General features: G+C 44.0%; 1 protein-coding gene across 1 annotated transcript; it reads left to right on the top strand.

Annotated features, from left to right (window-relative positions):
• Window positions 1-13024: 13024 nt before the first annotated feature.
• tp53inp1 (tumor protein p53 inducible nuclear protein 1) lies at window positions 13025-38606 on the top strand. The gene is made up of 3 exons (XM_078540812.1): window positions 13025-13325; window positions 27659-28001; window positions 35961-38606. The coding sequence occupies exons 1-3, from the start codon at window positions 13208-13210 to the stop codon at window positions 36208-36210; spliced, it is 711 nt and encodes a 236-aa protein (XP_078396938.1). The 5' UTR covers window positions 13025-13207; the 3' UTR covers window positions 36211-38606.
• Window positions 38607-68501: the final 29895 nt, after the last annotated feature.

The following is a 68501-nucleotide window of genomic DNA, read 5'->3' as shown; positions in this document are numbered from 1 at the left end:
AGCGGCTGAACGATCACCCCCCCCCACCCCGACATAAAGGTTTCGGTGAGCTCGCGGTCAACATTGGCAGATTAGCACGACTCGGCACTGAAACAGTCTTGAACGGGGCTCTGCGGTTTTTCGAGATGATGAGGTTAGAGACATTTTGCTGTTGCTGGCTGGAGCTTGTGCGGATGTTTGTTTTCCTGCATGGAATGTTTAATGACCGGTTAATCAGTATTGCTGTTTTTTTTAAAGCAATTTTTTAAATATTTGCTGAGTCAATAGTTCAGTTGTGTTTGGTTTCACAGCAACATGTTATCGAAATAAATTCAAGTCACTTATGTGGATTATTTATGGTAGAAGGTGACTTAGCGCTGTTGGAATGGAACTCTTCTCGACAAACAAAGAATTGGACCATTAATACGATTAATCTGTTAATCTACACTACTGATTAATTTCTTTTGCACACACACCAGAAGCCTCACATTGTGGGGTGGTGGAGGGAACCTGACTGAAGGGATTCTGAATCCAGGCGGTTCCGGCTCGAGTTCCCCTCTTCCCCTGATTCGGCAGAACTCCGTGATGTCACAATGGGATCTGGCATTCAATTCCTGGGATTTTGGATTGTAGCCAGCCGGTGCCATGGCAATCCTGGGGCTTCTTCCATCCTTGGCCAAACGTGCTACTTGGGTACCTTTAAAAGTGCTTCATTACACAGATGCTGCTGGGTGACACAGTGGATTTACTTTGCCCAGCAATCTAGTCAGGCGTTGCAGTAATTGCTTGAAAAGTTTGTATCATCAGCTGAACCCAATATTGGATTAATGCCAGTAATCCTCTGGTGGGCATCTGGTCCTTTTTATTTTTTGGAAATTATAATTTCTACTAGTTACTGTGATTTATAGAATGTAAGGCCTCATGTGGCACAAAGTTGCCATCCATGCTAAATTACAAAAGAATTACTGGCCACAGATTCTCAGGATGATATTGTGAACAAATTTAATCAAGAGCATTTGGAAAATGCCTTCTAATATACAGAAATCATGATATTCCCCTGTATAAATTTTTTAATGCATTTTCACTCTTTACCAAATGGCATGGTATAATACTGTTTGCCAAATCACTAGATAGGATCAGATAATCATTCAGTCCATTGCAGCCACATTGACCCTGCAACATCCAGCTGTTACTTGAATGAATCCAGAGTTTTTGCCTCCCACCACTTTAACCAGAATTCCATTCTATGAATTGATCATCCTTCACTTAGAGGAAGGACCTTGCAATCTGATAATATTCATTATAAAGAAGGTGAAAAAAAGAAAAAGCTTTATAGAATAATGCCTGCTACATCACCACCACTTGCAGGTTCACCTTCAAGCCACAAACCATCTTAGCTTGGAACTATATCACAGTTCCTTATCTGTCGTTTGGTCAAAATCCTGGAATTCCCTTCCTAACAGCATTGTGGATGTACCTACACCACACAGACTGCAGCAGTTCAAGAAGGTGGCTCACTATAACCTTTTCAAGGAGGATTAAGGATGGGCAATAAACGCTGGCCTAGCCAGCAATGTCCGCATCCCATGAATGAATTTTAGAAATGTTGATACTCATTATTTGCAAAGTTACTTCAGAGTATCTTTTTCCAATATAAACTAATTTATTGAGTCATTCATTACTACAGGCTAATATTTGTGATGTTATTACTGTAAGTGTGTTGCAAAATAATTAAAGGCAAATTGTAATTTTTCCATAAATGGGGCGTCATTAAGGCTCCAGGGATTGCTAGATGTGGCATTTCTAGCCTTGCCTCCCCGTTGTGAGATACTAGAACCTCTGCTAGTCTCTTAATCATGGAGTATCCTATATTGGGAGTTAAGAAAAGTGGAACTGCACTTACTTGTATCCATTTAGTATTTCTGTTAATAAGTTTGAGATTGGTCTCAAGGGTAAGGACTTCCATTTCTATAATGCCCTCCATGGCTGCAGGATGCCCCATAACACTTCCCAATGAAGAATCTTTCTATTTGTAGTCACTATTGTAGGGAACTGTGAATGTCAATTTATACACAGCAGCCTCCTACACACAGCAATGAGATAAATGGTCAGAAATCTGTTTTAGAAATGGTGGCTGAGGATAAATATTGGCAGTACACTGGGAGAATGCCCCTGCTCTTTGAATAGTGCTAGGGGATGTCCACCCAAGAGGACAGATGGGGCCTCAATTTGAACGTCTCATCCAAAAGACAACACTCTCTTAGTACAGCATGAAGATACTTTGTTGTAATTCATTGACTGTAAACTTCTTTGGGGTGTCTGGTAGTTATGAAAGGTGCTATATAAATGCAAGTCTTTCTTTTTAAGGTGTCAGCCCGGATTAAGTGTTCATGTCTCTGTTGTGAGGCTTGAATACAGAGTGCTACCGCTGAGCCAATGCTGACACCTATTCCGTTGCAAGAGGTTAAAAGACAAAGAAAATGTAGCAGCTTAAATTTGAAATAAAAATATAGAATACTGTAGGTACGTGGTTTTTGAATAGAGAAAAGATCAATTTAATGTTTCGGGTATCGCCCATTGTCACAATTGGAAATCAGAAAATGAGTGAGCTTTTTATAGGGCTGAACAAAACAGAGGAGAACAACAGGTTAAAAAAAGAAAGGTATGCCAACTCTTACCTGAGGTAGTGTAGCCTGTGAGAAAGTTTAATTAAAAAGCTGAAAAGAAGTGAGGGTAATACTTGCTGGATGATAGACAACTATCTCAGCAAGGCATTGAAGAGATACAAGAAACAACGAAAAGGATAAAAATGAAGTGAATGCAGGAAACAGACGAGAAAGGCAGGAAAAACGGTTATTATGAAACTGCTAATATTGTTGTCCAAATTAGAGGTCTTAAAGTGGTACAGGGAAGAATGTGTTCCAGAAGGGTAAGATGCTTACAATGCAATCACGCCGTTTGGCTTCCCCAGTCTATAGGATACTGCATGTTCAGCAGAAAATGCAGTATATTAGATAAAGATGGATATCACTTTTTGTGCAATATATATTTAAGCATCTCAGCAGTTAGGTTTTTAAGCTATTTCTCACCTATTGCAGTGCCACATGGTATCTCCCAGACCTGGTCCTAGGTCTACACAATTCCTGACTTCTGGGGCAGGAACAGGCTGATACGATCGGTCTGCTGAGACAGTCCTGTTTGTGGATTTTGGGTAGGAGGTTGGGAGACTGAGGTTGGAAGCTGTGGAACGAAGATCTCCAGAGGAGATGAGGTCAGTAACAGTCCTGGAAACAATGGCTTGATGTTCAGTGGTGGAGTCATGGTCCCAGGGGAGGTAGGAGGAAGAAGACATTTCCTCCTACCTCCCCTGGGACCATGACCCCACCACTGAACATCAAGCCATTGTCTCCAGGACTGTTACTGACCTCGTCTCCTCTGGAGATCTTCGTTCCACAACTTCCAACCTCATAGTCTCCCAACCTCCTACCCAAAATCCACAAACAGGACTGTCCCGGCAGATAGATCGTGTCAGCCTGTTCCTGCCCCACGGAACTCATTTCTTGCTATCTTGACTCCATTCTCTCTCCCCTTGTCCAGTCCCTTCCCACCAACATCCGTGATTCCTCTGGCACCCTACATCATATCAACAATTTCCAGTTCCCTGGCCCCAACTGCCTCCTCTTCACCATGGACGTCCAATCCCTCTACAACTCCATCCCCGACCAGGGTGGTCTGAGGGCTCTCCGCTTCTTCCTCGAACAGAGGCCCGAACAATCCCCATCCACCACTACTCTCCTCAGTCTGCCTGAACTTGTGTTCTCACTGAACAATTTCTCCTTAAACTCCTCTCACTTCCTCCAAATAAAAGGTGTGGCTATGGGTACCTGCATGGGCCCCAGTTATGCCTGTCTCTTTATAGGGTGTGTGGAACATTCCTTATTCCAGTCTTACTCCGGCCCCCTCCCACAACTCTTTCTCCGGTACATCGATGATTGCTTCGGTGCTGCTTCATGCTCTCGTCTGGACCTGGAAAAATTTATTAATTTTGCTTCCAATTTCCACCCCTCCATCATTTTCACATGGTCCATCTCTGACACTTCCCTTCTCTTCCTTGACCTCTCTGTCTCAATTTCTGGTCCACCAATATTCATTACAAGTCTACCGACTCCCACAGCTACCTCGACTACAGCTCCTCACACCCTGCTTCCTGTAAGGACTCCATCCCATTCTCTTAGTTCCTTCGCCTCTGTCGCATCTGTTCTGATGATGCCACTTTCAAAAACAGTTCCTCTGACATGTCGTCCTTCTTCCTTAACCGAGGTTTTCCACCCCCGGTGGTTGACAGGGCCCTCAACCGTGTCCATCCCATCTCCTGCACATCCACCCTCATGCCTTCCCCTCCCTCCCAGAAACATGATAGGGTCCCCCTTGTCCTCACTTATCAGCCCACCAGCCTCCGCATTCAAAGGATCATCCTCCGCCATTTCTGTCAACTCCAGCATGATGCCACCACCAAACACATCTTCCCTTCACGCCCCCCGGCGGCATTCTGCAGGGATTGTTCCATCCGGGATACCCTGGTCCACTCCTCCATCACCCCCTACACCTCACCTCCCTCCCACGGCACCTTCCCATGCAACCGCAGAAGGTGCAACACCTGCCCCTTTACTTCCCCTCTCCTCACCGTCCAAGGGCCCAAACACTCCTTTCAAGTGAAGCAGCATTTCACTTGCACTTCCCTCAATTTAGTCTACTGCATTCGTTGCTCCCAATGCGGTTTCCTCTGCATTGGAGAGACCAAACGCAGACTGGGTGACCAGTTTGCAGAACACCTTTGGTCTGTCCGCAAGCATGACCCAGACCTCCCTGTTGCTTGCCATTTCGACACACCACCCTGCTCTCATGCCCACATGTCCGTCCTTGGCCTGCTGCAATGTTCCAGTGAAGCTCAATGCAAACTGGAGGAACAGCACCTCATATCCCGACTTGGCACTTTACAGCCTTCCGGACTGAATATTGAGTTCAACAATTTTAGATCATGAACTCTCTCCTCCATCCCCACCCCCTTTCCGATTTTCCCCCTCCTTTTTGTTTTTTCCAATAATTTATATAGATTTTTATTTTCCCACCTATTACCATTATTTTTAAATGTATTTCCATCCATTGTTTTATCTCTACCTTTTAGCCTATTTCAATCCCTTCCCCCCACCCCACCCCCACTAGGGCTATCTGTACCTTGCTCGTCCTGCTTTCTACCCTTAATGTCACCTATTATCACATTCCTTAGATAATATCACCACCTTCAACACCTCTTTGTCCTTTTGTCTATGACATCTTTTGGCTATCTCCACCTATCACTGGCCCTCTATCCAGCTCTACTTGTGTCTCCCCCCCCCCGCCCCCCCTTTAAACCAGCTTATATTTCACCTCTTTTCTATTTTTCCTTAGTTCTGTTGAAGAACCATACGGACTCGAAACATTAACTGTGCTCCTCTCCGCAGATGCTGTCAGACCTGCTGAGTTTTTCCAGGTATTGGTATAATGGAGACTGGAACAGTTTCTTTTTTGCCTTCACAAACTTTGAGGCCCACCGGCATCGGTAGTGCCCTTTCATTTTGATGAACCAAAATGATTGGATTTATTTGTTTCAAATGGACTAAAATCACCAAACTTAAATCTTTCTTTGTGCACAATGGAAGATGAAGTTTACATTCCTGAGAAGAAATTGGATATTAGAGACCAGTCTTGAAGACTGATCCAGCCTTTCCTGTTGATCGAGTTCATCCTTTATTGGTACCGCCTGTTGAAATATTTTCTCATGGTATATAAAATCAGAAACATTGTTTCTCACCTGCATCTTTCTTTTGAAATGTTTGATTTCTTAGTCCTAATTTGACCTGGACGTTTGTACAACTTGTATTTTAAGACAACATTTTCCAGCTTCCTTTATTTTAACCATCATTCTTTTTCACAACACTTTATCATTCTTGTACTTTCTTCTGTATTCAACTTTTCCTGGTAGGAAAGTTTCTTTCTTAGCCTTTTCTATCAACTGGAAGTTGTTTCTTTTTACTGTCACTCTACTGTAAAGTTACCATAGCAAAGTATCCTGCAAGATGCATGACTGTGTTTGTGCACAAAGGAATGCAAAACGATATAGTTATATTATCTTCCATGCACAAGTGTGCTATAGTTTGAGCAAATAAAAGCCTAAATGCTAAGCATAAAGTTTCTGTTGTGGCACAGGTGCAACCCAGCGACCAAAATACTTGTATTTTGAACAAGTGTTTTCCAAGCTGGCTATTCCAAGAAGTGGGCCTGAACGAAAGGCCTCTAAATATAACAAACAGGCTCTTTCATCCAAGTCAGAGTGTTTCCTAAAATTCCTATTGCATTAGTCCTTGCTAGTTACCTGGGTTACCTATCACCGTCCGAGTCACGGTGAACCACAGCGAGGGAGGATCACCTATGGATCGGGGCTTCTTCACCAGGAGGATCCTGTTGAAGGCGTGCGGCTTCCAAGCTCCGGAGATCTTCACCCTGCACGACTCCCGCAAAGGTGGTTATTTTGACGTGACGTTCAAGCGGGTGGCAGACTGCGTCCGGCTCCTGAGGGTGTTCGAGGAGAAGAGAGACCTGCCGGAGATGAAGATCCTGACGGCGGAGCCACACTTTTCTCTGCCGTTGCAACGGGAACGTGTGGTGATGGTGCATGTGTACAACCCCTTCGTCCCTGTCGCCGACGTGGTCACCTTCCTCACCAGGTACTTCGATAAGGTGGGGAGCGGCACCGAGATTCGAGACGACCTGGGGATCTGGACAGGCAAACGCCTGTTTAAGGTCACGCTAAAGACCGATGGCAAGGGAGCCATTTTCCACCCTCCTTCCAGTTTCACTATCGGGGGAAACCGTGGCTACCTGGTCTACGCTGGGCAACCCAAGCATTGTCGCTCATGCGGCAAGGCTGGTCATGTGGCGGCCAACTGCAGCGCCTCCCTCTGCAAGATCTGCAAACAGGAAGGGCACCAGACAAAAGACTGCAAACAGGCCAAGTGCTGCAACCTGTGTGGCGAGGCAGGTCACCTCTACAGGACCTGCCCCAAACGCTGCCGTACTTACGCACAGGCAGCCAAAGCCGACCAGGGGGAAGCAGAAGAAATGTTTCGTGTCACTCCAACCACCAAGGCCCCCAGGGAGCTCAACGGGACAAAGGAGGACACAGAGAGAGACAAGGTGGAGAAAGAGATTGAGGCAACAGAGAGCCAATCAGCAGCACTACCCCCTGTACCTCCCAGTCCTCAGGACAGCGAATCAATGGAGGAGGAGGCAGCAGTGGAAAAGCAGCAGGGGGAGTGGCGGACGGTGAAGAAGAAGAAAAGTAAGAGGGAGCGAAGAAGAAGCAAAGGTGTTTCCCAGAGAAGCGGCAAGAGGCGTCTCCCATCCGACACGGATGACAAGGGCAGCAGCTCTTCGGATGATGAAGTGCCAGGGCGGCACCGACAGAAGAGGCGGCAAAGCTCCAGGGCGTTGGAGGACGAGACACCCGAGCTCCAGAAAATTGGAGACAACAAGGAGACCAGCGCACCCCAACTTTGCCTGCAACCTGAGGAGGCCAGTGCACCACAGCCCCTGGAATCTGGGAGCAGTGAGGCAATCATCGCACCCCAGCTCCAGGAAGCTGGGAACAGCAACACCCCAGAGGGGGTGAGTTTTGGAGAAGCTTCTCCAGCAAAGGTCATCTCAAAACCCGCTCTCTACGTGAACCTCCAGATGCCACCGGAGCAGAACACGGCCAAGGAGATCTACCTCAGCCCATCCAAAGTGAAGGAATTTGAGCTCACTACGGGTATGAAGGAGCAGACTAAAGGTCTGGGACTCTCAGAGACAGTGGGTTTGGTAGGAGAATAAATGCTTTAAAATGGGTTTAAAGATTGTATCCATAAATGTGCGTAGCATTAAATCTACTACGCGGTGTGTTGCGACCTTGGACTACCTAGCCAAGGTCAAAGCTGACCTGTTGTTTCTGCAGGAGTGTGCGATACCGCACCTCAGCTCCTACAGGCAATGGTCACGATGGTGGTCCCACGGGCCATCGATCTGGTCGGGCGGAAACGACTCTCGTTCCTCCGGCCTGGGTATTCTGCTGCGGGGAGGCAACTTCACCGTCTCCGAGGTCAAGGAGGTGGTGGGCGGGCGACTCCTCGTAGCAGACGTAATGTACAAGAACGCTCCACTCCGGTTAATTAACGTGTATGGCCCGGCACAAGGGGCTGAGCGGCTGGAGGTTTTTCAGCAGCTCCCACTGCTGCTGGCGACCTCCAGGCCGGTCATTCTGGGCGGGGACTTCAACTGCATCATCGATGCGGCTGGACGATCCGGCAGGGCCGGAAGCAGATTGGACGCTACGTCCAGATCCCTGATGGAAACAGTTAAGGATGCCAAGCTGCACGACGTCTTCAGCAACCCTGCAGACGGAGCGCAGCGTAGATACACCTGGTCGCGGCCAGACGGGTCCATTCGTTCCAGGATAGACTTCCTGTTTGTGTCCCGTGCATTCACAGTCAGATCCACCGAGGTCAAGCCGGTGTTCTTCTCTGACCACTGCCTCCTACTGGCGGACTGCCACTTGGAGAAGGACCTGAGGGTGGGCAGGGGGGCATGGAAGCTAAATGTGCAACTGCTGACCCCAGAGAACATTGAGGAGCTCAAGAGGGATTACAAAGGTTGGAGAACCGTGAAACCCCTCTTTGAGTCCCTGACACACTGGTGGGAAGCGATCAAGAGAAGCATCAAGAGGTTTTTCATCCTCAAAGGCACCCAGAAAGCTAGAAAGGAACAGAGGGAAATGTCCCGACTCCAGAAAAAGATGCAGAATCTGCTCCGGCTGCAGTCGATGGGGGTCGATGTCAAGGAGGAGCTCCAAGAGGTGAAGGGCCAGCAAGCCTCGCACTTTGCCTCGGAGGCCTCCAAGATCATCTTCCGTTCCAGAGTCCGCTCTGTGGAGCAGGATGAGACGTGCTCACGTTTCTTCTTCCAAAAGGTACACAGAGAGCGCTCTGTGATCAGCAGCCTGAAGGAAGAAGACGGCCAGTAAAGTCATCACGGTCCGACATTCTGAGGATCAGCAAATCCTTTTATGCCGGATTGTATGACGTGAAGCCCACGGACAGCACGGCCTCCCAGTCCTTCCTGTCCTCTATCACGGAGGTCTTAGACCACAGTACGCGGGAGAGCCTGGACAAACCGCTAACTCCTGATGAACTGACTAAGGCCCTCGAGTCCTTCGAGAAGAGTAAAACCCCCGGAAGCGACGGCTTGCCGGCGGAGTTGTATTCGGCTCTGTGGGACTTGATCGGCCCAGACCTGCTAGGAGTGTACGAGAGTATGCTCCTGGCCGGTAGTATGTCAGAATCCATGAGGAAGGGCATCATCACCCTCATCTACAAGCACAAGGGGGAAAGGGAGGAAATTAGAAATTGGCGACCCATTTCACTGTTGAATGTGGACTATAAGATTCTGTCCAAGGTCATCGCCAACCGGGTCAAATCCGCTCTGGAATTGGTGATTCACCCTGACCAGACCTGCTCTGTGCCAGGCAGGAAGATCTCTGACAGCCTGGCGCTGCTCAGGGATACGATTGCCTATGTACAGGACAGGGGTGTGGATACCTGCCTCATCAGCTTGGATCAGGAGAAGGCCTTTGACAGAATATCGCACACCTACATGGGGGATGTGCTCTCCAAAATGGGGTTTGGGGAGGGAATTCGAAATTGGATCCAACTGCTCTACACTAACATCAGTAGCGCAGTCTCAATCAATGGGTGGGAAACAGATAGCTTTCCGATTAAATCTGGAGTCAGGCAGGGCTGTCCTCTCTCGCCTGTCCTTTTCGTGTGTTGCATAGAACCCTTTGCCGAGTCCATCAGGAAGGATCCGGGCATAAGAGGAGTGACGATCCCAGGCAGTGGAGGCACTCAGGTAAAAGCCTCCCTGTACATGGACGACGTCGCCGTCTTCTGCTCGGATCCGCTGTCGGTGCGCAGACTGATGCACATCTGCGACCAGTTCGAACTGGCCTCGGGAGCCAAGGTAAATCGTGGGAAGAGCGAGGCCATGTTCTTTGGGAACTGGGCTGACCGATCCTTTGTCCCCTTCACTGTCAGGGCTGACGGCCTGAAGGTGCTGGGGATATGGTTCGGAGGGACCGGGGCATGCGTTAGAAACTGGAAGGAGCGAGTGGCTATGGTGAAAAGGAAACTGGGCATGTGGGAGCGACGCTCCCTCTCCATTGCGGGTAAGAACCTGGTCATCAGGTGTGAGGTACTCTCGCTGTTGCTGTACGTGGCGCAGGTCTGGCCCATTCCAGACTCCTGCGCGATGGCGATCACTCGAGCCATCTTCCGCTTTATCTGGAGGTCGAAAATGGATCGTGTCCGCAGGGACGCGATGTACAAGCCTCTAGATAAAGGGGGAAAAAACGTGCCCAACATTGCCCTCATACTGATGGCCACCTTTGTGTGTGGCTGCATCAAGCGGTGCGTAGACCCTCAGTACGCAAACACCAAGTGTCACTACGTGCTGAGGTTCTACCTGTCCCCGGTGTTGCGAAGGATGGGTCTGGCCACGCTGCCGCGGAACGCTCCAAGTAGTTGGACCGCGCCGTACCACCTGTCCCTGGTGGAAAAATTTATGCAGAAAAACACCTTTGACCACAAGTCCATCAGGCAGTGGTCAGCACGTAACGTCCTAGAGGCCCTGAGGGATAAGGAGAGGGTGGACCCTGTGGGATGGTTCTCCGAGCAGACTGTCAAAGTCATTTGGCAGAATGCCTCATCGCCAGAACTTTCCAACAAGCACCAAGACATAGCTTGGCTGGTGGTGAGAAAGGCCCTCCCCGTCAGATCCTTCCTACACGCCAGGAGGCTCACCCCCTCTGCACGTTGCCCTCGAGGTGGCTGTGGTGGGGAAGAGACCGTTGTTCACCTCCTTGTGGATTGTGCCTTTGCAAAGAAAGTCTGGAGAGAGATGCAGTGGTTGCTGTCGAGGTTCATCCCGAGCAGTTCTGTGACACAGGACTCTGTGCTCTACGGGCTGTTCCCAGGGACACACACCGAGACAAACATCAACTGCAGCTGGAGGATCATCAACTCGGTGAAAGACGCGCTTTGGTCTGCCCGAAACTTGTTGGTCTTCCAGCGCAAAGAGTTGTCCCCGACCGATTGTTGCGGACTGGCACAATCCAAAGTCCAGGACTACGTGCTGAGGGACGCACTAAAGCTTGGGGCAGCTGCCGCAAAGGCGCAATGGGGAAGGGTCGCTGTCTAAGACCTTTCTACCACAGCGCACCGAGAGACTGGGAACTGTTTAGAGCCCCTCGGGCTGTACAGATCAAAATGAAAGGCTGTAAATGATTGTAATATTGTTTGTACTGATGCACCTGGTGATACATTTTGTAAAAGTTTAACCTGGATTGTACCCTTGTAATGTTGTCTTTGAAATGGTTTGGAATGTGATTGAAGATATTTTATGAATAAAGTATATTTTTACAAAAAAAAAAAAAAAAAAATTAGTCCTTGCTAGTTATCATCAGTGTTCCATGGTTTGTAACAATCTGACTAATTGCTTGGTTTAATTTGAATTCCTTTGGGTTGAACAAGTTGACATTTTACCAGGTTCAGCCATATTAATGCAAACAGTTCTTAACCAGATCATATGCAGAGTTCTCACCATTCTTCAGTTTTTAGCATGTTCACCCTGTACAATACTGGTTCTAATCAGTCATGAGTGATTGCCATTTCTTTTTAAGTTCTTAGACTATATAACATTGTGTAGTTTTCCATCCAGCACAAACAAAAGGAAATGGTATAATATCCAAAAATGACAGCAATTATTCTGAATAATTTTCCAATCAGCATCCTCCTCAGCCAGTCTTGCAGTCTCCATTAAAGATAAATTGTCAAAATGGGGAATCTTTACTTTTAGCAGTTATAAGTCATGTACAGTGATAGAATCCACCTCACTCACTAAACCTCATGAGGGAAAGCTATTCATAAATACTGTACATGCTCCAAATATTATTAAGCAAATGTATTGTTCTGAATAAAAAAAGTCTTGTGATTTTACACTCATTTTCTTCCTGAGGATGTGCCCTTATGCTGGGGTATGGTTCCATGGATGTTGGCAATTTTCTGAAACATTACACATGTGACTGCTGTAGGCATGTGAACCTGGGTATCAGCAGGCTTGGCCATGAGGTTATCACAATCCTGTTCTCACCTGAGAGTCATATGTTCATTTTCTAGAAAGGGTCACTGTGTTTCAATGAGAAGAAAACCTGGTTTATTATTTCCTTCCACCTCCTAGCTGAGGAAATGCTGGGGCCAGTTGTGGTCTCTGTCCTGCAACTCCAACAAAGACCAACTGTTCTGATCTGCATTTCTTCATCATCTGAGAAACCCTAAGAAAGGGGGAGATGGTGGCATTGCAGTAATGTCACTAGACTAGTAATCTAGAGGCCTGGACAAATGGTCTGGGGTCGCCGGTTCAAATCCCACCACAGCAGCTAGTGGAATTTTAATTCAGTTATTAAAATCTGGAATTGAAAGCTAGCCTTAGTAATAGTGACCATGAAACTACAATCAATTGTTGTAAAAACCCATCTGGTTCATTAGTGTCCTTTTAGGGAAGGAAATCTGCCGCCTTTACTTGGTCTCGCCTACATGTGACTCCAGACCCACAGCAATCGCACTTAATTGCCCCCTGAATGGCCACTCAATTCAAGGGCAATTAGGGATGGACAACAATCGCTGGCCTTGCCAGTGATGCCCACACCTCATGAGAGAATTTTTAAAATGAAGAATAATTTGCATTGAAGAAATTCACACTTTGTCAATCTAAAGACTGACTTTTAACATTAAAAGTTTTGTTGCTTTAATACGGTGTAAGATTTTTTAGTTTGTAGAGTACATAGGCTTTTTTAGTTTGTGGAGTATTACTGTTTATTTCTTTTCATTTTATCCTGTTTCATTTTTCCAGTCTTTAATATTTTTGTAACATTTTTTCCACAGAGATAAATGAAAATTTATATTTCTTCACTGTATGGAATTTTGGAATTATATGCATTTTGAGCACTCTCAGATCTACTTCCTTGTGCCACTGAAGTGATTAGTTGCTCTATTCAGTCAATCACCACTGTATAACAGCAGAAGTACCTGACCTTTACTGAGCTATGTACCAACGTTTCTCCAGTATGTTGTTTGGAGTGATTGACCATGCTGAAAATGAAAGTCAGGAGCCTGAGATTAGTGAAAAGGAGGAGGACGAATGGATTCTGGTTGATTATATAGGTAAGACAATTTAGTACAGAACACAAATTAATATGCATAAATGATCTATGATATTTTATATTAGTGATTATTTCAACATTAACCTGCCTTCTTTATACTTATTAAGGTACCATGATCAATATGGAAATGATTACTTTTTGGTATTATAAATCAACTAACAATGATCGAAGTTTTTGGAGCAGTTTGAAGCATCTTTTCAAATGACAATTTTGTGAATTTAACCACATCAATGCTGCATTTTGTATGACAAGATTTTACATAATTGTTATTACTCTAGAGTCACAGCTTGGGTTTTTCTTAAATTTTCAATTGAACTAAGTGCCACAATGGCTGACTGTACCATATAACATGCTTGAGTCATTAAAAGCTAGAAAAGGTACAATTTGATTGCCAATCTGTGCTGAGTTAACTATTCTTTGTCAAGTGTGGGAAGGGCTTTAACAATTTGTCCCTGGGCTGGGAAGGACAAAGAAAATTCTTCTGATAGTAATCCCTGTTTGGAAGGTGTAGTTGGGGATAAAAAGCAAAGTCAATGTCAGCGGTAATAGCTAGGCGTACACTTGAAGGATAGCTACGTGGCCAAGGTACTAAAGCAGTTCTTGTACCAGGGGGTCTGTATGCCAATACGAGTCCTTAGCTACTAGAGAGAAGATGAGCAAGCTAGCTTGAAGAGGGAGAGTCACAACACACTTTTCATGCAGAAACCATACCAAAACAGCTCAAAACTAACAAGAAATAAAATTTCTTCAAGTGCCTTAAACCAAGATGACTTGACTAACTACCATTAAGTCAATCAGATAATCTCTCTCAAAATACTGGGTGGAATTTTCTGCTTCCGCCAGCAGCGGAAATCGTGGCAGGCGGGGGCACTAAATTTAGCGTGTTGGAAAATGTCAGTTTCCTGCCGGTAGAAAATTAGTTTGGAATTTTGTTCTCCTGACTTTGGCGGGTTAAAGGCAGGTTGAGCTTCCCCTTGATCTATGTCGGGGACCATCTTTGCATTCATTTGAATCTCATGGAATGTTCATTAAAAGGCCAACTCATTGGAATTGCATTCCCCTCCAAATTAAGTGTCCCTCCAGTGGAGAATTAGAACGGCCTGTTTCCCGACTGCATAGAAATGGCGTGCACCTGGTGAGCTTCACTTTATCAATGACTTTGTGGTCAGTAGTTGTTGCTTTCACCTACCTTTAAGATCGTTGCTGTGAGATTTCAGGTTCCTGTATCACAAGCTGTGCCAAGGCTGGGTATGGGAGGCAAGACCAGCAGGGCGTGGGGAGATGGAATCAGGACTGGCAGTGGCAAGGGGAAGACCGAGTCAGTAGTTAGCAGGTTGTGGGGGTGGGGGTGGTGGGGTTGGGGTGGGGGTTGGGGGGGGTGGTGGAATGACATGTGATAGGGAGGGGGAAGACAGAGGCAGCAAGAATCCGCGACTGTCTTGGGGCTGACGCCACGCTGTCAGGGAGTATATTGCAGAGACTGTCCTGGGGCTGAGACCATGATGTCAGGGGGGCATATTGAAGAGACTGACTTGGGGTTGTGCAGGCCAAGTTAGAGGGCTCTGCATGGCATGCATGTCTTGATCTCCATCTTGGATGGGGGAAGGCCATTCTGGGAAGTGACAGTCATGCACAGTATGGTATCAGTCACATAAAGAGTTTGGTCCTAGGGGTTAGAGTACTGAGAGGCAGGTGACAGAGTAATACTCAGTGAAGGATCTGTATTCTGTAAGTCGATAGCTGAAAAGTCATGGGGGTGGTATTGGATGGTCTCTTGGAGGAGGTCCCAGAAAGTCAGGGTGCATGTGGCTTTGAGAAGGGGAGGGGTCAGGTCGACAAAGGACACGGGGACATGAACACTAAAGGGTTCGCGGGGACAACAGGACTATCCACCAGGATAATGTTGGGTTCAAGAGTAACGGGGGGAGGCTGGATAGTGATAGGCAGATGGGGAGTTAGAGGCCAGTGAATTTGGAGGAGGATGGAAGGAAACTTGATGGGTGATAAGTGGAGGTTGAATGCTTGTTTCCCAGACAAAGATCAGCAGCATCAGTTTTGAGCACAACATACAATGACACGGTTCGAAAAACAAGCTCGAAAAAAGTTGGCTGTGGAGGGGTCTCCGAGCGTGTGGGAGGAGGTCAGCACAGCAACCCTTGGCCAGTTTGAAGGGGCACCCATAACAGTCCTGCTCAAACCGAGAGCATGACTCGGTTGAGTGCCGGACTTGAGGATCTAATGCACAATGAATGACCTTGGCTGCTTTAGAAACAGTGTGCATTCAGGCAAGAACCCATTAGGTTTAGTTGATGTGGTGCATATGGTCTTAATGGACATCTGATCCTTACAGAGGCATGTCAGAATGGATGAAGAGTCAAAGTATAGAGGCAACATGGGCTCTACAAACCTCCATGCTCCCAATGCAAGCGAATAGCATTCAAGGCACCATGCTGGCACTCGGTACGCAGCTTCTACATGGAAATGAGCGAATGACAGTGTCATGGGCGCCTTTGCTTGCCTAGGGATATGGTAGCTCATATTTGTCAGATTCTCCATGAGGAGCTCACGCCGCAAGGACTGGGAGGGCATTCAGTGCAGGTTGCTTTGAAGATTACCGCCTCACAACTTTTTTGTCTGAGGATCCTTCCAGGGCTCCAGTGGGGACCTTTTGCGGAATCTCTCAATTGGCAACACACAAAATGCATAAGCGACGTGACCAATGCCCTTTTCAATAAAGCTCACTATTATGTGCAGTTCTGCATGGATGAAGTAAGCCAGGCTGCCAGGGCCGTGGGATTCACTGCAATCTAAGGCTTCCCGCAAATGCAGGGTGCCATCGACTGCAAACATGTGGCCTTGAGAGCTCCCTGACAGCAGCCTGTGATATTCGTTAATGGAAAAGGATTTCACTATCTGAATGTCCAGCTAATTTGTGCTCACAAAGTTTGATCCAGCATGTTTGTGCTAGGTACCCAGGGAGCTCACATGACTCATACATTTTGAGTCACTCCCAGGTGCCAGAGACATTTGAGGGAGCCAAGCACTTAGAGGGTTGGCTCCTTGGTGATAAAGGGTACCCCCTGAAGACATGGCTAATGACACCCATTCATTGTCCACAGAGTGCTTCTCAGGAGAGATACAATGCTGCACATTTAGCCAAAAGGTCCTTAATGGAGCAGACTATTGGCCTCTTAAAGATGCGTTTCAGATGTTTGGACCAGTCAGGTCAGTATGACTCTTCAATACTCACCACAGAGTGCCCCACATCATTGTTGTTTGCTGTGCCCTGCACAAACTAGTATTGCCACAGGGAGACATGGAGGAGTTATGCATCTCCTTGGACAAGGAGGACATTGAAGGGGATGAATTTGAAGAGGGCAAGGATTCAAACCATCCACATGAGGATGCCATTGCACAGGCATGATGCAGCAAATATGCCCATGAAGACTTCAGCTATAAGGTTCGAGGAGGAATAAAGACAAGTTGTTACAAGTGCAGTTCTCTTCATGCTTCAAAGCAGGGGACACAGCAACACCTTCAACATGTCACGAAAGACCAACAATCTCTCAATGATCACTGAAGAAGCACAAGTCACCTTCATCCTTATCAATGGGGTCATCCTTGGAAAGTGCAGTAGCCTAGGGACCATGTTCTGCCTGTAGAATGTGCTTAGCACTCCACTAGCACCCATCCTTGAGCAACTACGCAGTCCTTTCAACCATGTCGCCAACAAGTCAGTGGCCATGGCATTCTTCAAGAAGCTGAAATGCTATCGCACACCCAGATGCACTCATGCCTGCATGACGGCAGCTTAGCAAGGTGGTTCTAAGACAAAAAACACTTGTCAATGGTTAGTGCTTGACTGTCTCGAGGGAACTACATCCAGACAGCAGCATCTCTCCAAACGCCAGCTTTCATGCATGAATAATGCAGAGACCACATCTTAATATTGAGCCTCAAGAGCCTCAACGCAGCGACCTGCAACACGGCAGCATGCACCCAAAGCTGCGAGTTATGTTAGCATTGTCCTCAGAGTGGTTCAGCAGGACCATCGTGTGATTATTGACACACACTCAACCCTGCATTTGTCAGAAGCCTGCCAAGTTTACATCCTGCATTGTCTTGCCATTTGGGAGAGATGTGGCCCAGTCAGGTTTGACACAGTAGTCAATGATAACTTATTCTGTTCATAGATGCTGCTGAGCACTCAGGAGATGTACCAGAGCATCGCTTTCATACCATTCCAGTCCTCAACATTGTCCATCTCACAAAGGCTAATCATTTCCTTGAACCCTAAGTCAATGAGTGCATAGTCATGCCATGAATTACATATTGATTTACATTCTGTGACTTCACAGAGGGATTCTGTGAAGCACAGCTAGGCAGCCACCCAGGAGCAAACTGTGATCCTCACACATAAGTAGACAGGTTCATCAGGATGAGAGCTCACCGCTGACGGCACACACTCATTCCCATCTAGCAGACATTTCAAATTCACCGAAGGTAACCAGCTTCCATCCCTCAGCGTCATGCATGCGGAGAGTGGGGATTAATAAAGGAAAGACATTCATCCTTAAACCCAGAGGCGAAATTACTCTGCGGGGAGGCATGAAAGTGCTCGACGATGAGGTTTAACCAAAACCTCTCAGCCATAAAATAAACAGCATTGCAAAGTGCACTTGGGTGAAAGGACACTAACGTTGGTTGCAACAAATACTTATAAGATCCACAAACTGCAGACTTTACTGCGACATCATCAGGGTAAACACTAACTTTGATGAAAAATTCTCATGAGGTTACACAATATCTGCCGGAGATGTAAAAGGTTGCATGTACCTTGCCCGGCCATCATTTTCATATAGGAAGTGCCTTTGTCCATGTTGCAGATGTTGATTTGTTGTGACGAGATTGAGTGAGACTTAATGGAACTAAGGGACAAGATGGGAGATGATAGGAGGTTGGGGGAGGAGGGGGGGGGAGCGTGGGACCTTGCATCACATGAATTATCCATTCAATACCTGAGACTTGGAGAGGGATGAATGTGAAAAATATTTACAATAGTGCAGATTACGTACAATTAATGAACATTCGTGTCATCATTGTGCATTCAAAACTTCTTAATTTTCCTAACTCTACCACTACATCTAGGTGCAGCACCGACATCCACAGCAGAGGTGGAAGCAGCCTATGGATTGCTGTGTCCCGTTGTCTGAGATGACTTTGGCAGAAGGCCTGATGGACCCAGCCTGTTAAGGGTCCTACCCTGAGGCAGGCGCACTTTCCTAGGCCTGATCTGTTGGAGTTGATGGGGTCACAGGCAGAGGGGAATTGGAGCGGCAGGACACCCTTGGAGTGTCTGCCCCCAGTGTGTCTGGCTGGCACTCCTCCTCCCTTTGGCTGCTCGAGGGCCCCTCCCTTATTTGAGAAAGAGCACCTGGAGAGAGGTTGAGGTGTCCCGACGACCTGACCACCGCCCCCACCCCCCCTTGCCTAGTCGCTGCTGGAATGCACCCATGGCTAGAGTGATGGTATGCAGGTCCGAGCAAAAATCCAGCAGAAATTGCAGGACCTGGGTCTCCAAGGTGGCCGCCACCTTTCCCATGGAGACTTCAATGTGCTTGCATGCCGGAGCCACGACATCAGAACATGGACGGACTCCTCCGTCCTTCGTTCCAGACTGGAGATGGCCTCTGACAACTCTGCTTGAAGTTCCCCTGCCTGTCTTTGCATCTCCAACATTTTGCACGGGGCTGATTGCAGAGGCTCGTCATCAGACACAGACTCTGCAGCGACCTGATCTCCAGCTATCCTTCAAGTGTCAGAGACCTCAGCTGCCACTGCCTCCAGCTGCTGTGGACACATGTCCGTGAGGTGATCACCAGTTTGTGACCCTGAGCTGCTGTAGAACTAGGGTCCACTGAGGTGCGTATATCTGCCCTGGTGTAGGGTGCAGGTGAACACAGTGACAGGTCTTCATCTGAGGTGCTCTGGGGGCTGGGGCTGAGGTGCTTGGCATCTTCCAATGGCTTTTCTTGCTGGTGGCTGGAATAGAGAGAAGTGGTAATTAGTGATTTACTAGGCTCCTATACTATAGATCACTCAGTCATTGTCCGCATGTGGTTGAAGTATATTAATGGACCCTCACTAGCTTGTTGGGGAGGCCGATCTTGCCTTCCACACAGAAGCGATCCTTATCCTCTCCCACAATCTCTACTGCTTGTTCCTTGTTAAAGGAGAGGGTCCTGAGCTCTGGGGTCCCCCTCCAGTCTATGCACTCTACTGTCAGTTGTGGACGATCTTGCCCTGCATGAAGACAGGTGTATTGATGGTGAGCACAATAAATACATGCCTGAATTGTGTCCCGAGCCCTCCCCGGTAAGGGATTAAGATGCCGCTTGAGCAGGATCTTATATGAGATGGTGATCTCAAAGTGGCTGGCAGGCAATCAGTGTTGATGTCTCATCTGCTAGTAGTGTGTGACGTTCCTGTGGACTGTAATCCCCAGATTACCTGAATGCCCTTATGAGAATGAGAGTTTGGAGTGAGTAGAAGTTGCCCTTCCCCTGGTGGAGCACAGCAGATCAATAACAAAAACAAAAATACCTGGAAAAACTCAGCTGGTCTGGCAGCATCTACAGAGATGAACACAGTTAACGTTTCCAGTCCGAATGACCCTTCAACAGAACTAAGTAAAAATAGAAGAGAGGTGAAATATAAACTGGTTTAAGGGGGTGGTGGGACAAGAAGAGCTGGATAGAGGGCCAGTGATAGGTGGAGATAACCAAAAGATGTCATAGACAAAAGGACAAAGAGGTGTTGAAGGTGGTGATATTATCTAAAGGAATGTGCTAATTAAGGGTAGAAAGCAGGACAAGCAAGGTACAGATAGCCCTAGTTGGGGTGGGGTGGGGGAAGGGATTGAAATAGGCTAAAAGGTAGAAATAAAACAATGGATGGAAATACACTTAAAAATAATGGAAGTAGGTGGGAAAAGAAAAATCTATATAAATTATTGGAAAAAACAAAAAGGAGGGGGAAAATCAGAAAGGGGGTGGGGATGGAGGAGAAAGTTCATGATCTAAAATTGTTGAACTCAATATTCAGTCCAGAAGACTGTAAAGTGCCTAGTCGGAAGATGAGGTGCTGTTCCTCCAGTTTGCGCTGAACTTCACTGGAACAATGCAGCAAGCCAAGGACAGACATTTGGGCATGAGAGCAGGGTGGAGTGTTGAAATGGCAAGCGACAGGGAGGTCTGGGTACTGCTTGCGGACAGACCATAGGTGTTCTGCAAAGCGGTCACCCAGTCTGCATTTGGTCTCTCCAATGTAGAGGAAACTGCATTGGGAGCAACGAATACAGTAGACTAAATTGAGGGAAGTGCAAGTGAAATGCTGCTTCACTTGAAAGGAGTGTTTGGGCCCTTGGACGGTGAGGAGAGGGGAAGTAAAGGGGCAGGTGTTGCACCTTCTGCGGTTGCATGGGAAGGTGCCGTGGGAGGGGGTTGAGGTGTAGGGGGTGATGGAGGAGTGGACCAGGGTGTCCCAGAGGGAATGATCCCTGCGGAATGCTGCCAGGGGGTGTGAAGGGAAGATGTGTTTGGTGGTGGCATCGTGCTGGAGTTGGCAGAAATGGCGGAGGATGATCCTTTGAATGCGGAGGCTGGTGGGGTGATAAGTGAGGACAAGGGGGACCCTATCATGTTTCTGGGAGGGAGGAGAAGGCGTGAGGGCGGATGCGTGGGAGATGGGCAGGACACGGTTGAGGGCCCTGTCAACCACCGTGGGTGGAAAACCTTGGTTAAGGAAGAAGGAGGACATGTCAGAGGAACTGTTTTTGAAAGTGGCATCATCAGAACAAATGCGACGGAGGCGAAGGAGTTGAGAGAATGGGATGGAGTCCTTACAGGAAGCGGGGTGTGAGGAGCTGTAGTCGAGGTAGCTGTGGGAGTCGGTAGGCTTGTAATGGATATTGGTGGACAGTCTATCACCAGAAATTGAGACAGAGAGGTCAAGGAAGGGAAGGTCATTTGTTTCCTGCACTGCAGAGCGGTCCTTTTTTGAGTGTCATGGTCACTGGCCTCCCTGGTGACCTCCTCCCTGGCCAGCGTAGTTAGGTGGGAGGACTTCCTCCCATCCCAAGGAATGAGGAGCTCCTGCCTAAAATCTCAGTCTCTTTGCAGTAGCTTTATTAGAGTAACATTAAAGAAGAATCTGTAAGAAAAATATAAATTTTAATATTTTTGCATGAACAAATACTGAAGTAGGTATATGGAATTGAGAATGCAGCCACTTTGTTTTTAAGGTTTTTAATAACTCATTCACAGAATAATTCCTGCATTTTTTCAATGGCAGCCTACAAGGTATTCTATATTATTTCAGTACAATTTTCTTCCAACAGCTACTGGCTGCAGATTTGAGACATCTGTCTGCATAACAATTGTGTCCAGCTGCATCTTATTGTGTAGCTGAATTTATGGCCCTCATTTATATAACTTTGGCCTAATTCATACCTGGTAACATGTCTTTGGAAAAGAGCAAAAATTAACACATTATATACACACGAACACAGGAATTAGGAGCAGGAGTAGGCCATTGGGCCCCTCAAACCTGCTCCACCATTTGATAAGGTCATGGCAGATATGATTGTGGCTCCAACTCCACTTTCCTGTCCTCCCCATAACTTTTGACTCCTTTCTCAATCAAAAATCTATCTAACTCAGCCTTGAATATATTCAGTGACCCTACCTTCACTGCTCTCCGGGAAAGAGAATTCCATAGAGTAACAACCCTCGAGAGAGAAAGAAATCCTCATCTCTCTCTTAAAGGGGGGGGACCCAAATTTTTAAACTGTACTCCCTAGGTCTGGACACCTCCACAAGGGGAAACATCCTCTCAGCATGCACCCTGTTAAGTCTCCTGTCAGGCTTTTTTTTGTTTTAATTAGATCGCCTCTTATTCTTCTAAACCCTAGTGGGTAAAAGCCCAACCTGCAGAAACGTTCCTCATAAGATAGCCCCTTCCTCCCAGGAAGCAGTTGAGTGAACCTTCTCTGAACTACTTCTAATGCAGTTATATCCTTCCTTAAGTAAGGAGACCAAAACTGTACACAGTACTCCAGATGCGGCCTAACTAAGGCCCAGTACAGCTGTGGCAACAATTCCCTACTTTTATACTCGATTCGCCTTGCAATAAACACCAAAATTCCCTTTGACTTCCTAATCACTTGCTGCACCTGCATACCAACTTTGATTTGTATACCAGGGCATCAAGATCCCCCTAATGTAGCTTTCTGCAGTCTCTCTCCATTCAAATAATATAACGCTTTTATACTCTTCCTGGCAAAGTGGACAAGTTCACATTCTCCCACATTATACTCCATCTGCTTAATTTTTGCTCACTCATTTAACCTATCTAAATCGCTTTTGTACACTCTTTATGCCCTCTTGACAACTTACTTTCCTACTTATTTTTGTGTCATCGACAAATTTAACTACCATTCGTTTAGCCCCTTCGTCCAAATTATTTATGTAGATTGTAAATAGTTAATCCACTGGTTACAGTTTGCCAAACCAAAAATGACCCATTTATCCATACTCTCTGCTTCCTGTTAGCTAACCAATCCCCTATCCATGTTAATATATTACCTCCTAAACCATGTGTTCTTTTTTAGTGCAGTAATCTATGAATGGCACCTTTTATAAAATGCCTTTTGGAAGTCCAAGTACACCACAGCTACAGGTTTCCCTTTATCCATTTTGTTTGCTACTTCCACTTGGGAAACTTATAAATGAGCCAAACATGATTTCCCTTTCTACAAAACCATGTTGACTATGCCTGACCGCATGATGATTTTCTAAATGTCCTGCTATTACCCCCTGAATAATGGATTCTAGTATATTTCCTATGACTAGGCTAACTGGCCTCTAGTTTCTGTCTCCCTCCTTTCTTGAATAGAGGTGTTAGATTAACGATTTTCCAATCCACAGGGACCTTTCCAGAATCTGAGGAATTTTGGAAGATCACAAACAATGCATCTACTATCTCTGCAGCTATTTCTTTTAAGACCCTAGGGTGGAAGCTATCAGGTCCAGGGGACTTCACAACCTTTACTTACAAGGCAAATTATAAGATCTATTTTTGGGTTGTTTTACATACCTTCCACAATGAAGACGGACACAAATACCTGTTCAATGCTTCTACCATTTCCTTACCATTATTAATTCCCCAGTCTCGTCTTCTAAGGACCAATGCTATTTACTCTTTTCCTTTTTAAATACTTGTAGAAGCTCTTACTATCTGTTTTTATACTTTGTTCTCCCTCTTTATCAATTTTTCAGTCTTTCTTTGCTGGTTTCTTAAAATCTGACCAAACTTCTGACTTTTAAAAATTCATTCATGGGAAGTGGGCATCGCAGGCTGGGCCAGGATTTATTGCCCATCCCTAGTTGCCCTTGAGAAGGTGGTGGTGAGCTCCCTTCTTGAACCACTGCTGTCCACGTGGTTTAGGTGCACCCACAGTGCTGTTAGGAAGGGAGTTCCAGAATTTTGACCCAGTAACAGTGAAGGAGCGGCGATATATTTCCAAGTCAGGATGGTGAGTGACTTGGAGGGGAACTTCTAGGTGGTGGTGTTCCCTACCACTAATCTTTGTAGATTTGTGCAGTGTTTCAATTTAATACTATCCTTAACTTTCTTATTTAGGCATGGGTGATGCATCCTTCTCAAATAGTCTTTTCTTTTTCACTGGAATAAATCCTTTGCTGAGCATTATTAAATATCTCCTTAAATGTCTGCCACTCTATCTCTACTGTCCTACATTTTAACCTAATTTCCCAGTTCACTTTAGCTGGCTCTGCCTTCATACCATTTTAATTACCTTTATTCAGGTTTAAAACACTAGTCTTAGACCTACACTTCTGCCCTTCAACCTGAACGTGAATTTCTATTATGTTATGATCGCTGTCACCTAGAGGCTCCTTTACCATTAGGTTATTGATTAATCCTGTTTCATTGCTTATTACCAGGTCTAGAATAACCTGCTCCCTGGTTGACTCTTGAACTTACTACTTGAAGAAATCATCCGGAATACACTCTATGAACTCATTTCAAGGCTACCATTGACAATCTGATTTGCCTATTCTACATTTCACCTATGATTATTGCAGAACCTTTCTTACATACACAATTATTTCTTCCTGTAGACTCTGTCCTACTGTATAACCACTGTTGGAGACCTATAAACTACTCTCAAAAGTGACTTATCTTTCCTATTTCTTATCTCTACCCAAACTGATTCTGCATTTTGCTCTTTCAAGTTAAGGTCATCTCTCACCACTGTACTAATGACATCCGTAATTAACAGGGCTACCCCACCACCTTTTCCTAGCTTCCTATCTTTTTGAAATGTCAAATATCCTTTAATATTCAGGTCCCGGCCCTGGTCATCTTGCCACCATGTCTCTCTAATAGCTATCAGGTCAATACATATTTATTTCTATCTGTGCTAATAATTCATCCGTTTTGTTATGAATGCTATCCGCATTCAGATACAAAGCCTTTAAATCTGTCTTTTTTACAATTTTTACAATCTCTGTCCTTATCTGCTGGTACACTGTTGGGTTTGTACTCTGTCCCTTCCTACCACAATCTGGTTATCATTCCCCGAATCACTACCCTGCTTTATTACCTTGTTTTTCCCTTTGATTTACCACATTTCCTCTCTCATGATCCCTTTCCTCTGCTTTTTAGTTTAAAGCCCTCTCTACCAACTTAGTTCTATGACTTGCCAGAACACTGGTCCCAGTCCCTTGCAGCCTCTGCCCTCTTCCATTTAAGCTTCATGATCTTTGAAGCTGTTGGACAATTAATTGCAAGGGCTGAGGCTCCTTCACTTTTATCTTCTTGATCCCCATACCTGCCTCACTCGCACCCCACTGTTTCTGACCACGGACCAAATCAGAACCCTAACCTAAGGGGTGTGACTACCTTTTAGAACAAAGTGTCAAGGTAACTTTTCCCCCTCCCTGATGAAGCTCATCCACCAGCTCATTAACTTCACATGGAGTTCCTCAAGCCACAGAAACTTACTGCGGATGCAGTTGCTATGGATCATGCTGTCATCCACCAGCTACCACATAGTTCAACTGCAACACATGCTCTGCCCTGCCAACTTGTTTTAATTCACGAATTATTTTTTAAATTAAATATTAAATAATGCCACTAGTCCTGCTTGTGCTTTTGTTCTTATTATTTAAATTAATGTTATATTTACCCCAATTAAAATTCCCTAGTTTAGTAAAGAGAAAATGCTCACCAACCAATCAATCACTTGCCTTCTTTCCTGTTATGTTACACTTTGATTTTCTTGGAGTGCTCTGGACCCACAGACTCACCCCCTGCCACCCCACCACACCACCCAACCAGCTCTTCAAGCCCTTGCCACTGACTCTAGATTACCTTCATCTCTGGTATGCAACTTGTGTCTTCTACAGCTAATGGAGACTGAATAAAGGTAGAAAAAGAGCACATCTATTCTCACATGAACAAATTCCCAACTTCACACTCAGACTACATTTCACTCAGGTGTGGTCTCCTCAATTAAAGAACCTGAGTATTAAACAATTTTTTAAAATACACCTCTGAAACATGAAATGCAGCTTCTAAACTGCACCACTTGTGGAAGGAAAGCAATAATTTATTTCTGTGGCACACTATTAAATATATATGTAGCCAGGACCAATCCAGCCCTTTTCTAGTGTTACACATATACTTTCCAGCAGTGGGTATTGAATGAAATTTAGGATTCCACTGCCTAGCCTTAGGGACATTGAGGTCAAATGTAGTGTTTCCATTGTTCTAACAAACAGTTAAGGTCATCTATCAGCAGAAACCAGAGATTGAACTTGAAACCTTGCTCCGAATTTTTCAGTCAGCAGTGATGTTACTGATCTCAAAGAAGGATCTAAGCAATCTCTATGGTGTGGATTTCACATTTTCCAACATTAATTTAATTCTGATGCCACTAGGGGACCACTGGCATCTAGTAAGCGATGTCATCAAGCAGGTAAAGCAGCCAAATACATTGAAGAGTTCTCACAGGCAAGAAGTACAAGCAAGTTTTATCGTTCACCTTTTATAATTTTGCAGAAAGTGAAATAAAGATTGGGACACATAAATGGGATAAAGTAGATGCTGAAATTTCATAAAATTTTAACTTCTTATGTTTAAAAAATGTGTAATTTTGAGAATGGGATAGAGAATTTTGACAACCCATAACTATAAAATTAGTTTTTCATGGCCAAAGAGGTGGTTCAACAATAATTATTACTTAATACACCATTTAAAAACCCAGTTACACCTCATTCAAGAAGGTGCAACTTTTTTCAAGAGTTTTTAACAGCAAGTTAAATGGTGTAAAAAGTTGAAGTTCACATCAAATCAGTGATTTCTAATCGATTTCTACTGGAAAGAAGTTCAACAGCAGACCCTGTGGAGAAGTGGGGAAATATGACGTCAGCTTTTAGATTTCTGCAGTTAACTTTGTGCAGATGCCAGAAGTTGATGTTGATTTCACAGAATAATGAGGGTGAACACTGACATGTTTGGTGTTATTACAGCCCCAAAATCAAGGCCATCATTGATCTGTATAGCTTAGTCCTATTCTGTTGATTTACCCACTTTCACATGGTTGCATTGCATCATGGTGTTTATAACAATTCTATTTGGTATGGAGAATTCCAAATCATAAATTGCTTCTCCTCTTTCTCCCTTCATTTTAAAAGTCAATGCTAATACAATTATATAATAAAATGGAAATTACTGTAGGAATTATTATTTAAAAAATTGGTGCTTATAGGCCGCTAATGCTAAATAAAAAGTTTGAACGTTATATCTTTTTATTGTATAAAATGTGCCATCCTTCAAACTGGGTTCAAGGGTTCGATTTAATTGTATAGATATTTTGAAGACATGGTATACTTCAATTGTATGGATATATTTAATTTGGTGGTTTTGAAACCATACATAATAAGTTAATACATATTCATCAGCATAATTTTGTAATATTTGCCTTTAAAATATGTCACAATGTGGTGATTGGAAAATCCTCTAGGTGCATAGCTTAATGCACTGTCTTTATGTTCATGATTATTAGTACTTTTGTACAAATATATAAATATTTTGCAGTATTGATTATAAAACCAAACTAATAAATGTATTTCCTTTTCTCACCCCTTCCCTGATACCTACTTCACTTTTTAAACTTTAATGCTTTGCTATTTGTCCCATTTTTTTTCTGTTTCCCACTTCTAATACAACTTGACTGCTGCTTGTTAGATGCTTGCACCGAATGCTCTAGAGAAGAAACAGATGGCATAGACAGAGAAACCTCTCCAAATTCAGCCATTTTCTCCTCTTCAACCTCTTCTCTTGAGTTGCTTGGCAATTGCAGTGACCCCTCCTTTCTTCAGCTTGACTCCTGTGCTTTGGAGGAGAGCTGGTTCATTACCCCTCCCCCCTGTTTCACTGCAGGTGGTCATGCCCCAGTGCAGGTGGAGACCAGCCCAATGGAAAACCTTCTTATTGAACACCCCAGCATGTCTGTATATACAGTGCACAATGTCCGAAGCAATTTGAGAGAGAACAGCAGGTCTGTTGAATATGAGAATCAAAACATCAGGTAGGTTTTTAGAAACAATGACTATGGTGCTTATGATCTACAAATTGGAAGTTATATTAGAAAGAAGAGAACTTTTGGTCCTATTTTATTTTATTTTTAAAAAGTGGCTTTGTGTAGGGAAAATTGTTTTAAATTACAAAGATTGGAAACTTGATTTTGATCTAGCAGAAACTCTAGAAGTATGGATATCAAAGGTTTGTGAGTGAACGTAGACAATACTAGAACTGAAATAGAGTCCTAAGTAATAGAAATTTTATTGTGATCCCAATATATCTTCAAAAACAGAATATTGCAATCTCAATTAAAATAAAACTCAATATTTAGATTTTCAAGTATGATCCCCATCCCCCATTCTCAATCTCCTTCTCCCATCAACAGTTAAGGAACGCCAATCACAAAGTTGCATGAAAGCTGGGCCTTGATTGGACAACTGTACTTTTATTAGCATTTGGAAAATCAGACATCTTTCATAAAACCAATATCTTAAGATTTTTTTGATCAACATTATTTCAAGCTTTACCATCAACTCAAACGCAGGTGGGTAAAAAACCATGAGTTCCTTTTCTGACCAACATTCATTTGATTAAATGTGCTAGGGGTAGGTAGCGTAGTGGTTATTTATAGGCAGCATAATGAACTAGTAATCCAGAGGCCTGGACTAATAGTCTGGAGACATAAGTTCAAACCTCATCATGGCAGCTGGGGAATTTATATTCCATTAAATAAATATGGAATAAAGAGTTAATATTAGTAACGGTGACCATGAAACTGCTGGATTGTTGTAAAACCCCAACTGATTTACTAATGTCCTTTAGGGAAGGAAAACCTCCCTACATCTGAGCCTAGACTCATAGCCATGTGATTGATTCTTAACTGACTTCTAAAATGGCCTAGCAAGCCACTCAGCAACCTTCTCGAGGGTAATTAAGGATAGATGATAAATGGTTACCTTGCCAGTTAAGCCTACATCCTGTGAATGAATTAAAAAAGAGTTTACTCATGTTGGTACTTGGAAGGATGAATTTGCAATAATATTCATAATTTAGTCTAATGTTGAAGTTGAAGTTAAGATTTTAGTAGCACAGGCAATAGCCTAAGGTAGACACTCTCTATGTAGCTTTACTTTTTCAAACTAGGAGATTAAAGTTATTGTTTTCCTACCTATGGGGAAGTGTGAAGCATTTCCCTGCAATTTCTATCTTCTGCTCCCAAATCTAAGATGGGTGGCTCACTCTCAGAGTATCTCAGCAACAGATCCAAATTCTCCTATTCTTGACTGTAGAAAATTGATCTACCAATTATCCCAGGTATTATTTCATTACTTTTGTGTTCACCAAAGGTGGGGAATGTTAATGCAAGGAAATGGAACTCTTCTCACTTCAAGCATCAATGTCAACATTAATAGCGCTCAGTTCTGATTTAATGCAGCTTGGTGTAGAACGAAACTGTATTTTTGCGCTGTCTTAATATTGTGCCTCAAGTCCTTAGAGAAGAAATCTCTACTGCACCCAATGTGGCATTTTTTTTCCATTGTCCACAGCATGCAATCTTGTGGGCAGAATTGTAAACTAATGGCATTTTTGTGATGTTGGACCATTCCTGCTAAGAACATAGCATTGAATACATTAGCTTTTTAGTTTTTTATTTATGCTAGTGTTCAACAACCATGGTGTATGTTTGTGCAGGAGTGAGGAAATGATAGAGTTAAGATAGGGGTCCTGATCAGTTTAAAGATATTTGTGGAGTGGATAATAACTGGCTACTTGACAATTGCACAGAAATGATAGCTTCTAAAGCTTTAACTTATTTTAGTTCTCACTAAATACGAAAGAAACATGGCTGCAGTTGGTTTGTTGCCCTCAGTGTGCACAATGTCAGAGTGAAGTGTTCCTTAGTAGACAACACATCAAATAAAATAAGATGGTGTGAGCCTTTTTTTAATTTGAATTTTGCAATGCATATGTTCAGCCTTGAAAAGTGTTTCTTTTAACATTGTGTTTAAAATTTAAGAAACTCCCTGGGAGATTGTTTTTAAGGGAAAATCGGATCCATATGAGCTATCTTTTTGTTACTTTTCTACTGTCTGTAATGCTACTGTGATATTTTTGCAGCTGTTTTTTATTCCTCTGGTCAGAGTACTCTGCAGTGTCATCAGCACTTACATAATCTGCTCAAACTGAGCTGTAAAATCAAGTTATTTCCAGAAAGGAAGTTCTTTGATTCAACTGGCTGCACATAGTGCTGCTGTTTGAGTGTCTGCAGATTCCTAACTTGGAGAAAGTGCAAATAGGACATGATCATAGGAGCATTATATTTATTTGACATACTTACAATGACAAAGTGTTAACTCACTAAAACCATGTGTTATGATTGTGCAGTGAAAGAAAATTAACCTATATTCAACAGAGTGTAATTAGTCAGTATGTAGAAGAACACAGCCTTTGGCATGGTCTGAGGCAGCCACTTACGTTCTTCCTGAATATTACTACCTGTGAATATTGTGAAATGATTTATTGTATAATTTGAACTCTTCAGAATACTTCAGGACACACAATCCTAATATGTTCTATGACAGACTTTGATGTTCTTTTGAGTTCTGCTTTTCAAGCCACGTATATTGCTGCTAGTTACTTGTCCCATTAATAAATCCTAACCTAACACTGCAATGTTATTAAACATTCCACCTTGTCATATGACCTGGAAGCACACAACAAAATGTAGTTGGCATAATTGTAATGATAATGAAAGATTCAAACTCGAATGGAAACATATATAATGATTAGGAATATGTTTAAGCCTGTAATATGGAATCATAGAATGTTACAGCACTGCAGCATACCATTTCACCAATCGAGTCAGCCTTGGTGTTTTTTTGCATGAGCCATCTAGTCTAATTCCACTCTTTTGCTCATTCCCCATGTCCATCAGCATCTTTTTCTGACAATCATCTAAGCCTCTTTTCAAAGAATCTGCAGATTGTGCTTCAACAACAGTTGTGGTGGAAACTTTCACATTCCAACCACTCTTTGAGGTTAGTTGATATCGTAAATGAAAGAGAACGATGCTCAATCGATCACAACAAGTAGGAAAATGTTTCATTCCTTAGCGTTGGCAGTTGTGAGATGTGTTCTTCCATCTCAGGGGGAGAGCCCTCAGAGTCTAGACGTGGGGTATGATTCTAAGACAGACTGCAGATATACTCTAGTGTCTGCTTAACACATGTTCATTTGTATTACATCTAAACACATTACAGAGTAGGCACGCAGCTCCTAGGCTTGATTCCAACCTCTCTTTCGAGTCAAGCCCATCACTGGTGTCAGTGATGCATCATCTTCTACGTCATACATTAGAATATCTCATCTGTTAATCCTTTATTCTAAAACCATTCTTTGGGGTCAGTTGATATCCTAAATGGAAGAGAACGATACTTGATCAATCATAAAAAGTAAGAAAATGTTTCATTCCACAGCATTTGCACCTTGCTTTGAGCTCAAAACCCAAATAACATAAGAACATTAAAGTCTGTTTTTAACTTTTCTCAAATCAATGCCCAGGGTTCACAAGCAGTGTCCTGTTTCATATTGCAGTAAAACCATCTCTTGAAGTAATCGGGGTAGTAATTCATCCCTAGGATTTCATTTATTGAGGGAAAATGATAGTGGTGTTAACTAATTTTTCTCCTCCGTGCATTCTGTGCATTTTATCTACCTCTGTATGCTCCTGCCTCTTTCGACTTGCTTTTGATACTGTTAATATATATTCCATATATCTAACCTTTCATTTCTGACCTTCATGCATGTTCTATGCCTGTATTCACATCATTTTGTCGTCCTCCCCCTTGTTCCATCTTCTTCTTTGCTTATATCTTTAACATTGTCATTTTATTTCTGCTATCTGTCTCACAGCACGGCATGCAGGGCCCTCCTTAGTCTGAGAGAGAAGAGATTGGCTCCCTGTCACAGAGAAGTCTGGGATGGCTCACCTTCCAATAGTATTTTCTAGTTTCTGCAAGAGTGTTTACATAGAGGTATACAAACTTCAGGAAGGGGACTCTGAGACACATTAGGCTGTTAGGATAGGGTCTAGAGAGAAATAGGACTGAGGGGAATGCAGGGAGATATTGGATAGTCACAGTGGAAGGGGAAATGGACTGCAAATTCTTAATTGGCTGTTTAATGATACTGGTGTTTTTAGAATATTTTGATGAACTACTTTAGTCTTATTTTAATAGCTTTGCATTTCTGAAATTAAATTACATTCTTCAGTATTTGAATGTCTGGCTAAATTGCTGTTAAGTAAATCAGCAGAGGAGAAGATGGAAATTGCAGGCATATGTTTCTTGTTTCAATATATTAATGACATAGATAAACATAAAAATAATAATACAAAAAGAATCCATTTGGCCAAACTAGTTTGGTATTTAGCTTTCCATATTCCTTTATTCCCCTTTCTGAAATCAGTGGTGGCTTCTAATTATTATCTCTTCGCTTAGATATTTACTAATTTCATCTTCAAAGCTCCAAAATTTTTCCTACCGCAGATATTGAACAAATTGATCTTAATTAGCTCTGTCTCCCCTTTTGAAAATGGATAATTATATCACTCCTTTGCTGTCACTTCCCATACTTCTGGAACTGGATTAATTGGATGAGCATGATTGACTTACTGGTACTATCCACTGGTATAGATGTAGTGTTTCTTATAAGTATTTTAATTGGCAAAGAGGCAGTCAAATACTGGGGAATTTGGCAGACTTGTTGACTAAATAAACTTGACCAGTAATGTTGGGTTTCAATATCCAGTTCAGAGCTTTTATTTAAACACAATAGGGTTGCACTTGCTATCAGCTGTACTGTCATAAAAAAGCTTAACATATTTGTACCAGATTCTTGTTTCCACAATTTTCAAGGAGGCATTAAACTGTTTATTTCAAATTTAGTTCAAGGGTCTTTGATATTTAGGTAAATTCATGCAATAGCCATTTCTACCCCATTTTATTGTTACTTGCTTATGGCTAAACTGAGAATAGTGAATAAATCAGGCAAAAATAGAACCTGCTCAAAATACATCAGGTCAATCAGCAAGACAGGTTACAATATTTCAGACAAGCTGAGTAGAACTAGATATGATGGATTTTTAAAAAACTAGTGCTTAAAGGATACCCCAGAACATTAAGCAGTGGTCCTAATATTGAGTAATTATTGTTTCTTTTTAAATCGGGTGTAATGAGATTTTCTTCCATATTGACCCTCTATTTCTGACTTTTGCAAGATACATTAATAGGCCAGGTACTAGTTTATAAATTCAGGCAGTGCATTTCAACAGATTATTTGACTTTGAAAAGCATCACCTGATCATTTTCCATAGATGTACTTTCCAGCATAAGTCACTGAATAAGGATCAGAAGAGGAACATGGCTGACCTTTTTGTATCCCCTCATCTCTTTCTAGACCAGGAACTGAAAATGAGAACAACAGTGCAGCTGTCTCTGATGCTTCCTCCTGTCCATGTAGCCCACCCACTTTACCCTTGAACTCTCACCTTCAGCAGTTTGTCCCCATATCTAAGCTCAAATTGTTCCACCTGCTCCCGTGATCCCTTCCCCACGTTATTCAAACTCGTTCAATTTCCTCTCATGGTTCCCATGTTAACTGATATTGTCATTGGTTTCCTATTAGCAGGCAGCTCCTTACTCCTTTTCAAAACCAGCAACATCAACCATGGTTCCTCAAAAAATGTATTCCATAGAGTAGCTCATCATCAAGTGAACCTTCCTTAAGGGGCCAATTGTCTTCCAGAATGGCTGCAACCAGGCGGTAGTATTAAAAGCATATATTGAAGCAGGCTTGCTGTGCCAACTCAAGACCTGTGATACTCATTGACCTGACAGTGATATATGACACAGTATAGAAGCATGAACTGCTTTTCAAGCTCTCTACCATTTTACCCTGCAGAACAATGAACCATCTTCTCACTTGCATGCTCAGCAATCGATGCCTCCGTGTATACATTGGCATGCAGAAGAGCAGATATAAAACACTGAACAACAGACTTCCACAGGCCCAATCCTGCCACTCTTGTTATTCAACATTTACATCAGTGACTTGCCCAAAACAAGTTTGTTTATGGTGACAACATTGCCTTGGCCGTGCAAAGCAAGAATCTGTCAAGTACTGAGGAGACCTTGCCAATGATTAACAGAGGATGGAGGCCCACTTCTTACAATAGTGACTTTGGCCAAACAACATTTCTAGAAGCTTCAGGAGAAATTAAAGGATAGGATCAACCCAATCCAAAAAATCTCCAGATCCACATGGGGAACAAGTGCCTAAACCTTTTGTTCTGCAGCATTCGCCTTGATGCACTTTGCAGCTGAGTACTGCTCTCTGCCATGGCAATCAAATTCGCATGTCAAATCCATTGATGCCCAGCTGAACTCCACTATAAGAAATTATCACCAGTATGCTTTTATCAGCACTAACACCTCTGCCTCTGTTCGAAAGCATTGCATCACCAAACCTGTTGGAGTTTTAGCCTAATACAAACATAATCAAAAGGTTGGATAGAGTTTGAACACAGAGATTTATTGGGAGACATCATCTTGCTTCTGCTTACATGTACAAGATTGACGAGGACATGTGATACCACATCACTTCCTGTGATAACATATTTGAATAAACATATTCAAATATTATATTTCTTTTATCCAACATATTATCTAAACATGCTAACCATTATACTATCACAGCAATACCTATGCTGGAAATATGCAGTCTCCAGAGAATACAACACCTACCTTGCTGAGCTAACCTGATAAACCTACCACCAACCCAGCTCAAATCAAGAAGGCTACTTTGGACTGTCATCGAAGCCCTTCAGTTATCTTGATGACAAACGGTGTAATGCTGGAGGAAATACCAAATGGATTCCTTATAGAAGACTCCAGAGTACAACCTGAAGGATCAAACTTTCCTGATCTACATCCTGTCCCTCATTCACATTGTCTGGAGCCACCAGTATATTGATGTTGCCCGGTTCCAGCTCTCCACTACCTATCTCAATTTCTTCAGTATTTATGTGCTATTTGACTGGTTATCATTCATCAGGTCATGGATAAATCACAACTTCTTGCCACTCAATATCAAAACCATTATTTTTGGTTCCTGTGGCAAATTCCAATCTCCTGCCACTGACTCCTTTCCTGCTTTCAAGCTAAACCAGACAGTTTGCAGTCTTGGCACCCTGTTTAATCATGAACTGAACATTAAACCTCACATCCAATTCTTTACCAAGAGCGCTCACTTCTACCCCTGCAACATCAACCACCTCCTCCTGTACCTCAGCCCATCTGGCCCTAAAATTCTTAAATACACCTTTATAACCTCCAGATTTGGCTATGTCAATGTTTCCCTTACTGGTCTCCTATTCCCTGCCTTCTATTAGCACTAACTTTTCCAAAATTTAAAAGCTTGTATCCTGTCCTACACGATGGGTAGGATTTTTACTGATGTGATTCACAGATTGGGACACTGAATTGCTGGTGTACACCGATGAACTGAGCACTGAGATTGTGATCAAAAAGATGATGAGTGGCACTAATGGATTTACATTGCTTCAGGGGCAAGGGGGCAGGTGGTTGAGTTAAGGGCAGGTGTCAAAAACAATTCATGTGTGCCTTGGTGCTTATGGTAGCAACAGAGCCTCCTCATTCATTTTAGCCATTGCCAATATACTTGGGGCTGCCAACAACAATGGCACTTTAAGTGCCACAACAAATAGTGACTTATGTGTTTATTAATACAATAGGAAAATAGTTTTTTTTTAAATGGTACCTGAAATTGACAGAAAAGTCTGCACTATATTGATGGAAACTTTAAATTTGATTTTTACCTAATAAGCTGTCTTGGTATCTCAAATGAATACAGGTTATATAAATTGATATTTTGCTTCTCATTCTAGAACTGAAACCCCTAACGGGTTAGGCCACCATATTCGCTGCTATGCAGCTGCTCTAGCCGCCCACACCGGTTTCCTAGAACAAGCCAATCAGCTTCGTCATGTTCAACGTGGAAAAGAGCATGGTGCAAAGCACCTCATAAACCGCAACAACATTCGCCGCCAAAACCTTATTAGGGAGTGCAACTCTCGTCAAACTAAGCACAATGGACACATTCTACACCAACCTTGCCAGCGCCAGTATAATTATTAATTGTTATTGTAACTTTTTAAAACAATGTTCTTGTTATAAAAATAGTATGTGTATGTACTTTTTATAGGACTTCATATTTAACAAAATTAGGAATCATTAATCACACTGAGTATTTTAGGGTTTCTATTCTATTTTCTCGGTGCTTTAAAATCTTAAACTCAGTATCACCAAATGCCTTGTTCTGAATGATAGGATTTTACTCTCAAATCTAGAAATTTCCTTGCAATCTTTTTAATATATAGGGTTTGCGTGTTAAGTTTTCCATCTCAGTATGAAGATCCATTTTGTGTGTGTATTTGTGTATGTGCATCCTTATGTGCAAAATCTAGCTATAGTATAAAAAGTGTATGCTGTCAACATAATCATTAACAAATATATTGCCTGGGAGATGGAAAGCCTCTTTCAGCTGTGATTTGTTGTGTGAAGTGAAACTCATCTTATTTCACAACACAGATTCTCAGGGACAATACAGCGTATAATTTTTCTAAATATCTGTATGTGACAGCAAGGAAGCCCTATGTAAATGTATATTTCATTTTTAAAAATGGGTCTTTTTGGATTGGTGGTGGCATTATGATTGCTCCAGGATATTTATAAGTAGGTCAAACTTTGGGGCTACATACATGACTTCCCTCTCAGTAGCAATTTGAATATGTCTAAAAATGTTGTGTTTCTAGGTTATCCATTTTTCCCCCTTTCTAAATGTGTAATTGTGAGATGTTTTGATGATGGATTATACCTTGATGCTCTGCATTTAAATGAATGGTTTTTGTTTATTTTCCCCCCTTTACTACACTGTTGCCTGTGACGTTCTTGAACCTGCTTTCGATATAAAGTGTTTCAATTTAATATATATTTCAGTCTCGTTTTCCAAAGGCATTCCTGTGAAATTTATTCTCATTTGGAGAAATGTGACTGTTGAACAGGTGTGGATTCTGATCGTTGCTGAGGCATCATTTTCCCAATTCAGATTTTTTTCCTTAAATTGATTTTTAACTACTGCAGAGCATGCAAAATAAAAACTGTGTATTGTTCCATTCTTAGAAAAGCATTTGTAGAACGATATTTTACTTTGTAGAAGCACCTTAAAGATATAAAATGGAAAATTAAAATAAATAACTATTTCAGTTAAATAAACTTTCAGATCCAATAAGTAAACCCAAAAATATAAGTAATGGAATCTTCAATGTATTAGCAAATTATCCAACTATGCCTCAGGATTTCTTTTTTAAATTTGCAAACACTGTCATATATCACCATTTTCACTACAGATTGAGGAAACTTTCAAGACAATACTGTCCAGCAAATCCTGTAAAGGCCTCATTAATGCCTCTTGGGTTGTCTAGGAAACTGAGTTGATAACCAAGTCCATCTCTGAAAGTGCTTTGTAAAACTGCATAAACTAACACTGGTGAAGAAAACCTGATGAGAATAGATCTTTCTTTTCATTGTTATTTTGTTAGATATTTATCACTGAAAGCATTGTGGTAGAATCTAATTGGATCTTTGTTCCTGGTGAAATGCTTGCAAAAGTTTTATGCTGTACAGAAAACTAATAGTGGCCGAGTGTGGTTGGGCATTTAACATATCCTAACTAAACTGTTGTTGACTATTTTTGATGTTGTATAGGTTGATTACATTTGACTGACTTAATGTGTTTATGTAAAAACTTCTTTGTACATTGTTGCATTGAGTGTTGATTATGTTGGTTGTGATGAGATTAAAACAATAGGGAAAACCTTAAAATTTTGAACAAAGCTTGTACATGTTGCTGAAAGAAAGTGTATGTTACATATAAAAATACTAAGCTGTAGCTTAGATTGCTGAATATTTCATACAGGGATTCATGTTTGGTTAAGTTATATATGTGCCTTCCAGAGTAAATTCATTATGTGAAAACATTGTTTTGTGTTACGTATGAAAGAGCCAGATGTAAATATAACAAACCAACACAACTATGCACAGGAAGGAGCTTGTTTGTGGAGTTACTTTGTACAGTTTTATATTCAATTGCACCAGATAATTGACCAGATAAAGCCTGGAGATATTTTAACTCATTTGGGACTTTATAGCCATTCAACTGACTGGCTACATAATCCAATTTGCAGAATAAATACAGCACTTTGCCAAATAAGTGTGTCAACTTTATAGACTTGTAGAATTAGTGATATAATTTTATTTACTAATTTAGTATCTAGCTATTTATTAGTGAATCCAAAAGGTTAACTAGTGCAGTTTGCACTGTGAAATTGTTTTTTAAATAATGGGTATTTTCTAGTTATCTGTACATTCATGTAACCAGAATGTGCTTTTTGTTTTAAGTTCTAATAACTGGTTATTGCTTTCTTGTATTAACTGTGGAAATGTTTCATTTGTCAATAAATGTAATAATTTGAGTTTGATTATTGTCACTTTTTTAATAGAAACAATAAAGGGCAGAAATAAACAATTTGTACTAAACACTATACCACTACACTACAGTGAAACCCATACAACACTACTATCTTTAGTATGATAGTTGAGAGAGCGCTGAACATTTTGAGAGGAGAAGGGGAACATCTAGAAATTGTGGTCTGATTGGGAACCAGTGACATAGAAAGGGAAAGGGTTGAGGTCTCACAGTCAGGGATTTCATAGCTAGAGGAAATTAAAGAGCAACACCTTAAAGAATCTCTGCATTATTCCCATGGCCATGCATTAGTGAATATAGGTAGAGTAGGATAAGGCAGGTTAGAGTGGCTGGTGAAATTATGCAGAAATATGGGCTTCAGATTCCTGGAACATTAGAACCAATTCTCAGGCAGGAGGGACCTATTTGAAATGGACAGGTTGCAGTCCAACAGGGCTGAGACCAATACCCCCATGGTAACTCACGTTGTGGGGGGAGGGTTTAATTTAGCAAGGGGGTGGCCAACAGAATGAAACATTATGAAGGATGCAAAGAGGACTGGAAGAGATAAATAGCACTTGAGTAAATAATAGTTCAGAAATGTGTTGAGTATCTAAAAGACACAACATGGAGTCAACTGTAGGTGGATTCAAGCAGCGGTTTTTTTATTCAGTACAGGTGTGCACACATGGGAAATGCTCTTTCAGAATGCACGAAAAGGTAATTCAAAGTTACACAGTTTTTGTTGGTTATATATACCATCTTTGGGATAACTCATCATTAACTCACAATGTTCTAATTGTATGTCAAAACGTTACATCCTTATTTGCAAATAAGTTTACAACATAAACATAGAATGAACTGTTCATCACCTCCACAGTTCTGGAGGAATTTGCAAAACGATCATGGAATGACCTGACCTTTAGCACAAATGATGTTTGCACTTTTAATGAGTGTTAACTCATTTGGAATGAAAAACATAAGTGCTAAATATAAACTTTGCTTATCTAACCTGATATTTTGCTGGTGTGCCTAGTCATCTGGATATCTTGGCCTTGAGGTCAAGCTATCTGTTTATTACAGTATAACCCATATTTATCAATTTATCTTATCTTGGCCCAAAGGTCACATTCGTTTAGTTTTATCATGGACTGACCCGTAGGCTAGTCATTAACTTCTGGGCCTGGCCAAAATGTCATATTCATTCTATAGGGCTTGCAGGTACATGTCTTTGAAGGTGTTAGGAGAAGTTGAGAAGGCTATTTTAAAAGCAAATAGAATTGTTTAATCAGTGGAGAAATAGCACTGAATTTTCACTGAGTCTGGATGACTCAGGAACCCTTTAAAAATGGTAGGTGATTCCGATTCTGGGATTCCTGACCATATTCCTGAGCTGTCTGATTTTTGAGAGTGCCTTTAAAGGGTGCGGGCTGGTCCCGGTCAAAAGTCCACGCCTAGCACTCCCAACATAGCCGACTCCATTGCAGTGATAGACATGTCTACTCCTCTGCAATTTTCATGGAGTCATGCCAGGTTTTTGAAGAGACGTTGTTCAGATGAGCCAAGTGTACATAATGAGACTACGGTGAGAGCCCAGATAATCATTACTCTTGCTGAAACAGCTGTGCCCCAAAGAAAACATTGCTTGATTGACAGCTCAGGCTCTCTGATCTTTGCAGTCAATTTCACAATGTTTATTTACACAAGGTTAAGTGGTTTCAAGGGCTTGTGGATTTTGTTATTGATGCTTTAAATGGTCATGATGATTGACACTTTTATTGCTTTATAATGAAATTAGTTTTTTTAACATAGTGGAAAGTTGTGAATGAATTACTTTTTTTTGCACATTCTACTGTCACTATAGTGTATACTGTATAGAGCCAATGGACATGGAAGTGCCATAGCTTGGCATAAGGGGCCATGGGAGGGTGGGGGACATGAGGTGGCATTGATGGGACATAGGGAGTGTCCCATGTTTAACAACTCAACTAAGAAGTTCATGGTTAAGCAATCCAAGTTCTGAGTTATGGCACCAATCAACTTCCAGGTTTGACTTTTACATTTGAAGCATTTTGTGCTCAGTGGAATGAAGCTTTGTGAAGAACTGACACACAACAACACCTTTGGACACACATCATTGCTTTTCCTAACAGTTCCCTCCAGTTCAGCTTCCGGAAAAGCCTTAGCTATACAGGGACACAGGAGGTACAATTTTTTTGGATAAGTTTTTTGTAAACTACTTTTTGTTGCAGAGACTCAGTGACAGTATTAGTCTTACATCACACATTTCTTGTTACAATTATCTGGTAAAATTATACAATTATTTAACCTGGATTGCTATCTCCCTTCAATTTCTGACATGTACCTAAATTTGAATACCAAATTAGATTAAAGGAACAAAACTGCAATGGTGAAAGTGTGAAATGTCAAATTAATTTCTGACATCTAATATTCCACTATATGTCTGCAGTGAAAACTGCCAGATGCACTGAAGGTTGTGGACCTGAAAAACACTCTCCAATGCCACACTCCTCGGACAGAATTTTACATTCAACGTGCGGGGATGGGCCCAACATGCCAGAACGTAAAATGACGTGGGATGACGTTGGGTATGCGTCCCGATGTCATCGCACAATCTCGCAATATTTTGTTCGGCGGGCATGCGCGGAGTAGGCTGCGCGCCCACCGTTAATTGAATGGCCTACTAAGGCCATTAACATACTAATTAACTCCAAATTTATGCTGCCCATCCAACCTAACGGTTGGCGGGCAGGCGAAAAGGCCAAGCAGCCTTTACGTTTTTTAGGAAACCCCATCCACGAGCAGGATGTGGTTTCCTAAAGCAAATACTGATTATATAAGAACTTTATTTTGAAAATAAAAACATGTCCCATCCCTTGTGACACAGTCACATGAGGGGACATGTTTCATTAAATTTTTAATGTTTTTGATAATTTCTTTAAAAAGCACTTTGATCTCCCTGAGGCAGCTCCGTGCCTCAAGGAGATTAAAGCGCTCTTTCACGCGCATGCACGAAAGAGCACTGAACCCAGCTTTCTCTCCTCCTCCGGCCCGCACAGGTAGCGCTCAGCGCTACTGCCCGTGATCCACGCTGGGCGGGCCTTAATTGGCCCACTCACGTGAAATCGCGGTGCCAAGCCGATCTTGGGCAGTGGCCGGCCCTGAGACCGGCCACGCCCACTCCTGCCGAGCCCGCCCACCCAATGTAAAATCCTGGCCCTAACCTCATTTAAGGTTGCTGGACGGAATTGCCAATCATTGGGTAGAATGGACTATGTTATAACTAACCTACTATCCCTCATATGATGGAAAATTTGGGTACTGTCAGACCTCAACTAACACAGCAACTAGGGTCCCTAACAAAATAATGAGCTACCCAGGTGATGATAAAAGATGAAAATCTTTTAAAAACCTCCATGAGGAGGTTCTAAGTTGCTTAACTGGTTAAGCAGTGAGCAGATAATTGATTTTAGTCAGTGGCCAAAAATATTCTATGGGCGGAATTGTCCCAGATTTGCACTAAGTGCAGTGGTGGGCATGAAAAGAGTTGTTTAACCCACTGGTCGCAATGGTAGGTTTTCGCGCCATATTGTCCTTTCCTGCCTCGTAAATTATGCAATCATGAGAAACAACAGATCGCTGGTGGCTGGCCTCCGAATGGCCAGCCACACCATTACATCACTGCTTCCTCACGCTGGGCGCCATATTTAAAATGCAGTCGTGCGCACACTTCTCAATGCTTGCAGCCCAGGACTGCTCGGGTGAAAGCATAGCCCCAAAAGCCAGGAAGACTGCAGCTGCCGATTCAGTGGCGCATCCCTGGGCCACCTTCTGGATGCTGTGGAGGCCTACCACAACGTCCTCTACCTCCGCTCCGGCAGCAGGAGGCCCATCAGTCTCACCGCTCTGACTTGGGAGGCGGTGGCAGGGGTGGTCAGTGCTAATGCTGCACCAAAGATGTCGGCCATTCAGTGCAGAAAATGGATGAATGATCTTATCTGTGCCAACAGGATAAACCAACCATCTCATCAATCTCAACTCACCCACTCACAAGCCCATCACACATTCTCTGGCACTCACTGCCAGCTCAAGGGACTTCACCACTCATTCTCTCACATACACCTTCAAATCTCCATATGGCCTCATCTCTGGAGACTGCCTCCTCATCCACTCCGTGGCTCCACTCAGCACACATGCATGCCTGCCATCCTTCTAGTTTGGCCTGGCATAAGACTTGCTCACAATCCATCTATCTTTATGCAGGGCAAGATCGCACACAACCAAAGGGAGAGGTCCCATATCTGGGGTGCTGGATATCAAGGTTCTCACTCCATTCGAGAATTTAACGTTGGAGATGGCCGGAGAGGAAACCGTTCCTGTGGTGACAGTGATGTCGGCATGAGGATCCTGCACTACAGTACACCTCTCTCAATGCAACACTGTTCTGTGTTCAACGTGGCTGCCAAGTACTAATAATCTTCACTTTCTCTCCTAGGCACATCTGACATGTCGCCCTCAGGCAACTGTGGCCCAGACCCCAATGCCAAGAGCACCTTGGATGAGGTCCCTGAGGGCAGTACCATTGAAGACCCATCAAGGCGCTCACCCACATCCTCTACCAGCGCAGAGAGACACACCTCGGTGGGACCTAGATGTAGAGTAGCCTCGGGATCACAATCTGGTGAGCACATCACACAATCTGTTCCACAGCAGGCAGAGGCAGGGACACCCTAGGTTGCCGGCATTCGGAGGACTGCTGGAGGCAAGGAATCTGCTGAGTCCGAGTCAGACGATGAGCCTCTGGACTCGGTCCTCAATCAGTTGTTGGATCTGCAAAGACAATATGGGAACATCAGGAAATGATGCCTGGTGCACTCCTCAGATTGCAAGGCACGATGAAGGAGTCTGTCTGCCTTCAGTCCAAGGTGATAGCGCTGGCATGCCAACGCACCGAGGTCAACACTGGCAGGATGGTGGCCGCCATGGAGACCTTGGTCCAGGACATTAGTCCTGCACTGCTGCGTGGGCTCAACTCCCATTGCTGATGCCATAGTTGGTCTCCAACAGTGTCAACGTGAGAGGGGTGCGAGGTAGCTCGATGTCACTCCAGCTACACCTTCTTCTCAAGGAATCAGCCAGGGGCCATCAGGCACCCATAGGGACGAGGATCAGCAACTCGGACACCCGGGGCCATCCACCCAGGTGACTCGGGGAATGTCCAGCCGATCCAAATCCCCTCTTCCTGTGACCCCAGTAAATCCAGGTCCACAGACCAAGGAGGATGCAGCTGGCCCACAGCAGGACCCTGAAAGCAGGCTGTGGCCTTCCAAGTCTCGGCCCTCCAGAGGAAGCCCACCAAGGTTACCTCCATACCCACTGTGGATGCCAGGGAAGCACCAAAACGTAGCAGAAGGGTTAGGAAGGTTAAGAAGATGTAGTTGCACAGCCTAGGCATGGGTGTTAATTAAATAAACTCCGAAGAATGTCTCCTTGCCTATGGCTCCTTGTTATGATGAGCTGTGTTTGTATCAACTCATATGTGAAACCTTGGTTCATGCACAAGATAAAGGCAGGTGTCTCAGCCCAGGGCGTCTTCCCTGTGCAGTGTGTAACCTTCAGGCCAAAGTGATGGTTCTGCCTCACACTCCCTGGACACATTACTGATGCCTGCACCTCGACGGTGCTTGTTATTGCTGCCAGAATGTCATGGGCAGGTGACACAGAGTTCCATCATTCTCTCCATGTGCTCTCAGCACCTTTAATGTGGGACTGGACCCTATCTCTTCAGCATCTGTGACCAGTGACGCTGTGTTCCTGAAGGAGCCAGGTGTTGAAGGCTGACAAAGGATCATGTGCATTTATAGTTTCATGGCTATCTCTCCATGATATGACCCTGATCACAGAGCGCAAGCAAGCTGCCCTCAGCCAAACAGGATTCAGACATTCACCAAGTTTTGTGAAGATCTATGGAGTGTCCTCACTGCATGTCTTCATCATCCTCCTGGGATCTAGTGACTATTAAGGCCTCCACTACGTCTCCATGACATGAGCCTGAGCACTGAGGGTATGTGCACTGCCATCAGCCGCACTGGGATCAAATGTTCAGAGATGCAAGGTGAGGATATCAGGACTGTCCTCACTGCATCCAGTCATCATCCTCTACGAATCTTGCGGCTGTGAGGGCCTTCTGAGTGCGCCTGCCTCGTCTGGACAGTGCAATGGCCTCATTACCAGCATCTTCGCCTTCGAGGGCCTCATCACCCTCATCCCCTTTGCCGTCTCCTCCTCTTCCATCTCCTCCTCAGCCAGGTCCTCCCCCCATTGCAGCGCCAGGTGATGGAGCGTGTAAAAAGCGAAAATGGTGCGCGACACCCTGTGGGGACTGTATTGCTCCATCGGACCCGTCGAGGCACTGGAACCTCATTTTCAAAATGTCTGTCGTTTGCTCCACCAAAGTCCAGGTTGCAGCATGAACCTCGTTATACTGGCTCTCTGCTGCAGTCTGAGGCCGCCGCATGGGCATCATCAGGCATGTCCTCTGTGGGTAGCCCTTGTTCCCAAGGAGCCATCCCTGCAGCCTCTGTGGACCCTGGAAGATGTCAGGGATCTGAAACCTGCTAAGGATATAGGGGTCATGGACACTTCCTGGGAATCGTGCACAGGCCTGTAGGGTGTGTTTGTGGTGTTGCACACCAGCTAAACATTCAGTGAGTGGAAGCCCTTGCAGTTTACGTAGTTAACTGCTTGTTGCCATGGATATCTAAGAGCCACCTGAGTGCAGTCGATGGCACCCTGCATCTGTGGAAAACCAGAGATCGCCACAAATCCCAGTGCTCTTGCTTCCTGACTTTCCTGATCCCAGTCTAAATGCATAAAGTTCTGTACTTTCATGAAGATGGCGTCCATGGCCTCCTGGATGTACTTGTGCGTGGAGGCTTGTGAGGCTTGTCGAGCCCTGAGAGGAGCCACTAGAGTAAAAATTGAGCATCGCGGTCACTTTCACAGCCACTGACAGTGGACACCCTCCATGTCCCTGTGGCGCCAAATCCTGCAGCAGGTGACATATGTGACCGACCAGTTCCCTGGACATGTGCTGTCTTCAGCAACACTGGTTCTCGGTCATCTGCAGGAATGTCAGGTGCCGTCTATAGACCCTGGGTCTAGCGAAGGACCGATGAGTGACAGCTCGCTGTGGATCTCCAGCTGCATGCGCAGGAGACCCTGTCACCCCTTCATCTTGAGGGAGGTGCTCCTCCCTTTGCTGAGCCAGGTGCCTCCCCTGCACTCTCCTTCCTCTTCTCTGCTCCCTGTAAGCCATGAGGCATACCGCTAATTCACCAGGCTCCATGATCCTGCTGTTCTCCTCCCGCAGGATCAAAGAGAGAGATGCATGTGTTAGCATGCACGTATAAGAACCTCTCTTGGTTAAGTCTGAAGGCCCCTTCACACATGCCAGATGGCCAATGTGTAGTGCCCTCATTGGCTGTCCGAAACCCCACCCATCTCCACCCCTCTCCACTTGACTGATTGGCAGCAGCTTCATCCATTAGACTGCATGCTGTGCTCTCAGCTCAGCCACAGGCATTTTCCTAACCCGCACTGCAAGGCTGCGCTGTTAGCTTGTATCATGCTGGATACTGGTCCAAGCCTTAATAAAGACATTGCAAGGAGCTGTGAGCGCCTCCACCAGTGACTGCACCATGGCTGCCTTTCGCAAGGGGATTGTACAACTTGCCCACTCAGCCAATTGCCCTGCTGCCCCCTAAAATGCACATTACTTTGCAGGCTGCACCCAAGGGGTGAAAAGCTCTGGAGCATTGGGTGGCAGTTTCATGCTTTTGCATTGCTTGAGTGGGTAGAAAAGCTTCAGAGGCCTCGAATCCAAGCATGTCAATGGAGCTGCAGCTGAATGGTCAGCTGCAGAAGAATGCTCACTTTTGACAAGCTTTTCCAAGTATGTGGCCACTTACACCACCCTACCCCCACCCCACCATTCCCACCCACTCCCACAGCATGTTTTTGAGTACTTCCTTCAGTCTATGCTATTTTGCCCCCCACGCTCCCCCCTGCAGCCTCACCTGCACTGGTGCCCTTGCCCCAGCACTGCACTGAAAGCCAGTCAGGAAAAAGTGACTTGTCTGTGCACCCCACCCCCCACCTCCCATGAATGCACAGCGCCTCTTCCTTGATGTCCTATGGGCGATGCTCGCAAACACTGCACCAGGTCGTGTGCACTCAGCTCCGAGTTCCCCTCAAAGTGCAGGTGGCCAGGTGCACACCTTTTAAAGACAGTTGTGAAACACACCGTCCTGAAGTCACATCGATGTGAACGGTAAATTTGATGTGTAAGGATGATTCCGGCAAGTAGGGCTTATAATGAGATGCTAAAGTATTGAAATTAGGTTCTGGACGTGTGGCGGCGGGAAACGTGGCCCGCCATTGATGGGTGGAGCGGACGATCGCAAACTGGTTTTACGACGGCATGAAACTGATTTTTGGCCTTCTCGCCATATCGTCCGCTCACGCCTGCCATGATGCTCGCCGCCAACGGGACCGGACGATTCCGCCTTTTGTTGGATTTCTAGCCTGTACTTGTTTTACTGAATTCTGCCAAGGGTATTAAAATTACCTTAAAATGTTACTGCGTAGGGAGATGAAAATAGACCAGGGTAACCCCTGATTGCTAATGGGCAACCTATACAGGAAATGCAAAGTCTAAATATTGGATTATGAATGAATTGGATTATGAGTTACCTATGACGATTTCCAATGATCAAATAGCCCATTACCACTCACTGACAAGGTGGTTAATGGTCATTAGGTAAGGTACTGCCTGTAACACAAGCAAAATACTGCGGATGTTGGGAATATGGAATAAAAGCAGGAAATGTTGAAACTATACAGCAGGCATGGCAGCTTCTGGGAAGATACAGAACTGGTTTTGATGAAAGGTCACTGACCTGAAATATTAACTCTGTTTCTCTCCTCAAAAATCCCCCATGAACCAGCCACTTAACATTCTTCACTGCAAAAAAAATGTGGGCACAAGCTTACACTCCATACCATTGTAGTTGTATTTTTAATTCTATTTGACTCTAATGAGACATAGTCCTGCTGGGCTAGGTTTTAAATCCTGGTCTTGACTGGATGTGAATGTTCCTACCTTCTATGATGATAGCAGAATGTGTCATCTGCCTTAGTTAAACTGAGATTAGCATTAATGTAGTCAAGACTATCCTGGTTGATATAGAGCATGCAAATAGGAAGGCAACAGAAATGAGATGTAGGGTGAGGTGAGAGAGAGAAAGGGAAAGAAAGATAACATTCTTTAATTAAACAATAAATCAGTTCTACTACAATAGACATGTTTTATTTACAATAGTTCTGAGCCAGTAAATACAACACCTTACAATAAAGGGTCCTTTGCTATTTTATAGGAAAACAGACAAAGGTTATATAAAACTAAAATTGTAAAATAAAATTAAAGTACTGGGAGGTTACAAGGTTTTTTTTCACATTTTCTACCTTCTTTAGTCTTCTGAATAGAGGACAGGCTGATCTCTCCAAACCCTCTGTCACTTTGAAACTGAATACTACTGGTACAAATGGAAAGAAAAACAAATGCAAGTATAAGTTTAATTTTAAATAATTAAAGGATTAGACTTTGCCCAAGTTGATAGGCTATTTTATCTAGATAGGTTAGCAAAGACCAACTGACATAATTCATAGAATCTTACAACATAGACATAAGCTGTTTGGCACATTGTGCTTCCATCATCTCTCTGCAAGTGCCTCATTCCTCACTCTTTCTCCATTGCTCTGCAATTTTTTTCTTTTTCCAATATATATCCAATTTTGAAAGCTACTGTTGCATTTGCTTTCACCATCTTTTAAGGAGTGCCTTCCAGATCATAACAATTCACTGCTGAAAAAATAAACCTTCTCATTTACCGCTCTGGTTCCTTTGAAAATTATCTTAAATATTTCTGTCAACTCACCTGCTGGTGGAGTCTGTTTCTCCTTATTTAACACTTCACAATTTTGAACATCTCTCTTAAATCTCCCCTCAACCTTCTGTCTTGTAAGGAGAACAATCCCGGCTTCCCTTGTCTCTCCACGTAACTGAAGTCCTTCATCCCTGGTAAAATTCTGGTAATTCACTCCACCCTCTCCAAGTCCTTGACATCCTTAAGTGTGGTTATCAGAACTGGACACTTTCTTCCTCCCAAAATGCATCACATTTCTCTGTAGTAAACTTCATCTGTCATGTGTCTGCCCATTTCACCAGTCTGTCTACTATTCTCCTAGATTATTAGTTACATGAGCATCGGGCTTGGTTAAATGCTTGGAGATGCTTCTTTTCAATGAAAGTTCTTGACTTCTGGAACAAATTGCAAGCATGTACAGTGAATGCAGATTTGCTGGAATCATTTAAAACAGAGCTGACTGAGTTTCTGATATTGGGAAATGTAGCATCCAGTCAAGGAAGGTTTGACTAGTGCTCTGTACAATTACAGTACGACTTAGATATTAGAAATTTGGCAGAGAAAGAGGTAATTGAGCCCACTTTGAATTCCTGTTCCTCTTGGTGCCCAATTTTAAATGGTCCTACTTTTCTACTTTCTCCCCATTACTTTTTTTGTATATTTCTTCTTTACATAATGTGAAGAGTGTGCAAATAAATATAAGCAGATTAAGTGAGTGGGCAAGAACATGACAGATGGAATATATGTGGGGAATTATAAAGTTATCAATTTTGGAAAGAAAAATAGGAAAGCAGAATATTTCTTAAATGGTGAGAGACTGGGAAACGTTGGTATTCAGAGGGACCTGGGTGTCTTCATACATAAACTACAGAAACTTAATATGCAGGTACAGCAAATAGTTAGGAAAGCAAATGATATGTTAACCTTTATTAAAAGTAATTGGAGTATAAGTGTTAAGGTGGTTTATTGCAACTGTTTAGGGCTTTGATGAGAACACCTGGAGAATTGTGTACAGATTTTGTCTCCTTACCCAAGGAATGATATACTTGGCTTGGAGAGAGCGCAACAAAGATTCACTAGGCTCTTTTCTGGGATGAGGGGATTCTCTTACAGAACACATTGAGTAGACTGCCTACATTCCCTTGCATTTAGAAGAATGAGAGGTGATCTCACTGAAACATATAAAATTCTGAAGGAGTTTGATAATATCCATGCTGGGAGGATGTTTCCCCTGGTTGGGGAGTCTAGAACTTGGGGTCATTGTCTCAGAATAAAGATTCAGCCATTTAGAACTGAGACGAGGAGAAATTTCTTCACTCAAAGGGTTTTGGATCTTTGGAATTCTCTACAACAGAGGGCTGTGGATGTTCAGTTGTTGAACTTATTCAAGATAGAGATTGATAGATTTTTGTATAACAAAGAAGTTAAGGAACATGGGGATAATGCAGGATGTGGATTTGATGTAGAAATCAATCATGATCCTATTGAATGACAGTGCAAGCTTAGGAGCTATATGGCCTCCTCCTGTTCCTATTTCTTAAGGTCTTATTTACTTAGCGAAGATTTTGCTAAGTTGCAGTGCTGAGTGTAATGCATTTTTTTGACTTTCAAAATAATGGACATTTTCAAACTAACTTCCACTCATTTATAAAATCCACTTTAGAATGTATTTTTGTTTTATGCTGATTATTTACTTGTGTCCAGGGATACCAGAGGAACATCTCCAAGTGTTACGCCTTTATTCATTGTGTGGTCACAGCGTGGAGTAAAGTTTAGTCTCTCAGAGGCCCAATTACATCTCACCATCCCTTATCGAAGACAATATTACTGCAAAGATGGCTCACCCACCCCAGACTGAGTGGAAGCTATATTTGCTCTGTAAAGTAAAAGTTTATTGCCTACCTTCCCCAATCCTATTTCATTCTGAACTGTAAAAATTAATTTCAAAGGGAGGAGAAGGTGGGAAGCCATCAATGTATTAGCACAGGAAGAGCAATTTCTTTAGATAGAAGGCTGTTAAATTATGGAATGCTTTGCCACAGGGTTGAGGTACAGACCATTGGCCTTTTTAAAGAGAAGAGATGAATATTTGAAGCAAAGGATGGTACAGGGTTATGGGAGAGCACAGGATGGTGAGATTAGTTTTGAAATTCTCTAGCAAAAATGTGACACAGACAAGATACACCGAATGACTTTCTCTGTTTTGTAAATTGTCTATGATAGTCAAATGATCCTCAATTCCGAGGAGGAAGGTGAACGATTTCCAATGAAGATTTTGATCAGGTTGAATGGCAAAGTAGGTTTGAAGGGCCAAACCTATTCAGCTCCTATTTCTTATGCTGTGATCCAATATGTTTTTGAATGTTGCAATTGCTTTGTCATTGATTTCTGCTTGTGACAAAGTATTTCCACATTCTAATAATAACTTGCATGGAAAAGTGGTAGGAATTATGGCCTGGAATTCTCCAATAGAGAAACACTGGCAATAATGTTTCCATAAATAACATTTCCATAAAAGCAAAAGGGCTAAGCAATTTGAGCAGGTTTACCATTCGCATATGTTAAAAATTGATTAATAAACATGAACTGAACCTGAGTTTCCATGAATGCTGGTATTGGAAGAAACAATTTTTCCAGGTGATCCTGTTCTACTGAAATCCTGTAAATTATTCACCTTCAGTTAAACTTAATGGCCTGTTCTGAAGAAGAGTCATATTTGTCTCAAAATGTTAACTTCTGTTTCTCTCTCCACACATGTTGTCAGACCGGCTGCCTATTTCCAGAAATTTCCGTTTTTATCATTAATGCCCAATTATGATTGTTTTCAAGGCTTTTAAATCTAAACTTGCTGTAATGAGTAAATAAAAGCTGTTCTAAAAAAATTTATTCCAAAAGCAAATCAATAAATGTTTCAGAAAAATTGAAAAAATTCTGCAGAATAAACAAGAAGGTGTGAAAAAATGTGCAACAAAAACACCTTCAAAATGATTCCTCATTAGGGCTTGTTGCATGCGGGATTTTCATTGTATGATTCAAAATGGCAGAAAAACTGTAGTTCTAGAAAATTACACAAGGTATTCAAATATCTTTGCATTGCATTCTGTGATCTTTGTAAGTCTATGGCACCAAATTTACTGTAGTGCGCTAGCAGCCAAAATCAATCAGATAGAAAATGGGCAAAATTAATTGGGCGCAAAACATGATAAATATAATGGATACCACCCAATTTTCCAATCCGTCCTGCCGTGTCCTTTCTGCACCTACACCCATTCTACGTCTATGTATCCAGCATGGCCGATCACAAACTGTACTCTGTAAACTGTATTAAGTATATATTTTTCCATAATGAGTCAGTCTCCTGTGGCAATGCATATAATGAGTCAAGATAAAGTTCAGGCTTTAGGTAAAAACTGCAAGGAATAATTGGACCATGACAGAAATAATTCAGCCCCCACTTTAAACTTAAACATTCTGTCCTAATTTTTCTATAGCACTTTAACTTATTTATAGTTAAGTAGCACAACTTAGAGTAGTTTTGGAAGCACGGAAGTAGAATTGGCTGGAGCATAAGAGTTTCTCAGCAACACAGGTTAAGGAGCTGGGAGATGCAAAATTGAGGCACTCAGTGCACCCACTGACAGTTTCCAATATAAACATGGGCATATGAACTTCTAATGGAGAAAATTGAAACAAGAGTGTGACCAAAACATGACAACCGGTAGTAAGCTTTTGAGTATTTATGAAAAAAGAGGCATGCTGAAGCTTTTCGTCTTCCACTCATCAGGAAACTTCGCAAGAATACTAATATAAGTGGAAAAAAACAATTTATACTGTATGTGAAGGGAGTGCTGATTGGTTGGCAAGTGGACCCTGACCCTGATTGGACAACATTTGCTAAATAATCCTCAGTGTGCTAAGAATTACGCTGACAACTAATTTAAGATTGTCAGTCGGGCTCGCAATATGGTGCATTTACATGACTGGAAGCAACATATATTAATACACAGGGCCCTGTTCTTTGCAGACAGAAAGAACATGTACACACATTGCTCCTGTTTCAGCTAAACAAAATAAGTGACAGCCATTCATTGATTCATTCCTCAGGGCGATGCCTTGACCAATCAGGGTCAAGCTTCCTGGTTTAAATTTCAAACAATGGTTGGTAAACTGTCAGTCACCATCAGTGGTGCATTCTCCATGGCAATGCCTCTACCAATCAGATTCCACTTGCTAACTAATCAGCACTCTCTTCGCATTCAATATCATTTAGATTGTAATTTTGGTTGTATAGTCTCTGGAGTTAGAGGAATGAGAGGTGATTTCATTGAAACATATAAAATTCTTAGAAAGCTTGACAGGGTAAGTGTTGTGAAGCTGTTTCCATTGGCTTGAGAGTCTAGAATAGGTGGTCATAGTCCCAAGGTCAGCTAGTTAGGACTGAGGTAAGAAAAAACTTCTTCATTCAAAAGGTTGTGAATCTTTGGAATTCTCTTTTCCAGAGATCTGTGGATGTTCAGATGATGAGTAAATTCAAAACTAATATTGTAAGATTTGGGGGCAATAAGGGAACTAAGGGATATGGGATAGGATGGGAAAGTAGAGTTGATGCAGAAATTATATTTCTATGATATAGCCATGATATTATAACTGCTCCTATTCCTCATGTTTTTATTGGATGACTTTATTTGTATTAGGTGTAGCGCTCATCAAAGTAAGAAGTGTGCCATCTGGTCTGGCCTACATGTGACTCCAGGCCCACAGCAATGTAGTTGTCTCTTAAATGCCCTCTGAACAAGGGCAATTAGGGATGAGCAATAAATGCTGGCCTAAGCATCCCAAGAATGAAAAAAAAAATATGTAAACTATATTCTGTGCATTTATTTGAGCTGTTTTTAGATTAATGGGAAATGCTTCTAAATCTTGCACAGATTACATAAGGTAGTTGGGCTTGTAGTGGAAAAATATGAGATGTAACATAAAAAATGTGGCAGCACAAGGAAAGTGGATTAGCAGAGCTTCCAGACCCAAACCTTTGGATGTCCTTGGTCTGTGGGGAAAGAAATGCAGTAGCACGATGACTCTCCTGAAAACTGTTAGGAGAAGTGTTGAAAGAAGAAACATTGCTGGAACAGCAATGGTCATCATTATCAACCACAGGGAATGTGAATGAAGAGAATGAGAGAGAATTAATGGTGGTTGGATATTACTAACAAATTGTAGTAAGTGGAGCACAATGTTGGTTGACTGTATGTGCTGGAAGCACTGAATACAGTGACCTGTGTTCCAATGAAGGTCGTGTGCACTGGCTGAGTGAGAGCTCCTGATTTGGAATCGATTAAATGAGAGGAAGATGTCAGAATATCAATAGTCCTTGATATGCCTTTGGTTGTGTTCGACCTGAGCATTATTTTTTTTCAGAAAAAAAATGGAATAACTACCAACACACTGAAGCTAAAGCAGTGCATAAGCGAGTTTCCCAATTGGTGCTATCTAAACCAGGAACTAGGTGAAATAAAAGTGATGTGCTTTTGGTGTGGATAGAAGGAGAAATTATTATCTCAAGGTTTTCACAGATGCTGAATCTTCTGAAAAACATATTGAAAACAAGAAAAGAAATGTAAAGGTAAATTTATATTGTTATAAAGTACAATATTTTAATATATTTTTAATGTTTTTTTAATTTTAGCAAAGTTATTTGGAGGCCTGAAATTTGAATTTGCCAGGGAGGAAAAAGACAGGTATAAAGTTTTGGAAAAAAACATTTTAAATAATTAAATTGGTTTAGTTTCTGGGTTATATTGTGATTGACAAATTTCTGTCAGTGTGGAAAAATGGAGTTCTGATTTATCAATGTATTATGAAATTATATTTAAACATCAGATCACAAACATGAACCTGAGTTATGACACAGGAAATGTGATGCATGAACTGTGATGGAGAGGAACTGCACTCCTACGAACTGTTCCACAATATGTGGATTTCCCCTGCAGCTATTCATGGTAAGTTGGGTGATAGTTGGTACTCTGCTTACTGAGAACAGTAATTCATATCATGTACTATGCAATATATAGTTTTCTAAAAGAGTGCAGTTTGTCTCTCGAGGCTACAAAGTCTATTGTTGTTAAGTAAACGCAAGTGCAAGGTATAAGTGTTGTTTGATCAGAGAACTCTGCAAATTGCAAACATGGGGATAGGGAAACAGATGAAGGTGAGTTGGTGGTGGGGCAGGGCTGGGGGTGAAGGGGGTGCAGGGGAAAGGTTTCTTTGCATTGAATTTTTAACTTGTGGCATGCTTACTTGTTACATAAATGAATGTTGTTCCTGACCTACCAACCGCCCATTTTAAAATAAAAACCTGTCTGCGGCCATTGGCCAGCTGTTATAATAGCTACCTATTCTATACTTACATTCTGCCCACAGCCTAGCTTCCTAATCCAAAATAAAAAGCTTCTTTGAGTAGCCCAGCTGTTGGCAATTGGCATTTATTTCAATGAGAGAAGGCCTAAAGTTCTTGTCCTTTATGCACTGCCAAGTTTTCCTGTTGATGTTGCAGGAGTGTGGAGTGTACAAAAGAGAGATTTTTACATTCTGATTTTGAAAGAGGAATAATATGGGGTGGGTGGGAGCTTAAGGATAGGCTTACACTGCAGGACATAGACAGGCTACAGGTAGAGCACACATGAGGTGGATGGTAGATGGCAGGCAGATAGACTTTTATTGCAGAGCAGAAAGTTGACAGGTGAGAGCATGTTTAAAGTTGGGTGGTGTTGAGTGTTTGAGAAACAGAACAGTTGGAGGGTCAAGATGAGAAATGCAGGTGAGCCTGAGAAGTTTTTTGGGCATATGGCTAGCAAAACGGTTTAAAGTGGAGGCTGTAGAGAAGACCCATTAGACCTGGAGGTACAGTCACCAATGATAAGGCGAAGGCAGGGGGACACACAGACTCTGGAGTCAAAGGGATGGATTTCCTGGGATAGGTTGTAGGACAGGAGGAGATCACAGAGATAGTGAAGATGATGGAAGATTTCAAACATGTAGCTGAGAATTTTGATTTGATTGGTTAGGGAACCATCAGTCAATGTAGATCAGTGAAAATAGGGACAATGAGTGACTGCAACTTGTTGTAAGATTAGTTATATGAAGCACAGTTTTGGATGGGCTAAACCTTATAGATGGTGAAGAATTGGAGCTTGGCCAGGGGAGTAGTTGAATACTGGAGTCTAGGCGTGACAATGTTATGGATGAAGCTTTCAGTGGCAGAAGGCCAAAGAAGTGCAGAAGTGGAGTTCGGCAATCAGTATGGTAGAAAAAATGTGGAGTCAGAAGTGCAGTCAAAGGTCAGATAGGCTGCTGAGCTTTGATAGTAGCAACTAGATTCAGGACACTGTGGGTGTCAGAAGAGCAAATATTACAGGCATATATCCAAGATAATAAAGGAGAGGCAAAGTTGGTCTGGTCACTTAGTCTGAATCTCTGATACTAGGCTTCCTAAGAAGATTCTCCACAATGAGCTGAATGTTCTCATGGTGGTCAGTTCACAAGGTAGAAGAATTACACCAGTTAAATCAAATGTGGCTTCATAGCTGACACATGGGAACCTGATATTTCTGACAGGAAAAAGTGGTAAAAGATGATTTGTGGTAGCAAGACAAAGCTTAAAGCAAGTCATATCCAGTTAGCTGAAGAAAAGAGAGCCCAAAGGAAAGTGCAGTAGCGGGCTGGTAAAGCAGCCACCTAGTGCCACAAGAGGATGAATGATCTCCTTTGTTCCGCCAGGGTAAGTCACTCTTCTCATCACTCTCATCTCACACACTCACAAACCACACACTCACTGTCAGTTCAAGGGACATCACCATTCACTCTCTCACACACACCTTCATTGTCCTCATCCCATCCATGAGGCCACTCACTGCCCATGCATGCCAGGCAAACTTGTCATCTGGCCTGGCAGACATCCTGCTTACACTCTCTCCATCTCTATTCATGCAGGACAAGCTGACATACAACAAAAGGGGGAGATCACAGACTGGTGGAGGAATGGCTGAAATCAAGGTTCTCACAGACTTTGAAAATAGAGCCATCCGGCTGGCCGGCGAGGATCTGGACCGTTCCTGCACTGATGGTGAGGTCAGCGGTGCTCTGCCAAGTGAGGATCCAGCAGTGCAACATCTATCAGACAACCATGCTATGAGTGATGTGTCCTGTTTCACAGGCTACTGCCATGCACTAATTCCTAGGAACATCTGGGAAACAGCTGAGATGAGTCCATGACCCAGGGCCTCCAATCAAGCTCCGAAGAAACCTCTGAAGAGGAATCTGGAGGTATCCTCCTTGAAGTCTCGTCACAGCGCTCACCCACACCCTCCACAAGCACAGAGACACATACCTTGGTGGGACCTAGCTTTAGATCATAATCTGGTGAGCACATTGCACTGTCTGATCCACAGCAGGTGGGGGTAGGGACTTCCCAGGTGTCCGGCACTCAGAGGACTGTTGGAGGCCAGAAATTTGCTGAATCCAATTCAGATATCGAGCCTCTGGACTTGGTTATGATACAGTTGCTGGAGATGCAAAGGCAAGCTCGGGAATATCAGGAATGGATGTCTGCTGCACTCTTCAGATTGCCAGACATGATGGAAGAGTCCATCCACATTCAGGCTGAGGTGATAGCACTGGCATGCCAACACGCCGAGGTCAACACTGGTAAGATGGCGGCCGCCATGGAGACCTTGGTCCAGGATATCACTCCTACACTGTTACCCGGGCCCAACTCCAACGCTGATGCTATAATTGGCCTCTAACAGTGTGTATGCGAGACGGGTGCAGGGCAGCTCGATCTCACTCCAGCTATGCCTTCCGCTCACGGAGTCAGCCTGGGGCCCTTGGGCACCCATAGAGAGGAGGATCAGCAGGTGTACCCACCAGGGCCATACATCCAAGTGACTCCAAAGATGTCCGGCCCATTCGAATTCCCTCTTCCTGTGACCTCAGTAGCTCCAGCTTCACAGGCCGAGGAGGGTGCCACTGCCACACAGCAGGACCCCGAAAGCAGGCTGGGGCCCTCCAGGTCTCAGCCCTTCAGAGGACGCCCGTCAAGTTCATCACAGGCATTAGGCTGCCTTCACCTCCGCTGTGGATGGCCAGGGAGCACCAAGACATAGCGGCAGTGTTAGGAAAGTTAAGAAGATGTAGTTGCACAATCTGGGCATGGGTGTTAATCACTTGTACATACTGTTCACTGTTGTCAATAAACTCCCAAGAATGTCTCCCTGCCTATGGCTCCTTGTTCTGATGAGAAGCTTTTGTGTCATTCAGATGTGAAATCTTTTGTGCACAAGATAAATGCAGGTGTCTCAGTCCAGGGCCTCTTCCCTGTGCTCTGTGCAGTCTTCAGACCAAAGTGATGGTCCGGCCTCACACTCCCTGGACACATTACTGATGCCTGCACCTCGACGGTGCTTGTCATTGCTGCCAGAATGTCGTGGGCATGCACCACAGCATTCCATCATTCTCTCTGTGTGCTCTCAGCACCTTTAAGGTGGGGCTGTCCCCCATCTCTTCAGCATCTGTAACAGTGACGCTGTGCATCTGAAGGAGTCAAGTGCTGAAGGCGGACAAAGAATCAGATACTTCTAAAGTTTCATGGCTGTGTCTCTAAGATATAACCCTGAACACAGAGTGCAAGCGAGCTGCCCTCGGCAGACATTCAGACATTCTCAGAGGCTATGTGAAGATCTATGGAATGTCCTCACTGCATGTTGTCATCATCCTCCTGCAATCAAGTGACTATTAGGGTCTCCACGGCGTCTCTATGACAGGAGCATTATTACAGAGGGTATGTGCGTTGCCATAAGCCAGACTGGAGTCAAACATTCATAGGTGCAATGTGGGAATCTATGGTGTCTCCTCACTGCATGTCGTCATCGTCCTCCACAAATCTAGCAGCTATGAGGGCCTCCTGAGTGCACCTGCCTTGTCTGGCCAGTGCGAGGGCCTCATCCATGTCATTGTCACCTTTGAGGACTTCCTCACCCTCATCCACGTTGGTGTCCTCCTTATTGGAGGAGACCTCCAGCTCCTCCATCTCCCCCTCAGTTAGTTCCTCTCCTTGTTGCATGGCCAGGTTGTAATGGGCGCAGCAGGTGATGACGATGCATGACACCCTCTCTGGACTTTATTGCAGGGCTCCACCAGGCCAGTCCAGGCTATGGAATCTCATTTTCAGTATCCCGATGGTTTGCTCCACCAAGTTGCGAGTTGCAGCATGAGCCTCGTTATACCTTCACTCTGCTACAGTCTGAGGCCGCTGCACAGGTGTCATCAGCCACATCCTCTGTGGGTAGCCCTTGTCCTCGAGGAGCCATCCCTGCAGCTTCTGTGGACCCTGGAAGACATCAGGGATCTGTGACCGACTGAGAATGTAGGAATTGTGGACAGTCCCTGGAAACTGTGCGCAGACCTGCAGGATGCATTTGTGGTGGCCGCACACCAGCTGCACATTCAGCAAATGGAATCCCTGCAGTTGACATAGTTGACCATTTGTTGCGACAGAGACCTGAGTGCCACGTGAGTGCACTTGCACCTCTGGGAAAGCTGAGATCTGGACAAATCCAATCACTCTTGCATCCTGGCTGTCCTGGTCCCAGAAGAAATGCACAAAGTTATGTGCCTTCATGAAGATGGCATCCGTGACCTCATGGATGCATATGTGGGTGGAGGCTTGTGAGATTCCACAGAGGTCACCTATGGGGCCCTGAAAGGAGCCACTGGCATAGAAATTGAGCACCATGGACACTTTCATGGCCGCTGGCAGTGGATGCCCTCCATGTCCCCATGGTGCCAAATCCTGCAGTAATTGGCAGGTGTGATTTCACAGTGACATGGAACTGATTTTTGGCCTTCTCACCGTATTGTCCGCTCATGCCGCCAAACATGCCCGACACCAGTGGGCATGGATAATTCCACCCAGTGTGTCATTTTTTGTTTTGCAGGAGGCACGTTGATATATAACTTCCATCTTTATCAGGATGATAAGTAAAATTTCTCACAGGTCTCTGAGATCTGTCTACAATGACTTGGAAGTCATTGCTGTAGGCACAAAGGGCATATTCACCAATAAATAACAGCTCCTGGACAAGTTCTTCAGAGCTCTTTGTATTGAATTGCAGACAGCAGAGAAGTCAACATACATCCCTTTTTCCAAGTTCTTGAAAACGTAGGTAAGCAAAAAATGTACTAAACAATGTGAAAGATAGAACACAACTCTCTTTGACTGGACTGAAGACAGGGGAGTGGTTGGAAACTTCACCAACTTTCATGATGCTGACCATCGTGGAACTTGTAGACAGATCTTCTGGATATTCTTTTTGGGCTATCTAACTTTGATCAGTTATTTTCCAGTGTTTTTTTTGCTGACTGTATCAAAGGCCTTTGTGAGATCAACAAAGAAACAGTAATGGTCCAATTGTGCTTTTTGATATTGTCTGGCAGTACAAACTATATCAGTAGTACCTCTGCCTTTTCAGAATCCACACTGACTATAGGCTAGAATTTCTCAGCTAAATATTCAATGTAAACATTTAGGACTGTCCAAGTGAGGATTTTCCCTGCAATGACAAAAGAATTTCAACTATACAGCATATAAACCCTTGACAGTAATACATTCTTAACATCGACAAAGTATGCAAATTTTTTTTTACATAAACAATTAAATAAAATTAGACAGTATTTCAGTTCAAAATACATGATTCAACCAGGAGGGATGAAATCCATTATTGCCCACTACAACCCCTACACTTAGTAGACTAATACTGAAACTGAATGAAGCTTTGCCCAGAGAGGTGATTTTTTTTACATTTGGTTCATGCTTCCAGGAAATAATTGCATTTTTCAATGCATACATTGCAACATTAAAATAACTTCACTGTCTTAGGTTTGAGGTACTGTGGCACTGTAAATGGTTCCCTCTCCTAAGGTCCCGCTCTCTACCTAAATATTGGTCATCACCCCTCCTCAAAAGAAAAAACCCTCAGCACCTCTGTTCTTGCAAAGTATACATCTCTAACCTCCCTTTCTATTATAAGGTCCATGAACAGGTTCGCACCTCCAACATCATCTTTCCTTCAACTCCATTTTTGAGTCTCTAAAATCAGGTTTTCACTTGGATCACAGCACTGAAATGGTCCAAGTGAAATTTCATAATCTGTTATTATGACTGTAGTGCGTTTTTCCTCCTTGTTCCTCTACCACTCTGCAGCAGTGCAATTTCTCTGTTCAGCTCAATGAAACTGCCCTTGCTTGTTTCTACTCTTATATTGTAACCTGAGCCTCTCCAGTATTGGCTTCTCTTCCTGCCAATGTATTGTTACCTCTGGACTATTCTAAGGAACTATTTTTGGCTTCTTCCTCACCTGTATATTGTCCCTCAGCAAGATAATCTGAGGGAGTGCTGCATTGTCAGAGGTGCTGCCTTTTGGATGAGACTTTAAGCCTCTGTTCTCTCAACTGAACATAAAAGAGCCCGTGACACTATTTTGAAGAAGAGCAGGGGAGTTATCCCTGGCAACCTGGCCAATATTTATCCTTCAATCAACATCAGTAACCAGATTATCTGGTCATTATCACACCGGTGTCGTGGGAGCTTACTGTGTACAAGTTGGAAGCCATGTTTCTCACATTACAACAGTGACTATAATTCAAAACAAAAACAAAAATACCTGGAAAAACTCAGCAGGTCTGACAGCATCTGCAGAGAGAAACACAGTTAACGTTTCGAGTCTGTATGACTCTTCAACAGAACTAAGGAAAAATAGAAAAGAGGTGAAATATAAGCTGGTTTAAGGGGGGGGGGGTGGGACAGGTAGAGCTGTCTGGGCCCCCTAGAGGGCCAGTGATAGGGGAAGATAACCAGAAGATGTCATAGACAAAAGGACAAAGAGGTGTTGAAGGTGGTGATATTATCTAAGGGATGTGATAATAGGTGACATTAAGGGTAGAAAGCAGGACGAGCAAGGTACAGATAGCCCTAGTGGGGGTGGGGTGGGGGGAAGGGATCGAAATAGGCTAAAAGGTAGAGGTAAAACAATGGATGGAAATACATTTAAAAATAATGGAAATTATTTCTTCACGAATTGGCTGAGTCCTGTGAGGTGTTCCTCAGGTGGGGTTGGCCAGGCTGCAATGGCAATGCAGGTACAGGGTGGACTAATCAATGCTCCTCTCTCCTTTCAGGAGAAGACAGACCATAACAATGCCGAGAGGTTGCAGACTGGCGGAGGACCACCCATCTACTAATCTTGTCTAGATATAAGCAGGAGGCACTGGAGTTGGAGAGGCGCCATGTGCCTAGGTCAACCGGCCACAGTGAGGTTGGAGTGCCACAGGGAGGTAAGAGTGAAGTTCACTGAGGTCAGAATGTCTGTCATAGCAACTATTCCACTGCTGTCTCTATATTGATGTGAGCCTCGAACATGGAATCCCCATTGATAATGGAAAGACGAGGGCACCATGATCCGGGGGCCAGGCATGCACAGTAACAGTGTAATGACTTCAACTAATGACGTGCCTTTCTTCTTCCTTTCAGGTTCACCAGAAGCCCGTCGGGATCAGGAGCCTGAAGGCCCACCGCTCACCCCAGAGGACGCAAACAATATAAATGCACTAGTGTCACACCCTCTCAGCAAGGTAGGCATCACCGCAGATACCAGCACCTTGGTGGGCATTAGATTGGCGGAAAGTATCTCGGTGCGCAGCGGTGAGGGCACTTCACACTCGCTTGAGGTGCAGGTGAAGGCAGAGAGTGCCCAGGGCCCCGGCAGTCGGAGGGCTGTTGGGGACCAGGAACGTGCTCAGTTGGTGGCCGATGATGTGCCTCTGGAGTCATCCCTGAGGCAGTAGATGCTGGATGTCCAACAGGGTGTCGGGGAGGATCTGGCGGATATAAATGAGGGAATGTGTGCCATGGTCTCCATTGTGGAGGAGTCCATGTGGAGCATGAGCAATGCAATGACCCTTATGGCCAAGCACACTGCCTCCTCCATGGAGAGAGTGGCGACTCTCATGGAGAGGCTGCTCTAGGAGCTGAATCAAGGCTTCCTGGGGATGCGATCGTACCTGCAAGCCCTCACAGCGGCAATGACCTCAGGTGGTCACTGTCAGTGTGGGAGATGGATTGGGCACCCAGTATCCCAGCTAGGTGTCCATCCATCAACGGTGAGCAGGGGGGTCCAAAACGACTTGACGTTTGTGCACGAGCTGACTGTCGTCTCTCCGAGCTCCTTTCAGGGTGCTCCGGATGATGGCAGCAGCTCCTCCACCCCTCTACCAGTGACCGTGGCATCCAATGAGGCTGCGGTGACTGGGGAGATGCCAGCCATGCCACTGGCCGCTCCCTCCCAGGCGGGGCCAGCGCAGGCTCCACTGGCCAGACGATGCCCACCAAGTCATCAAGGCCAACAGGACAGCAGAGTGAGAAGGCGGAATCCAATGCCGGTGCCAGCGAGGGGGGAGCACCTCGTCGTAGCACCCTCAAACGCAAACTTTCTTAAGCACAACACAGGTTTATCACTGGTGATATTTTATAGCTGTGATGGAGAACACTTTTCCATTTAATTTGTTTTATGTATGCCAGGCACCACAGCATTAAATGTGTTTGTGTTCAACAAGCCTCTGGGTGTTTCATTAGTTCTGCAGTTGTAGGGTAACCCATGATGTTATGAGTGACTTGTTTGTGACTTGTTAGTAGAGATGGCTGGGCAGGTGATGTGCTGTAGCTGTATGATGTGGGAGCTGGCAGATCCCATTGCGAGCCGCAGTGACCACATCTGCAGCAAGGTTGGTTGCTGGAGGAACTCTGGCTCAGGAGCTGGAGTCTGAGCTCCAGACGCTACAGCACATCCAGGAGGGGGAGAGTTACCTGGACGCTTTGTTTCAGGAGGCGGTCACACCCGGTAGATTAAGTACCTCAAATTTGGTCAGTGGTCAGGGTCAGCAGGGTGTGACTGCAAGTGAGGCAGGTAGAGGGATGCTATGTTCAGGAACAGAGGAGCCTCAGCTCTTGACCTTGTCCAACAGGTACGAGGTACTTGCTCCATGTGTGGATGAGGAACAGGGCTGTAGGGAGGATGAGCCAGCTGACCATGGCACCATGGCACAGGAGGCCATTCAAGAGGGGGGAGCAAAAAGACAAATGGTAGTTGTTGGGGATTCTATAATTAGGGGAATATTAGCATCCTTTGTAAGCAGGATCGAGAGTCCCGCATGGTATGTTGCCTGCCCGGTGCCAGGGTGAGGGACATCTCTGACTGGCTTGAAAGGATATTGGAGAGGGAGGGGGAGGATCCAGTTGTTGTGGTCCACGTCGGGACAAATAACATAGGTAAGACTAGGAAAGAGGACCTGTTTGGGGATTATCAGGAACTAGGAACTAAATTAAAGAACAGGTCCTCAAGGGTTATAATCTCCGGATTACTACCCGAGCCACGTGCAAATTGGCATAGGGACGCGAGAATAAGGGAAGTAAACACGTGGCTAAAGGAGTGGTGCGGGAAAGAGGGGTTCCATTTCGTGGGGCACTGGCATCAGTATTGGAACAGGAGGGATCTGTACCGTTGGGACGGTCTCCACCTGAACCGATCTGGGACCAATGTTCTAGCGAAAAGGGTAAATAGGGTGGTCAACAGGACTTTAAACTAGAAAGTGGGGGGGAAGGGAAGGGTAAAACTCCAAGAAGTATGACTAATGGGAAACAAAGCAGCAGGTTAGCGTGTGGGGGGGGTGGATTCAACTTCATGGAAAATTATGAAAAAACTGAAAAGAAAGGAGAGCACAGGAGAGGCTTTTAAAGTCTCCAGAACACAAAATAGGACAGAGTGTTTGGAAAGGGCTAGGAATCTAACTTCAAGCACATCAGATAAAGGGACGACAATGAGAAGGGGGACGGGAAATACAGGACTGAAGGTGTTGTATCTGAATACACACAGTGTACGAAATAAGGTAAATGAGCTTGTGGCGCAGATTGAAATTGGCAGGTATGATGTGGTGGGCATCACGGAGACATGGCTACAAGGGGATCAGGACTGGGAGCTAAATATCCAAGGATATACATCCTATCGAAAAGATAGGCAGGTTGGCAGAGGGGGTGGGGTTGCTTTGTTAGTAAGAAATGAAATTAATTCGATAGCAAGAAACGACATAGGGTCAGATGATGTAGAATCTGTGTGGGTAGAGTTGAGGAACCGTAAAGGTTAAAAAAACATAATGGGAGTTATGTACAGGCCTCCAAACAGTGGTCAGGATGTGGGGCACAAGATACACCAGGAGATAGAAAAGGCGTGTAAGAAAGGCAAGGCTACAATGATCATGGGGGATTTCAATATGCACATAGACTGGGAAAATCAGGTTGGTAGTGGATCCCAAGAAAAGGAATTTGTGGCCTGTCTACGAGAAGGCTTTTTGGAGCAGCTTGTGGTGGAGCCCACTAGGGAACAGACAATTCAAGATTTAGTGATGTGTAATGAGGCAGATTTGATAAGGGAGCTTAAGGTGAAGGAACCCTTAGGAGGAAGTGACCATAATATGATAGAATTTACCCTGCAATTTGAGAGGAAAAAGCTGGAATCAGATGTAATGGTATTACAGTTGAATAAAGGCAACTACAGAGGCATGAGGGAGGAGCTGGCCAGAATTGACTGGGAGATGAGCCTAGCAGGAAAGACAGTGGAACAGCAATGGCAGGAGTTTCTGGGGGTAATTTTGGAGACACAGCAAAAATTCATCCCTAGGAAGAAGAAGCATACTAAAGGGAGGACAAGGCAACCATGGCTGACAAGGGAAGTCAGGGACAGCATAAATGCTAAAGAGAAAGCATACAATGCGGCAAAGAGCAGTGGGAAGCCAGGGGATTGGGAAGCCTACAAAGACCAACAGAGGACAACTAAAAAGGAAACAAGGAGGGAGAAGATTAAATATGAGGGTAAACTAGCCAGTAATATAAAAGAAGATTGCAATAGTTGTTTTTAGATATATAAAGGGTAAGAGAGGGACAAAAGTGGACATTGGGCCACTGGAAAATGACGCTGGAGAAGTAGTAGTGGGGAACAAAGAAATGGCAGAGGAACTGAATAGGTACTTTGCGTCAGTCTTCACTGTGGAAGACACGGATAAGTTCAAGAGGGTCGGGGGGCAGAGGTGAGTATGGTGGCCATTAGCAAGGAGAAGGTGCTAGGAAAACTGAAAGGTCTGAAGGTGGATAAATCACCTGGACCAGATGGATTACACCCCAGAGTTCTGAAGGAGATAGCTGAAGCGATAGTGGAGGCATTAGTGGTGATCTTTCAGGAATCACTGGAGTCAGGGAGGGTCCCAGAGGACTGGAAAATCGCTAATGTAACCCCCCTGTTTAAGAAGGGAGTGAGGCAAAAGACAGGAAATTACAGGTCGATTAGCCTGACCTCAGTCGTTGGTAAGATTTTAGAGTCCATTATTAAGGATGAGATTTCAGAATACTTGGAAGTGCACGGTAAAATAAGGCAAAGTCAGCATGGTTTCATCAAGGGGAGGTCATGCCTGACAAATCTGTTAGAATTCTTTGAGGAGGTACCGAGTAGGTTAGACAAAGGAGAGCCAATGGATGTTATCTACTTGGACTTCCAAAAGGCCTTTGATAAGGTGACGCACAGGAGGCTGCTCAATAAGATAAGAGCCCATGGTGTTAGAGGCAAGGTACTAGCACGGATTGAAGATTGGCTGTCTGTCAGGAGGCAGAGAGTGGGGATAAGGGTGTCCTTCTCAGGATGGCGGCCGGTGAGTAGTGGAGTTCCGCGGGGGTCAGTGTTGGGACCACAACTTTTCACTTTATACATTAATGATCTAGATGAAGGAACTGAGGGCATCCTGGCTAAGTTTGCAGATGATACAAAGATAGGTGGAGGGACAGGTAGTATTGAGGAGGCGGGGATGCTGCAGAAGGATTTGGACAGGTTGGGAGAATGGGCAAAGATGTGGCAGATGGAATACAACGTGGGGAAGTGTGAGGTCATGCACTTTGGTAGGAAGAATAGAGGCATGGACTATTTTCTAAATGGGAAGAGAATTCAGAAATCTGGAGTGCAAAGGGACTTGGGAGACCTAGTCCAGGATTCTTTTAAGGTTAACTTGCAGGTTGAGTCGGTAGTTAGGAAGGCAAATGCAATGTTGGCATTTATTTCGAGAGGATTAGAATATAAAAGCAGCGATGTGCTGCTGAGGCTTTATAAGGCTCTGGTCAGACCACATTTAGTATATTGTGAGCAATTTTGGGCCCCGTATCTCAGGAATGATGTTCAGGCCCTGGAGAGGGTCCAGAGGAGGTTCACGAGAATGATCCCAGGAATGAAAGGCTTAACATATGAGGAACGTTTGAGGACTCTGGGTCTATACTCAATGGAGTTTAGAAGGATGAGGGGGGATCTGATTGAAACTTACAGAATACTGAAAGGCCTGGATAGAGTGGACGTGGGGAAGATGTTTTCATTAGTAGGAGAGACTAGGACCCGAGGGCACAGCCTCAGAGTAAAAGGGAAGAGCTTTTAAAATAGAGATGAGGAGAAACTTCTTTAGCCAGAGAGTGGTGAATCTATGGAATTCATTGCCACAGAAGGCTTTGGAGGCCAGGTCATTGAGTGTATTTAAGACCGAGATAAATAGGTTCTTGATCTGTAAGGGGATCAAAGGTTACGGGGAGAAGGCAGGAGAATGGGGTTGAGGAACTTATCAGCCATGATTGAATGGTGGAGCAGACTCGATGGGCCGAATGGCCTAATTTCTGCTCCTATGTCTTATGGTCTTATGGTCATTGAACTTTATTGAAATGGCAATAGTGTATGTTGTTCACCAAGCAAATGTTCCTGTCAGATATGAAGTATGGAGCCTGTAGCCCTGGCATGTGGTGGTGGTTCTTATTTGGTAGTCTAGCTGAAGGAGCGTTGGATCAAAGCAGCCCGGGTGTCCCTGCCTCCCTTGGAGATTGTCCAGGTCAGCGTCTGTCACCTCAGCGTTCTCCTTACCGTGCTCGTCCTCGGACTCACTACTGGAATCATCGTCTGTTGCCAGAGTTGCTGCGTCAACATCTTCTTCCTCCACTGCTTCCCCCCTTTCCCACACCAGATTGTGGAGACTGCAGCATGTAACCACTATCAGTGACACACGATCTGGGGGGTACTGGAGTGTGCCCCCTGAACGGTCCAGGCATTGGAAGCGCGTCTGGAGAAGACCAATGGTTCTCTCTACCACAGCCCTTGTGGTGCCGTGGCTCCTATTGTAGCGCTGCTCAGCTTCTGTTCTTGGATGGCGGAGAGGCGTCATGAGCCACCTTTTGAGGGGATAGCCCTTGTCACCCAGCAGCCATCCATCCAACTGGGCTGCAGCACTGAAAAGCCTCAGCACTTGGGAGAGTCTCAGGATATAAGCATCATGGGAACTACCTGGGTGCCTTGCACAGACTTGCAGAATCTGCATCCTTGGTCACACACGTTCATGGAGTGGAAGCCCTTCCTGTTGACGAAGGCACCGAGCCCACCCACTGGTGCCTTGATGGCCACATGTGTGCAGTCTATTGCACCCTGGATGTGGGGAAATCCAGCAATCGCGGCAAAGCCTCTGGCTCACTCTGCCTGGCTGGCCTCGTTCATGCGGTAGTGAATGAACGTCAATGCACGCCTGAACAGAGCATCTGTCACCAGCTTGAGACAACTGTGAACAGCTGATTGGGAGACTCCACAAAGATCACCCACCGACCCCTGGAAAGAGCTGGAGGCATAGAAGTTGAGAGCCACTGTGATCTTCGGAGTCACTGGCATGGGGTGTCCGCCCACACTGTTGGAGCTGATCTCTGGGCCAATCATCTGACAGATGGAGGT

The sequence above is a fragment of the Cetorhinus maximus genome, chromosome 4 (genome assembly GCF_964194155.1).
Source record: "Cetorhinus maximus chromosome 4, sCetMax3.hap1.1, whole genome shotgun sequence".
NCBI lineage: Eukaryota > Metazoa > Chordata > Chondrichthyes > Lamniformes > Cetorhinidae > Cetorhinus > Cetorhinus maximus.
The sequence above is the reverse complement of the archived record's forward strand: the minus strand, read 5'-3'. Positions and strand labels throughout refer to the sequence as shown.

What these genes read in the sequence shown, in the direction of transcription:
- tp53inp1 (XM_078540812.1), top strand. Translation starts at nt 13,208, where the DNA reads ATGTACCAACGTTTCTCCAGTATGTTGTTTGGAGTGATTGACCATGCT. An exon ending in GATTCTGGTTGATTATATAG is followed by an intron (nt 13,326 to 27,658) that starts GTAAGACAATTT and finishes GCTGCTTGTTAG; the next exon opens with ATGCTTGCACCGAATGCTCT. An exon ending in TATGAGAATCAAAACATCAG is followed by an intron (nt 28,002 to 35,960) that starts GTAGGTTTTTAG and finishes TTCTCATTCTAG; the next exon opens with AACTGAAACCCCTAACGGGT.